This window comes from Zingiber officinale, chromosome 3A (genome assembly GCF_018446385.1).
Source record: "Zingiber officinale cultivar Zhangliang chromosome 3A, Zo_v1.1, whole genome shotgun sequence".
Classification (NCBI taxonomy): Eukaryota; Viridiplantae; Streptophyta; class Magnoliopsida; order Zingiberales; family Zingiberaceae; genus Zingiber; species Zingiber officinale.
Genome location: NC_055990.1, coordinates 161,194,200 through 161,263,728, shown reverse-complemented (window position 1 = coordinate 161,263,728; position 69,529 = coordinate 161,194,200). Strand labels below are relative to the sequence as shown.

Below are 69,529 nucleotides of genomic sequence, written 5' to 3'. Positions count from 1 at the left end.
CAAACAATCCATCTTCGACAGCATCTGTCACTCAACCCGAATCCGGGATTCTTAGAAGAAAGTCAAATGACATCGGATGGGAGTTTGGAATATTGATTGATCTTAAGAACTTCGACAAAATTAAATGTAAGTTATGTAGAAAAGCAATGTCAGGAGGAGTGTATAGGATAAAGGAGCACATTGGAACCTGGAAATATATCTGGTTGTCGAAAAGCATCTCAAGAAGACAAAAATAAGTGCAAACAGGCTATTTTAGAAGGGAGTTTTATTTCTAGGTGTGTCCATTATTTTGTTCTTCTTTCTGTCCTAGGGGTGGTAACCCTAGGTGATGAAAAATCTTAGTTGCGGTTAGGCAGGTGGAAAATCCTAGGAGGCGGTAACCCTAGGTCCCAAAGGGTGGTAACCCTAGGCAGAAAGTCTTGTCAGGTTGAGCGCTTCGGGCAAAATCCTAGAGTCGGAGACTCTATGTTGAAATCTTAATGGCCACGGACAGGGTGGAAGTTTGGACGGGTCATGGAGCGGACATCCAGCAAGAAGGCCGGAAGTCTCGGGTGCTGAGCAAAAGTTCAGTCGGTCTGGAGGACCGGTCTGACAATAGGTAACTTCTCCTGAGAGGAGTAGGTGAAGACGCATTCCCCGATGTGGTAGGCGTCGGTTCGACCTAGAATTTCAGGAGGCGAAATCCGAAGTCAGAACCAGACAGTCCGGAGACTATCAAAATAACTTACTATTTCATATTTTATTGTGTTAACTCTATTTTGTAGGATATGTTTTGTATTTTGGACTAACGCATCTTGCAGGGAGAGAAAAGGACTTAAAAGCCTCGAATGAACAGTTCCTGAGACGCCCTCCATGGATCTTGGAGGCGCCTTGGGTGTCTTGGTCGAAAGCCTCGTGTAGCAAAGCGCGAAGGCGCCTTCCAAGGAGATGGAAGGTGCTTTGTGTTGGTTGCTACTCGAAAAACCTATCGGTTCCACTGTACAAAAATTTTGTACAAAGGTCTGAACCTTTTCCTAGCTATCATATGTTCTTTTAAATTAAACTTGGATCGCCCGCGGAACTTAACACGTTTGATCCTAAGTTTAATTTATTTGTTCTTTTAGGTTTAGACTTGGATCTCCTGCGGAACTTAACACGTTCGATCCAAATCACCTAGGTCACAAAGTTAATTAAATATTAATTTCCAAATTTGGCTTCCAAGACTGCATGGCGAGGCACATGACCTTCTTGGATATGGGAGCAACCACCACCGCCTAGACAAATCCTCTTAAGGAAAGTTAATATTTAATTTCCTTAAATAACTCTAGGTTAACTAAAAAGGAACAATCGAAGCACAAGTTCGAAAAGAAAACAAAAGAACACAACATCGAAAACTAATTCGAAACCTAGAATCACATGTCTCTTGTATTTGGTATTTTTACAAAGAAATAAAACTAGTATGATGCGGAAAATAATTACTAGTTATATCTTTTATTGTAAACTTTTAATGACCTCTTGATCTTCTACCGTATTCCTCTTCTAACCTCGGACATTGTGTGGGCAATGATCTTCCGAGATGAGAACCACCAAGGCACCTTCTTCTTCCTTCCTTCAAGTTTCGGCCAAGCAAAAACTTCCAAAGGATGAAGAACTTTTTCCACCAACCAAGCTCCAAGGGATGCAAGAAACAAGCCCCCTTTCTCTCCTTTTCTCCAAGCTAGATCCGGCCACTTCTATGTCTCCAAGAGGTGATGAAGTTTCGGCCACAAGAAGGAGAAGAGAGAAGAGGAAGGGGAACCTCTAGGGGTCGGCCACACCTAGGAAGAAAAGAGAGGAAGAAAAAGAATAGAGTCGTTCACCATTAAGGCACCTCTACCCCCTCTTTTATAATCCTTGGTCTTGACAAATAAAGAAATTTAAATAAAAACTTCCGTAATTCCTTTGCCATGAAAAAGAAAAATTAATTAATTAAAAATCAATTTTCTTTTTCCAACTTATTTGGCCGGCCACTTTCTCCCCAAAACAAGGAAAGTTTTAATTAAAACAAGAATTAAAACTTCCCAATTTGTTTCCAGAAATTTATAAAAATTTCTCCAATAATTTTTATCCCTTCATGATTGGTTAAAAGGAAATTTTATAAATTAAAATCTTTCTTTTAAACATGTGAATAATTTCTAAAAAGGAAAGTTATCTCTAAAAATTAAAATCTCCTTTCAATTTATAAATAAGGAAAGATATTAAATCTTTTCTTAATCTTTTGTAGAAACTAATAAAAGAGAATTTTTAATTTTTAAACTTTCTTTTAAATCATGAACATGATTAAAATGAAAGTTTTTATCAAAATTAAAATCAACCTTTTAATCTACAAATAAGGAAAGAGATTTAGCTCTTCTCTTAATCTTTTGTTGAATCTTATAAAAGGAAAGATTTAAATTTTTAAACTCTCTTTTAAATCATGTTATCCACATAAGAAAAAATTTTAAAATTAAAATTCCTTTTAATTTTAATAGGGCCGGCCACCTAAGCTTGAGTTCAAGCTAGGGCCACATGAATTCACCCATGAACCTAGCCATGGCCGGCCCTAGCTTGGTCTCCAAGCTGCTTGGCCGGCCCCTATAGGATGGGTAAGAAGGTGGGTATAGGTGGGTATATTACTCTATAATTAAGAGGTTACGATAGGGACCGAGAGGAGGAATTGGTTTTGGTCTCCCGATAAAATTAAACATCCCGTGTTCGCCCCGAACACACAACTTAATTTTATCAATAATAATTCATTCCACTAGAGAACTATTATTGAACTACCGCACCAATCTCAAATTACATTTTGGGCTCCTTCTTATTATGAGTGTGTTAGTCTCCCTATGTTTAAGATGTCGAATGTCCACTAATTAAGTGAGTTACTGACAACTCATTTAATTAATATCTTAGTCCAAGAGTAGTACCACTCAACCTTATCGTCATGTTGGACTAAGTCCACCTGTAGGGTTTAACATGACAATCCTTATGAGCTCCTCTTGGGGACATTCTCAACCTAGATTACTAGGACATAGATTCCTTCTATAATCAACAACACACACTATAAGTGATATTATTTTCCAACTTATCGGGCTTATTGATTTATCGAACTAAATCACACCCATTGATAAATTAAAGAAATAAATATCAAATATATGTGCTTGTTATTATATTAGGATTAAGAGCACACACTTCCATAATAACTGAGGTCTTTGTTCCTTTATAAAGTTAGTATTAAAGAAACGACCTCTAATGGTCCTATTCAATACACTCTAAGTGTACTAGTGTAATTATATAGTTAAGATAAACTAATACCTAATTACACTACGATCTTCCAATGGTTTGTTCCTTTCCATCTTGGTTGTGAGCTACTGTTTATAATTTATAAGGTACTGATAGCATGATCCTCTGTGTGTGACACCACACATCATGTTATCTATAATATAAATTAATTGAACAACTACATTTATCATAAATGTAGACATTTGACCAATGTGATTCTTATTTCTAGATAAATATTTATACCAAAAGCTAGGCTTTTAGTATACATCCTAACACTTTGAACGTTGGATGGAGGGCACCCTCCATGGAGCTTGGAGGCGCCTTCCGATGGATAAGCGACACAGGTAGCGGAGTTTATCGGCACCGTGGAAATGGGGATAGAACCTTGGCTGAAGGCGCCTCCTATGAAGGTTGGATGTGCCCTCAATGGCTTACTTAAGCCTAGTTCGAGCAGAGGCAAATAAACAATTAAAGCTAGCAATCTTTCTTCCGTGTATTGCTAACAAATGATCTGGTAAAGTCATAATACTACTCCGACGACTAGAAGATCTCAATTTCAAACATCATTGTTATCGGTATAATATTTGGTAGCACTTTAATTCTTGTACTCTGTTTGTAATATTTCTAACTAATAGTGAATTGCCCAAAGTAAACACTCAACGAGTGTGAGCCTTAGAGTAGAAGTCGTCATAGGCTCCAAACTAAATAAAACCAACTTGTGTCATTGTTTTCTTTAATTGTTCTTATTCCGCTGTATTTACTCGATTCTTTTATAACGAATAAATTAGTCACAAGCGCTATTCACCCCCCTCTAGTGCTTTTCGATCCTACAATTGGTATTAGAGCGGGGTCACTTCGAATCGATGAAACCACCATTCAAGCAATTTTTTCCGTGGTATTAATTCTTTTGTTTTATTTAATCAGAGTTGGTATAATTGTCATATTCTGATTATTTTATCACAATTAAAAATTTATTTTTCTCGAAGCTGGTGCAACACCACTTAAGCTTGCTTATTTAAAATTATTATCCTGTATTACTAATTTAAGACAAAGCTTGGAATAAGTTTTCTCCTTTTTTTTGTCGTGCTAGATTTTTAAATAACCTACCAAGAGGGATATAGTACTGCACGCCCTTTCCTCTTCTCCGACAAAGACTTCGGCTACTGGAAGAGCCGAATGGAGTACCATCTCAAGACACAAGTTGAGATGTGGATAATCATCCAAACTGATCTCGAACTCCCACTTGACGGCGTTGGAAAGCCAGTATCATGCCAGAACTGGGGCATAACCTTGATGAAGAAAATTGAGGTCAAAGCCAAGGCAACATGCACTCTTCAATGTGGCATAACCAAAGAAGAGCTTAACCGAGTCGGCCCGTTCTCAAGCGCGAAAGAACTATGGGAAAAACTGATCGAGCTGCATGAGGGAACTTCGGACACGAAGGTAAGCAAACATGATTTAATTTTAAATAAATTGTACAACATAAAAAATGCAGGAAAGTGAGTTGGCAATCCAACTTCACGTGCAGATTCAGGACCTACTGAACGGCCTTCATGCAATAGATCAGAAGGTGGAAAACTGCGACATCATCAGGTATACGCTCAATGTATTTCTGAGGAATACCTTATGGGCATCAATGGTAGATGCTTACAAAGTATCCAAGGATCTTTCTTTAATTAGACTAAACGAGCTTTTTTCTGAATTTGAGCTTCATGAACAAATTAATACTACTCGGACCGAGAAAGGTATTATTTTGATTGCAGGAACAAGCAGAATACAGGAATCAAAAGCAAAGCGCAGAATCGAACCCGAGTCCGAAGATGAATCAGACTCAAAAGACGGCGACGATGAAATTACAGCCAAGCTCGGAAAACTGGTATGAAAAATGTGCAAAAAGAAGAAGGTGACTCAATTGAACACGAAGGTCAAGTCTGGAGTTACCTGCTACGACTGCAACCAGAAGGGACACTACAAGACGGAGTGTTCGAACCAGAAGCAAAGAAGAAGGAAGGCCTTGAAAGCAACGTGGTCTGAGTCTTCTGAAGATTCTGATGAAGAATACGAGCAAACAAGCTTCCTTACTCTACCAATACAAGCATACGTTGCCAAAACATAGTCCGAATCAGAAATTGAAGCCGACTCAGAAACTAAGTCTGAAAGAAGCCACGGATCCGTATCTGTTTTCGAAAGGCCAAATAATATTGTAAGTTCCCTAATTTCTAGTACTAAAATTGATTAATTACAAAATTTAGTTTCATATTTGTTATAAAAGTTGGCAAAATCCAATCTTCGAGTCAAGTCACTCCAAAAGGAGGAGACTAATCTAAGTTCTTTGACTGAGCCAATTCAAAATGAAAGTTCAACTCAAGTTCAACAACTTGAGGAAGAAAATTTCAATTTGAAAACTCAAGTTAAAGGACTTAAGGACACGTTGGAATGATTCACCTTGAGTTCCAAGAATCTTGATCTGATTCTCAGAAAACAAATAGTCGTTTACAACCAATCTGACTTGAATTTAAGGCTAAACAAAAATACAGATCTTACTTATCACTTGTAAATAGAACAAAGAGAAAATTAGTCCAAGCATGGGTCCCCAAGTCAAACTTGATTAATCAAGTTGGACTTAGTCAATATTGGATCCCCAAGGATCAAATCCACTATCTTGATAGACCCTATCTAGGTTATGATCCAGGGGAAGCTGATAGAAGGACCATTTTTATCGATAGATAGATTTGTTTGATGTTTGCTTTACTGTTTTCACTATACATGCTTAGACTATGATAGATAAAGACCTAGGCTTGATTCACACTTGATTAGTTAGACCGAGGAGTTTCAGAAAGGGAATTAAATATCCAATTTCTTTGAAAGACTTTGTCTAGAAATGGTGGATGATCTCATACCCAAGAAGGCCTAGTGTCTTGTCATAACCTGGAAGTCAATCATTAAAATAAATATTTAATTAACTAACTATAAAACCTTAATCTAACTCAAATGTTGATCATTCCTTATATTGGAATTTAAATTGAAGATTAAATTAACCATCTCACAAAACTATTAAGATTCCCTGATTGAAAATCTAGAAAAGGGTGAGATGGACCTACGTTTAAAATAGTTAACCAAATATAAATTAATTAAATTATAGCTAACTCAATTAAAATTCATAATTAATTATAAAATCATAATTTCAAAATCTAATTAATTATAAAAGTTTAACTAATTACAAAATCATAATTATTTTCATAATCATAATTAATTTCAAAATCCTAATTATTTTCAAAATTATAATTAATTTCATAATCTTACTTAATTTCATAATTAATTATAAATCATAATTAATTTCAAATTCATAATTAATTTCAAAATCATAATTATTTATAAAATCATAATTAAATTCAAAATCGTAATTAATCTTAAAATATAATTTTAAAATCATAATAAATTTCAAAAATCTTAATTATTTGATTATTAATTTTAAAATCATAATTAAGTTTATAATTTCAAACTTAATTAATTTTTAATATATTTTTAAAATCTTCAAAATTTTAATTATTGTCAAATGTTTAAATCTAATTAAAACTCATATTTTAAAATTTGAAATTCAAACTCATTGAAAAATTCAAACTTATATTTTAAAATCTCAATTTTAATATTTTAAATATTGATAAAATTAAAATAAACGTAACTCCGTCTCACACAAACTCATAAGTTTTACATATTTGATAACTTAAAAAGGGTGAGATGGAAAATCAGGAAAATAGAAAACTACCTTGGAAATTAAAAAAATAGATAATTTCTTTTATCTTATACATGCTTGGACTCTAGGATCCTCAAAATATTTTTAAGATATCAATTAAGGGGGAGTGAAGGGAGTTAAGTTAAGTTAATTTTTTATTTTAAAAGTTAAAGTATTTTTTTTCCAAAATTTCAAAGTTAAACTTTTCTTTTTGCTCTTTGAAAAGTTAAAGTTTTTTTAAGGAAAAATTCAGTTTTCCCATTTAACTTTTATTTTAAATAATACTTAAATATTTTATTTGAAAAACTAAGTTTAAATATTTTTTATCTAGAAAAACAAGTTTTTTTTAAGAAAAGAGGTACTTAAATAAGCTTCTTATCAAAAGTATTTTTAATCTAACTACTTAACTGAGCTTTTATCAACATCTTTTTAATGTTAAGTACTTAATTAAATTTTGATCAAATTTTTTGAAACTAAGTTTTTTTAAGCTAAGTATTTAACTAAGATTTTTATCAATATTTTTTTAAAGCTAAGCACTTAACTAAGTTTTGATAAAACCAAGTATTTGATAAAGTTTCTTTTTTAAAGAATTCATCTTCTTAGCTAAGAATTTTTATAAGGAATTCTGTTTAAAGTTAAATATTTTATCAAAATCTTTTTCAAACCTAAATGTTTATCAAAATCCTGTTAGAGCCGAGTTTTTCTCTAACTCTTTCTCAAAAATAATTATTTTCAAAACTTAAGTTTGGCTAAGTTTTTGTTGAAAAAGATAAATATTTTCAAAGCATTTCTAATTTATCTAGGTGTTTTTAAAGTAATTATTTTCAAAAGCTAAGTTTAGCTAAGTTTTTTTCAAAAGCTAAGTCATCTTCAACTCTTAAAAATTAGCTAAGTTTCTTTTTACTATCTTTCAGGGGAACTTAAAGTTAAACAGAGTAAATTTTTTATTATCTTTATATATTAAATAAATTTTCTCTCTACTTATTTTATTTTTGATTTATGTCAAAGGAGGAGAGAGAAGTTAAAAGTTAAGAGTTAAACATAATTTTTGTGAAAGGGGAAGCATAAGGAAGTTTTTTTTTTACAAATTATTGTATTTATGCTCATGCTAAAATTCCTTTGATTATCGTTATATTTTACTTAACTTTGAACCAGGTTGCCATAATAAAAAAAGGGGAGATTGTTGGTGCGGAAAGCACCAGACGATCGAACATGTGTTTTAATTATGTTAAAGGGTCCAAAGTTAAGTTGTCTTGTGATCTAACAAGGTTAATTGAGCTTGCAGGAAAAGCCTTAAGTTGTCTTAGGCAAAAGTTCCAGTGGATTCTAGGCAGGTGGAAAACCCTAGGGGTGGTAACCCTAGGTGATGAAAAGTTTAGCTGCAGTTAGGCAGGTGGAAAATCCTAGGGGGCGGTAACCCTAGGTCCTAGGGGATGGTAACCCTAGGCGGAAAGTCTTAGCCAGATGCTTCGGGTAAAATCCTAGAATCGGGGACTCTAGGTTGAAATCCTGATGGCCGCGGACCGGGTGGAAGTTTGGACAGGTCGTGGAGCGGACGTCCAGCATGAAGACCGGAAGTCTCGGGCGCTGAGCAAAAGTCCAGTCGGTCTGAAGGACCGGTCTGGTGATAGGTAGCTTCTCCTGAGAGAAGTAGGTGAGGGTGCATTCCCCTGTGAGGGAACAGTAAGCGTCGGTTCGACCTAGGGTTTCCGGTGGCGAAATCCGAAGTTAGAATCGGGCAATCCAGAGACTGTCAAAATAATTTATTATTTCATATTTTATTGTGCTAACTATATTTTGCAGGATATATTTTGTATTTTGGACTAATGCATCTTACAGGAAGAGAAAAGGACTTAAAATGAATAGTTCCCAAGGTGCTCTCCATGGAGTTTGGAGGCGCCTCGGGTACCTTGGTCGAAAGCCTCGCGCAGCAAGGTGCGAAGGCGCCTTCTAAGGAGATGGAAAGTGCCTTGAACGCTGGATGGAGGGCGCTCTCCATGGAGCTTGGAGGCGCCTTCGGGTGGATAAGCGGCACAGGCAGCGGAGGTTATCGGCACCGCGGAAATAAGGATAGAACCTTGGCTGAAGGCACCTCCTATGGAAGTTGGAGGCGCCCTCAATGACTTACTTAAGCCTAGTTCGAGCAGAGGCAAATAAACAATTAAAGCTTGCAATCTTTCTTTCGTGTGCTGCTAACAAAATGATCTGGCAAAATCATAACACTACTTCGACGACCAGAAGCTCTCAATTTCAAATATCATTGTTATCGGTATAATATTTGGTAGCACTTTAATTCTTGTACTCTATTTGTAATATTTCTAACTAATAGTGAATTGTCCAAAATAAACACTCAACAAGTGTGGACCTTGGAGTAGAAGTCGTCACAGACTCCGAACCAAGTAAACCTACTTGTGTCATTGTTTTCTTTAATTGTTCTTATTCCGCTACATTTACTCGATTATTTTAAAACGAACGAATTAGTCACGAGCGCTATTCACCTCCCCCTATAACGCTTTTCGATCCTACAAATGCTTCAACCAATGCTGAATCTGAAGCCCAGACTGAGAAGAGCAAGAAACATAAGGATAATTTCTATGGGCTTGGTGCTGCAAAAAGGAAGAGGAACAATGAGGTAGTTATTGTCTAGTTTCTCCCTTTATGTTTAAACTGATTTCTTCAGTTACCAGTAGGCATCTAACTGAGCACAACAACCATGTTGTAGGATATGGTAATAGATCAAGCACAAGTAGCTTCACATGTAGCTGGGGAAATGGGAGAGAGGGTAAAATGGAATTTGAACAGAGTGCTGAGCCAAGTAGTCCATCTGTGGCGACTGAGAAGCCTAGAGGGAAGCAAACAAAAGAGAGCATCGACATCAGAGCAACAAACAGCCACAGTGTTGCAGAAAGAGTAAGCTCTGCCGCCTTTTGAAATGCCAGTTTATTCAGGAACACCTGTGAAAGCAAATCTACATGGTATATATCTAATCTATTCACGTGTCAAAGGTAAGAAGAGAGAAGATCAATGAGAGGATGAAGCTTCTGCAAGATCTTGTTCCTGGCTGCAGCAAGGCAAGTTTCTTTCATTCTCCTTAAATCTCCACATACTTTATGAAACTCATCGGCTTCAGCATGGCACTGCAGATCACAGGAAAGGCTAATGCTCGATGAGATCATAAACTATGTTCAATCACTGCAACAACAGGTTGAGGTAAGTATGGATTTATCATTCTAATTATACAGAATTTATCATAAAAAATGAGCCTCATCGATCGATACAACATTATAATCTCTTAGTTACTGTCTCGTGTTATTGTTATCAGATTACATCATTCCTCCATCCCTCCTCTCCCTGTTCACTTTTATTCTTAACTCTTCTATACAAGAATGAAGATTATTCGAATATTATAAATAAACCTATCGTATATTGCCTGAAACATTCATCTGCAACTTGCTCATTTGATCATCTCTAAGCAAACTACCCTGAAATGTACTCATGAAGTCTATGGTTTATCAGGCTGTGGGAGACACTCTTGGGGGTTTGCATAGAAGCAGTCCTCTTCCTTGGGCCTGTCAGGAATCACCACTCTCCTGCTAGGGTTCCCCATGCGCTCGGTATGAGTTGCCTTCACCGACCAGGAGAATTCATCCCAACTCAAAGTGCCATTAGTGTACTGATCTATCAGATCGACCAGGCGCTTTCGGTCTAACAGAATCGTCTTCTTGAACCCCAAGTACCTGAAAGTATGCGTAATTTTAATGATGGCAGATAATTAAACAAAAGGCCAGTAGGATCAAGTGCACCCTACCTACGATGACCTTCAACAACTTTGTCCATGTTACCGTCGTATGTAGGAACGAAGATATCACTCTCTAAGGAAACCAAGTAATCTAATGCAGCCATCTGGGATGAATGATTCTGGAAGTATCTAAGATCCGAATTTCCCAACAGAGTTTCCTTTTTTACCTATCGATATTGGAACAAGTAACAGATTGAGATAAGCAAATATTGCAATCGTAAACAACCGACTTACTGACCAGTCGAGGATAAGCAGCAGAAAGAGCTTTCATTCTCCTTTCTCCACCAAATATTTCTCCAGCTGCAATATGTATTTGAAAGTTGCTATCAATGCCCAATGCCCTCAGTAACAAAGTGGTCTCTTCAGGTGTTAGAGGACAGAGACCATCTTTCCTTTTCATATCAGAGTTGATGACTTTCTCTTTCCACCAGGGATAGGCATACCTGGTGCAGAAAGAAGAAGTGATAAATTGTTATGATGGATGATAATTCTCAGTCCAAGCGATAACAAAAACCGAGAAGATGAACCTCATTCTTGTCAACTCATCTGCTTCCTCAGGAGTACAACCTTGAGTGCACCCTGAGAATGCCAACATATCCATTTCATATCGCAGATGCAGGACCATAAAAGGACCTTGCTGTCGCAGAATTCTAATAATTCTTCTGCCCAATTCTTCAATTTGAGGGGTGAATCTAAGAGAGACATAGTTCACTTTGCAGCGCAATCTTTGTATTGCTAGCGGCAGACCGTTGTTAGCAAGTCGGGCATCAGTTCTGTTCAAATGAATGACCTTGTGCTTTTGTATCAAAGGAAGAATCTACTTGCCAGACAAATTAGGCATCAATCTTAAAAACAAGATCATTCATAATTTTATATATTTTTGTTAGCCTCATAGAGGCATACCAACCTGATTTTCATAGTAAGAAATATCAGACCAACTAACAGGAGGCATTGAATAAACTAGTCCTCGACTAACCGTTTCCTTTAACTTCGGAGGAAGTTCCTTCAATATTCTAACCTCATCTTTCAATGAAGTTATAAAATGATCAACATCAAATATATCTTGGAACTCACTGGCATGGCACAAAAATTGTTATTCTTGCTAAAGGATCTAGTAACCACTAACATATGCCTAGTCCTTGCAAAGTTAGACATAGAAACATACCTAGGGTCGTTCCAAAAGGAGGTTTTGTCCAACTCTGGTATTATAAGTGTTACATTCAAATATCTTGCAATAGCAACCATGTCGCAAATCTAGATGAACAAAAAAATTCAATCAGAAGGAGAATTTGCCGAATCAAACATGAACTATTGATGAAAAACTCACTGCTCCTCTCATCTGATTAAGTCCACCATTGCATGAAACCATCAAGTATCCATTGTTCTTGTAGATTCCTAAAGAAAGGGGCATCCAAAGTTCATGTAAGCTATATAACTAAAATCTCCAAGACAACAATTTATAATCAGAATCATCTGAACCAAACAAACAATACAAGAAATATCACACTTTAAATATCTGTAATGAGCAAAAGGGACTCACTTTTGGGCGGCAGAAGAATTTTGTCGACGAAGATGACCGGAGAGGATTCATTCACTGCGAGTGGTGAATTATAGGAGGGAGTGAGGAAGGCTGGCCACCGTCTCAAGATCCTCGGCCCCCATATATCCCCAATTGCCGTAAGCTGGAGGACGCACGTCCAAAGCAACACCATCGTCGTCAATCGTACCATCCAAAGTTTGATCTTGGGCCTTGAAACCATCCAGCTATTCTTTCTAAGCAGCACATCCCTTGAAACCAAAGAGCTCTGCCTTCCATTCATAAGAACAGCCAAATCCGATTCATTCACATTCAAATCCCCAAAACCTCGAAATCTTCAAAGGAGATAAAAGAACGGACTCTGCCGACCAAGTCAATGAAGAATAGATACATGAACTTCGCTTTTCTCCTCAATGCACTTCGACACAAGGAATCGATAAGCGACTCAGCTAAGAAAATAAACGAATCGATCCAAACAAACAAATTTCAGCTTAAACTCTAAATAGCGTCATGAGAGCAGCCCGAAGCTCAATCTTTCGATGACAAAAGCTACTTTCCCCACTTGATTTCCTTCCAAAGAACATTAATCCAAACGCACCGCCATTCCCCAACCCCCAAAAAATTCTTCTTTGGGAGCAGACTGCTACTTTTGGCGACGTAGAAGGAAACGGAATCAGCGCAAAGGAGATGGTGGCATGGGACGGGGAGAGAGGAGAGCGAATGAGAAGGCAGGGCTCGGCGGCCTCTTCGTCCCTTTCCCGGTCCCCGTTCGATCCGCTATAAAAAGAGTGGGAGGAGGAGGAGGCGGCCGGGCAGTATCTCGATCGGGGCGTCGGTAGCGTATCAAAAACTCGTACGGTACGACACTTTCTTCGAACTGTTCCTTTAACCGCGGTTAAATATTAACTCGCCGACGGTAGACGCGGTCACGCGGAGAGCCACCAGCGGGCCCATGCGATGGCGTCCTAGTTTGACGCCGTTACACCCGCCGTCATACCGTTAGTCAACATGGTCAACGTCAAAAACCCATTTGCAATATAAATGCGCTTAATTACATAACAAACAACTCATTTGATATTTGTAAACATAAATGATAGTTGATCATTTTTTTAGTTAATAAATACACACTTAATTACTTTTAGAAGACATAAATGATAGCAGATAATCTATATTCCCTTTTTCCCATATTAATATTATAATAATAATATTTTTCTTAAATTTCAATGAATGCAAATATTTAATTGTTTTTTTTATAATAAGTAGGTTTATAAATTAAAATAATATATTTTAAATTTTCTTGTGTTGTCGTAGAAAAATGGCAACAAATATTATTTTAGAAGCACAAGTTATTTTTTCTAATTTATAAAATAACAATTGAAATACTTGGCTTTTGACTACTAGAGCTTGACACTGATGGTTTGACTTTATTATATAGTTTTTTCATTAAAAAAAATCTTTTTAGATTGGATCGAGTCGGATTTCAATTGAATTTTCTCTGGAGGTTTTTTTTTTGCAAAAAAAAATATTAAAAATTTTCGTTTAAGAAAATTCCTCCCTTCCATCCTCTCAATATTAAATGCTGAGTTACAAACAATCTACGCCTCTTGAAAATATATACCAACGTGTCTCGACTTATCCTAAAATAAATTTTCAAAATTCAAAGTGGCGCAAGAAATAAAAAAATCTATCGATATTTTATTGAAAATGAGGGGAGAAGTAATTGATTTTCAAAAAATAATTTAGATGGCTAAATTTCACCACTAATTCTGAAAATAAACAATCTTTTTTCATGATTTACCTATCGAATAAATGTAAATTACACTCAAAAGCCCCTTCAGAAAAATAATTGATTATGGAATGAGATAATTTTGTTTTTTTCTAATGCGTAAATCAATGTCTTACAGATTAGGTACGTAAATAAATCAAATGTTTGCAAATAAATTTAATATTAGATTTTATAAGAATTTGTTGACGTTCATTTTGTTTGAAATACAATTTGAGTCTCATATTAATTTAATTTGAGTCTCATGAATCTAATATTTATTTGGAATTTTAAATAAACTCAAATCAAATGCGAATAATATCTTAGTGGATAAGACTTGTCTTATTAGATAAGAAAGTGTTATATTTTATAACATCTTATTAGATAAAATTTGATGATTACAAGCATGTCTTATCTGATTTTAAAAAAACCTAAAAGTTAGGGTTTTATATAAAAAAAAGTTAAATCCGCTACCTTAGCGATCCTTTGGTGCCGGCCCCAGAGATATTAAGGGTAGAGTTTTATATAAAACTTTTTATGCATAAAAGTTTATATAGGGTTTTATATAAACTTATTGTGCATAATAGCTAGCACTACGTGATTCTCCAATTGTGCTTTGAGACGGGTGATGACTGTGCTCATATGGATACCGCCAGAGGCACAAACATATTAATCATATTGACATCAACCAGACTCTCTAGATACGTAAAAGAGTTTTACACATCAAGATATAACATTATTTCCAAACCAACGATATAACTTGAATTCACATGAATCTCTGATGATTTTCTTTTCCGCTATGTTTAATTTTAATATTTTATTTTACTACATAATCCAACATGTTCAATATATAAAATATTAATTAAATGAACAAGTTTTAACTAACTCGTTAAACTAAATGAACAAATAGAAATGCATATATATTTAGCTTGTTTATGTTCGTAAACAATGTTTGAGAATCATTTTTATCAATACAACTCTTATCAAAGTACTAAATAAATAAATACATTTTAAAATAAATAAATAAATTTATATTATTAGAGTCAATAACAACTAATTAAACAATCAAAAAAATTGAGAAATGAACCAAGTTCAAATCAATCTTGAACCAAGTTTAAGCTTACTCATTTTGTCAAATGAGTTTGAATATTACAAAATTTAGCTAGGCTCGACTTGTGTAATGTGGCAAAAGGCGATTTACTTGCCCCAGCACTCTTGCCAATCCATCCCTAAGTCAACACGGAAAAGGTAAATCACGAATGCTACTAGTCATTAGTGCAATGACCAAGACATGAGGGAAGGCATACTTAGATACATATAGTTTCGATCTAATGATCTAATATAGTAATATCTCATATTTTAACTATAGTACCACCCCATGAACAAGCTCAACTCGTGTAAAAACTATATGTTTAATGCACAAACGACATTTAAAATAGTACCACCCCATGAACAAGCTCAACTCGTGTAAAAACTATATGTTTAATGCACAAACGACATTTAAATGGAGGGATAATCAAGTTGTTTTTTCCATGATGCACGGTGGAATATAACAAGTACACAACCTTATAGATCAAGACATATTTGAATGGAGTTTAATAAAAAAACATATTTTTTTGCATTCCAAGAAGAAGGTTTTCCGTTGTCCTACTTTTGTGTGCTCGACAAGGATTAGAGTAGAGAAGGAGATGGTGCAACCAACGCTAGTTAGTAATTAATCTTGTGTGTATATAAAAAACAAGGGGCACGCCGTGAAGACAACGGGGGAAACAATGCATGTGTTTTCTCATCTAATCCATAGCCACGGAATAATTCATTTATGTTTGTTAATTATATATTAAGAATAATGTCATATTTTCTTCTGTGTGTAACAGGGGAGATCTTCTTATCCATAATTTTATGAATTAGAAGATGAATCATATGAAATTATGATCGGATCGTGATAATAATTCAGCCACAATTGATTTATAATCCTTCCTTAGATTTACCATTCCTCCATATTATAGTTTAGGTTGGGATGGGTGACTGAAGACCGCTCAAAGGCCATCTCCTACTCGGGGACCAGCAATTTGGTCACTTGCCTACCACTGACAATTTTCGAGCGGCATCCGATCATCCATCCCAATTTAAACTATAATTTGGGAATGATAAATCTAGAGAAAGATCATAATGAATTATAGTCGAATCGCCATCATAATTAATATTATGATTCATTCCTGATCCAAAACAATATGGAGAAGGACATCTCGTCCCGTATAACTGTATAACAAAGGTTTTAATTTGGAAGTTAACAATGTAAAAAAAAAGACACTCGATATGATAGGGAGCAGTCCAAATAATTAGACTTTTTATTTTATTTTTCTATAGAAAACACTTCCCTTGTTTTAATTTAGATCAGAAAATAAATCATGTTAACATATATTATTTTGCATTTATGATTATTGAGGATGAGAGAGGTTGCGTGATAAATTGGTACAACGATGAAGGTGACGAACCTGCACAACTGAGGATTTCAGGATTATTTTCGGACAAATTCTGAGCTACGTGACACTCAAGTTCATCACCAACTTCGTCAACTTCACGCTAACTTAGTTGAACATATCTGGAGGTAATACAATAGCAATCTGTGAATTAGTATTCCATATGTTATTTTAAATTTCATTATAGTGTATTTTATTTTATAAGTTATTGTAGCGTTTCAATTTCCTAATGACATGATAATTTTAAATAAATTTTATTTTTCTAATTTTATAATTTTTGCTGCTTAGTTATACTTTTATTTTCCTAACTTTGTAATTTCGTTTTCTCATAAATATCTATTTTATTTAATAAATATATTTTAAAAATTAATATATTTTTTTTGAAAAATTATTTTTTTAAAGTAAGATTATTATTAAAAAAATAATAATAATTTAAATATTTTAAAACACATTTAAAATGTATTTATTTAATATAATATAATTTTAATGATTAAGTGGATTGTGAGATCCACAAATAATAAATATTATGTTAAAAGAAATATGAGTAAAAAAGATATATTATTATAACAAATATGTAACAATGGACCCATACTTTTTGATAAAATAATAGATGTTATAACATGAATATATTGTGGAAACTCTAAGAATGAAAAGTATATATAGTAACAATTAAAGAGATGAATATAACGTAGAGCAAATATTAATTTACCAAAATTTTGACAAAGCATCCCAAACTGTGGTACCCAAATGCTTTGAATTGGGATCCTGAGAACATAAGACAAAATCATAGCTTTCAGGACATAAGAAAGCTAAGTTCTCATTTCTCAATATTTTTGGAAAGTAAGAAACCTATAATTTAGATTTACTCATTTGTTAATACCAAATGGACTAAACATAGAAAAGAGAAATCATACGTTATTTAAATTTAGATTACAGATTTACATGCTTCTGCAACAAAAAAAAAAAGGTAAAAATAAAAAATAAAAATCAACAAGTGAAAAAATTATTTAATAAAATCATACATTATCATTGCATCTGTGATAAATGCAGACGATGACCTAAGACTTCCAGCTGAAGCGTTGGGCGAATTCAACCTGGTAGCGAACAGAGATCACTTGAATTACTGAAGCAAACAATGAAACAAGTTTATTTGCTTATGAACGGATAACAAAGAACTCTGATGCCAAATTACTCTTCTCACACCAAAATGCGCCTCCTTTGTGGTGATTATTTAGGATTGACTTATGACTTTTTATTCCAACTATCAAATATTCTAACATGAACATAAGAATCAAATTTCAGATGGCGATTGAACATGGAATAACAGGAAAAATACGTCCCTTTTACAAAATCCTCGACCTAAATACATAAAATACCACAATTCTCTGCGAACTTCAAGCTGACTTCAAGGACAGAAATAAACCATAGTTATGCCCAGAAACACACAACGATCAGTTAAGCATCGATTCGATCAATATTCTGATAAAAATACCAGCAATAAAGAAGTGAGATTACCGATCATATTCCATAAGAGGGGATCCGCCGCGGACTCGAACATGAACAAGGCGAACCAAACAGTTATCTAGGTTTTATGATTACTCATTTACTCCTGAAATCTAACTTTGATATATGTAGCCAGGCCGGGCCAAATTGGAACAGGCCCATGACCAATTTATGGCCTAAATTAATTACGTTTCAGTGATCATCCACACATTGCTTGACACGAACTATTTGCTATGATCATCCACACATTGATATATGTAGCCAGGCCGGGCCAAATTAATTACGTTTCAGTGATCATCCACACATTGCTTAACACGCCCAGACCTCACATAGCATTGGTTTACTAATTAAGAGAATGTGACAACATTACTTCATATAAACTCAAAAAAAAAAAAAAAGCACCAACAGAGAATAGATTGTAATGAAGAATGTCGGAAACCCTAATTATTACATTCTGGTTCAGAATATCGATGTAACAGTTTTGATAGTAAAGAGACAAATCAAATTTTAAAGAAATATTTTTTCAAGAAATGTAGCAAAGATCAAAATAGCAGGATCAACAGCGTGGTGCAGCAGATTTAGAACCTGTGGTCATACAGGTCAGCCTTGTGGTCCCATGAAACCAGGAGGTCCAGCAATGCCCCGTGGCCCAGGTGGGCCTGGAGGGCCACGTGGACCTGCAGGGCCAGCCCGTCCAGCACGGCCCCTAGGCCCAGCAGGCCCAATGGGCCCTGCTGGGCCAGTTTCACCTACACAGCCAGTGGACCCAACAGGGCCTACAGGACCCATGGGACCATTGGGACCAGCTGGACCCATTCCGCCAGATGGGCCATCAGGGCCCAAAGGCCCAATAGGGCCATCAGGGCCAGAGGGCCCCATAACGCCAGCAGGCCCTATTGGGCCGACTGGCCCTTCAGGCCCGGGGGGGCCCTGAGGACCAGGGGGCCCCCGGGGCCCCTGAGGCCCGGGGGGGCCCTGAGGCCCGGGGGGGCCCTCAGGCCCGGGGGGCCCCCGGGGCCCCTCAGGCCCGGGGGGTCCCTGAGGCCCGGGGGGTCAGATCCAGAAGGAGGGACTTCAGTGGCAGGAGGAGGTACCTCAGATCGGACTGGAGGGACTTCAGATTCAGGTCCAGACGGAGGGACTGGAGGGACTTCAGATCCAGATCCAGACGGAGGGACTTCAGGTCCAGACGGAGGGACTGGAGGGACTTCAGATCCAGGTCCAGACGGAGGGACTGGAGGGACTTCAGATTCAGGTCCAGACGGAGGGACTGGAGGGACTTCAGATCCAGATCCAGACTGAGGTACTTCAGATCCAGACGGAGGGACTGGAGGGACTGGAGGGACTTCAGATCCAGATCCAGACTGAGGTACTTCAGATCCAGACGGAGGGACTGGAGGGACTTCAGATCCAGATCCAGACGGAGGGACTTCAGGTCCAGACGGAGGGACTGGAGGGACTTCAGATCCAGACGGAGGGACTTCAGATCCAGACGGAGGGACTGGAGGGACTTCAGATCCAGACGGAGGGACTTCAGATCCAGACAGAGGGCCTCCGGGAGTGACAAGAATGCCAACTCCAGGAGGGAGGACAAGACCAATGGAACCGCCAGTATTCCCCTGTGGAGAGAATACGATGCGAGCGAAATCGCGCGAGTTGGCAGCTACATCAGCCGAATCCGCAGCTGCTGTTGCAGATGCATCGACGGATTCCGTTTCTGACAGGAAGGAGGAGGATGAAAGAAGGAAGGAGAAATGGAGAGTTTTAGGGTTTGAAATAGGTACCTTGTGCCATTCAGAGAAGAAGAAGGCAGTCACGTCACCCGTCTACTAGACGCCAACAGAAGAGAAGAAGGTAGTCACATCACCCGTCTACTAGCTGCCAACAGATGAGAGGTACCGCCGTTTATATAGCAGTAAGTTTTCCCCCTGCCCAAGAAACCAAGGGTAATTTTGTAATTCTCTTAATAACTCCACAATGAGAGGCAAATATTAACTATGATATTTAAAGAGAAAAGGGACAAATATTAAGTTAAAAATATGATGTAGAATATATGAATAAAAATAATTTATATTTTTTAAAATCGTAAATGAAAATGATTTTTTCAAATAAAAATAGTGGATCGAAGCTGTAGCAATATGTGTGAAAGCCCCACTATGGTTGTCACATGATGCTTGATTAATTGTAATCTATGACTTGATATCTGAATTAACTTAAATGAAAATAGAAATAGAAATCAAATCACTTATTGCGGTAAGGAAGTGATCAATTTATAGTATAGCTGTTTATTTTCCAATTTTCTAACCGCATTGCCCATGAGCACTAAGTGCTGGGCACTAAAGTTTAATATACATATTGATAATAGATGAAGGCACTAATAAGTCTAATGATGATCTCCTAAAAATTCAAATCCTTTTCTGCATGTATTGATGTGTTGTTTTCTCTTTCATATGCACCAAAAAGTTATTTATGGGATTGTTGGTTTCAGAAAGTTTGTAAGGAAGTAGATGAGATTTTGATCAACTGATTATTATTCATGCGGACAAAGAATCGAGTTTCTATCCAGTTCTATTTTTGCCTAAAGTGAAGTAATGGGCAAACCATACAGATCCCGTGTAGAACGTAACAAACCCTCTATCAACCGGCAACAAAAATTTTAACAAAAAATGCAAATGCCAACCGTGGGATACCACCCACCTTCAGCTCGAAAGACTTCAGATACCTAGTTAATACAAATATAATATAAAGTATACCTATATTTTCCTCAACTACCGTGTATAGCTAAAGCAAATTGGCAACAGAAGATATAGCTACCAGTCAGGAATGACAAAAATTAGAATGTGGACATTATAACACAAAGAAAGTAACTGCTAGTGCAAATACTCAACCACATTTATTAATTTACAAGTTGAAATTGAATTCATTATAGTTTATGTAACCATTGATACAATTCTAATGAATACAAGACAATCAACAAGAATTATTGGAAAGCAATTTACTCACCAAATGATCGTGTGTCTTATAAAGAGTATGAAAATATTTTGTGTTACTTTTCAATAATGTTTGCATACTAAATCAAAAAACTGAGTTTCTATCCAGTTCCATTTTTGCCTAAAGTGAAGCAATGGGCAAACCATATAGATCCCGTGTAGAACAAACCCTCTATCAGCCGGCAACAAAAATTTTAACAAAAAATGCAAATGCCAACCGTTGGATACCATCCACTTTCAGCTCGAAAGACTTCAGATACCTAGTTAATACAAATATAATATAAAGTATACCTATATTTTCCTCAACTACCGTGTGTAGCTAAAGCAAATTGGCAACAGAAAATATAACTACTAGTCAGGAATGACAAAAATTGGAATGTGGACTTTATAACACAAAGAAAGCAACTACTAGTGCAAATACTCAACCACATTTATTAATTTAAAAGTTGAAATTGAATTCATTATAGTTTATGTAACCATTGATACAATTCTAATGAATACAAGACAATCAACAAAAATTATTGGAAAGCAATTTACACACCAAATGATCGTGTGTCATATAAAGAGTATGAAAATATTTTGTGTTACTTTTCAATAATGTTTGCATACTAAAACTCTGAAAAGGCCTATTTGTCATCTATATGCAGCAGTGACATCCACACCTCAAGAAATCTATTCATCGGACTAATATCCTTGAAAGTTATACTAAGAATGATAAATATCATATCATTCTCAGAAAAAATGTAGAGTATTTACATTATAACATTTGAAATGTAATAATAACTATATTATACAAAAGTACACATGATTGAAACAAATTTTCTTTCGGAATCATAGGTGGTGATCTCAGAAACCCACCTATTCTATGGGCTCTGTCATAATTATTTTCAGGAAATTAGACCATGGTGTAGGAATAATCATAAATACAAGTTTTAGTATTTAGTTCCATTCAACAACACGAGAATCAAGAATCTGTAAGCAAACATAAATTGAGTTTGGGGTAATTTCTCAAAGTGCTTCGACTTTCAAAGCACTTTAAAAGTTAATTATAGTGTTTGATAAACTCATGTTCAAAACGCTTTTACCAGAGCTGTTTTTCCAATATATAGGAGAGTGCTTCCTGAAGCTATAGTCATATTTAAAAACAGTAATCACATAAGATATTATATTATATATTAACCAAATGAGATGTAAATTTAATTATTTCTTTATGCTTTCAATTAATAATATACTGTATTGTTATTATGTTATCATTGTTTTGCTCACAGTGAAAAGTGCTTTCTAAATTACACTACCTAACACTATAAACTATAAAGCTTAACAAAGCAATTTTCAGGTATAGATTACTGAACAGTAAAGTTCACAGAATGCACTTTAGCAAAAAACAAAGTGCATTTTCTAAATATTCTTTTAAAATGCAAATGCAATGTCAAACCCAGTCATAGGATGAGTGAATTCAATTGAAACCATTGATTCATGCTAATTCCCATTCCATACTATCTACATCACAACCTCAACATTCTTACTAGGCATTAAATAACAGACTCATCATCAGCAAAAAAATCTTAGAAGATGTGCAAAGGGTTGCCTAGTTAATGCAAGTTCTAAACTGCAAAAGAAGTTACCTGTTGTCAGGTTGTGTCAACTGGGGGCTGCCTAGATTTATCCCTGCATCAAAATCTAGCACACGATGATCTCTAAGTCGCACCTGTCAATAGGGGGATAAAACCACTATAAAGGCACCATGTGCGTTGATGCCATGGAGAACAGCAAGAAAAATGAATTAGCAATTGAATGAACCTGGAGAAATGTCTGGATCTTTTCCAAGTTGCCAACAGCTCCACCTAGAGCAGCCTAAACCCAAAAAGTAGAAAAGGCATGCTAATCATATTGATAAAAGAAAATAATCATATTGATAAAAGAAAATACACCAAATAGAGCATAATCAAACAAATAAAAGCAATATTGGACACTCATTCTCAAGATACTATTGGAAACAAAAAAAGACAAGAAATAAGCATCCTAGTACAAGAAAACAGTATATGATTTTCATGTTTGCATTTGGAAACCTATGTCACTTATTATGAGAAACATTACAATTTTATTAATATTGAACTGACAACAATTAGAAAATAATACACTTGGAAAGAAAAGGAATTTTTTGAGCTTATATTAGGATATTTGAATTGCCACTATGACAATCTCATCACTGCCATAAGCACCATGCTCATTACTTAGACTCGCATAAGCAAAACCACCATTAAGAGCATTACAGGAGCAACTGTGCGATCAACACTATTGTTGAGATATTTAAAAATGGGACAAGGAAACCTTAAGCCTTGTAGATTAGGTAACAAAACAAGCAAATTAACTGCACGGTAAGGTTCCTTCAAAAGATTGTCCAAAAAAATTTCTTGAGGCTCAAAAATACAAGTCAAAAACTACAGTCCAAACTATGTGAAGAATGAAATTTCAACTAAGCCAAAAAAGAAACAAATTCAGATGCCTTGCAATGCATAGAAAACTAAATAACACATATAATTATTAATTGTACGTTCTCAAAAACTGAGCTGTAAGTCTACCAATAATAGTATATCCTTCCAACAATAACCATTCACGAAAGAATGATACCTGTGCAGGATGGGCTTTTATGGTATCAAGGATATATTTCTCATGGCCCCATTCAAGATGGAGCCTTGCACCTGTTATGAGAATCATTTTCCTTGACAATTTATGTTGATAATTTAAATATTCACCCACTAATGCATGCATGAAATACCATCAAGAAAATTATTGAAGGATTTGTAATAACATGTCCAAAGTATGTTATGTTATGATTCTAAATCGCTGATCTCAAAGTATTCCTGTTCTGTGGCTATATAATCCCCACCATCTGGCAACAAAACTACACTATCTGCCTCCTCTTCCCATTCTTCTTCGAGAAAATTGATCTAGAGATCGAGATGGGGTCGGAATCTCGCTGGAGATGAACGCCGCGGGACGCAAACAGTGCTGTGGAGATCGACGAAGAAGCTGGGCACTGTAGCTTCTCTGTTTTAAACATGTCTCAGATTTGAACCGACGGCTGATATTTATTCCGGGCTAAATCAACGGTGAAAGTTTGTCCAAAATCTGATCTGAAGGTGCTGATGTTGATCTAGGGTCTGGATCTACCCTCCCCTAGGTCGGATCGATCAGATCATCACTGGATGGCCCAGATCATCCCAGTCTTCAATGAACGGCCCAGATTGTTTCGGCCTGGATCAATGGCTAGATGAACTCAGATCTGGATCAAAACTTCTGGATCTTCATCAATAGCTCATATCTGCTCCCCATGAGGTTGGATCGGCCAGATCTTCAACGGATGGTCCAGATCTCTCCTATTCTTGATGAATGGCCCAAATCGACCCAAAGCTTGATCTTGGGGTTTTCGATATAAAGATGGAATTGGGGGGATTTAAGCTTTGAATATTAATCTAAATGAATGAAAAGCAAGCAACTAAGAAACTAATCTATTGCTGAAATTAAAGCTAATTAAACTACAGAAAACTAAATTACTCACTAATACTTAACCCTAAGCTAATGCAAGATTAACAACTACTTAAAGAGCAATTAAAACTAAATTACCAAAACACTTGAATTAAAATAATTAAGCTAAAAAGAACTATGCTAATGAATCCAAACAACATTAACTGAAATCTATATCTGTAAACAGTAAAATGATGCAAAAGTAAACCCTAAACCAACTCTACACCAAACCAATTCTCTCGGCAACTTCTCCTTGCCGTCACACAAGGAAACAACGGAGAACACTCCAACTGTAATCGGAAAAGACAATCTCAGTAGCTACACTTAGCTCAACCTTTACCAGCACCATCGAAGACCATTCCAAACGAAGCTGATGAAGATCGGAGCTGCCCAACTCTGGAAATCTGTAAATCTGATGTGGAGAAGATGATGGATGGAAGGTCGTCGGGAATGGTCCAGTAGCAGTGGAGGAACACCGCCAAAGCTCACTGATGGAAGCGGAACCACCGATTGGAGGAACACCTCACAATCGGCAGCGGCAGAAGCAAAGAGTTGCGGAGCAGAATTCTCGCCGCAGGAACACCTTGAACCGAGATCAGATCATCAGGAGATGGTAGCAAGCAACTGAGAACGTCGTCGTCGATGAAATTGGCCGGAAAATTGATCTAGAGATCGAGATGGGGTCGGAATCTCGCTGGAGATGAACGCCACGGGATGCAAACAGTGCTGTGGAGATCGACGAAGAAGCTGGGCACTGTAGCTTCTCTGTTTTAAACAGATCTCAGATTTGAACCGACGGCTGAGATTTATTCCGGGCTAAATCAACAGTGAAAGTTTGCCCAAAATCTTATCCGAAGGTTCTGATGTTGATGTAGGATCTGGATCTACCCTCCCGTAGGTCGGATCGATCAGATCATCACTGGATGGCCCAGATCTGCCCAGTCTTCAATGAACGGCCCAGATTATTTCAGCCTGGATCAATGGCTAGATGAACTCAGATCTGAATCAATACTTCTGGATCTTCATCAATAGCTCATATCTGCTCCCCATGAGGTTGGATCGGCCAGATCTTCAACGGATGATCCAGATCTCTCCTATTCTTGATGAATGGCCAAATTCGACCCAAAGCTTGATCTTGTCGTTTAAACTCCGATTCGAGCCCAATTTTGGTCCAAATAAATCCAAATCCAAGATCCTTTGATGCCTACAAAATAAGAATCAAATATTAGCATCAAATAGTACCCAAAATAATATAATTTACAATTAAGTCCAAAAATACACACAATGCACAAAATGTGATGTAACCATGATTTTAACCTATGAAATCAACATCAAACCATGCATATATGAATCAAAATAATGCAGTAAAATCATGGTTATCACTGGTCTCCTCGCACTTCTCCAACTTTATCTTCAACTGGGAACTTAATTTTCTGGTAGAAGGTGGAGATGGCTGCTCGGAACTCGCTGAGCGCTGGTCGCCCTAGGATAACATTGTATGTTGAGGGAGAGTGACCACGACGAAGTTGGCAGTCTGCGTCCTTCTGAGCGGCTCTTCTTCCAACGAAATAGCCAGTCGAATTTGTCCGACCGGCAGAACTTCATTGCCCGTAAACCCGTAGAGGGGGGTTGTCATGGGCAGCAACTCAGCTCGATCGATTTGCAGTTGGTCGAAAGACTTTTGAATATGATGTTGACCGAACTGCCTGTATCAATGAAAATGTGGTGAATAGTATAATTAGCTATTACCGCTTTGATGATGAGGGCGTCGTCATGTGGTACTTCGACTTCTTCTAGGTCCCTGGGCCCAAAGCTGATTTCGGGTTCGCTCGCTCGTTCTTGGTTGCAACCTACCGCATGGATCTGGAGCTGCCTGACACTCGCCTTCCTTGCTCGGTTGGAGTCACCTCCGGTCGGTCCGCCAGCGATGATGTTGATTTCGCCGCGAGACGTGTTGCTTCTATTTTCTTCCTCCCGGGCGGATGGCCCAAGCCGCCCTTGGATGCTCAGGGATTGTCCTCGTGCCCCCGAGGACGATACCGCTCGGGAGACCGCCGACTGACTTCGTGGTGTGTCGTTGTCGCCTGTCGGATGATGACGATCGACGACAGCCACTCCGGGGAGCGGGGGTGGGCGATCAGAGGAAGGCTTCGTGTCACGCCCCAGAGGAGTCCCTGCCAGACAAAAATCCGACAGCATCTCCCCTGTACAGGTGACAATATGAAGCATACATACATACATCACAATATATAAACATAAACAACATATTCATCAGCCCACACGGCTGAAACATACATAAAATAGAAACAACATAACCACGAAATGTATCAATTATATATATCTATCCATAAACTACAATTACTATACAGATAAACGACATTTGTAACAAAAGTGCAAAATGTAAATACAGCGAAACAAAAGTAAAACAAACCAGAAAAATCAGCACGTCGAGATCTCTGAGCAACTCTATGAAAGTCCAAAATCAACAGTAATATCAAAAGGATCCATGTGTCTGCAAAACTGGAGACCAAGGAATGTAGCAAATTAGCCAAATGGCTAAGTGGATACTCAAGAAAGATGTGCATGAATTTAATCTTATTGAAGAAGTTAAGGAAGTAGAATAAATCATCATCTTTTGTCACAACTTTAGGATTATTCTTAAAGTTCTACATTTATACATATATATGTATAATCATCTTCTCATTATCTATAATCAGGTAAAATTTGTAGATTAGAGTTTAGGATCTTCACCTTATCATCACTTGTCATCATTAATAAAATCAATTTTTCAATCTTATTATTTAATCACTCAATTATAAGTTATCATGGTAACATCAACATGTATACCAATAGTCTGAATCTGATAAATCAACTAAAAAGTGCATCACTAGAGCCAGTATCATCAGAGTGAAATATCATATGGATAGGCTAAAAGCCTCCTAAGAGTATAAAACTGTCGCATACGTCATCTGACGTACGGGCTATCAGCCCTCACCGGTGGAAGACATAATAAACACTGACCGAGGGCTACATCACGCCAACACGCCTCGGGTGTACGGTCAGATACTCTGGACCGCGGCCGCCGCGCTACCACAATAACATGTGAGCGGTCCAGTACTCTAATATAGAGCTCTGGTATAAAGCTAGGCTCATGGTCTTTACTTTTTAATTCTTCATTTACTATCTTTATTAATTCGCCGTTATGATTATATTCATCCATTTATCATGATTATTCTCTTTTCATATTGATTGGTCAATCAAGGTAATATTTTCGTGTCAAATCTATTAATTTATCATTATAGGGTCCACAGATAAAAAGCTACAAGTATCAACAGATAGAGTATCAAAAGCATGAAGTATGTAAGGTCAAACAAGTCAAAAGAGACAAGGTATCAACAGAAGAGAAATTCAGAATATTTCTTTAAATTTTAAAAACAACCCTCCCCATATCAATCCCAATATGAACCCATATATGAACAAGAAATAATATCAATTATTTACCCTCCAATAATTTTAATATGTTAACCCATTTCGCTATTTATAATATCAGTTTAATCCCCATTTTGAAAACAATAATACAACATATACATATTCCAATTTATATATTTATTCATGCACAAGGAAATAGACAAGAGTAGATGTATCCACCTTATGTACAGCAAAATCTCCGAGTATCGGTAGGTCACCGTGCTCCACTCGAGCTCGTATCTACAAAATATAATAACTCAAATAATTAAAATGATACTAAACTCATGATACAAAAATCTAAACATGATTTACGACTCGAAGCCATTAGATCATTATTTTTGATCTCGCTATCGCGTACCACTTCGCATTTCTAAATGAAATCTCTGTTCTAATCTAGATAACTCTTCTACCTACACATCTAATTAATACAAGGCATAAAGTAGACTTCTAATGTGGCTGCTGGAAATGAGAACAGCAACTAGGGTTGCTTTTCCTTTGTCGTTGGCCACCTCAGCTAGCTCCGGCGAGCTCCGGCGAACTCTGACGGTACTGCCAAGAATAGGGCAGCAGCTAGGGCTGCTGTTGGAGGAAACAAAATGCAGCAAAATGCTGCTGTTGGTGGGGAAAAAAAAGAGAGAGCAACTAGGGTTGTTGCTCTTGTTTTCTAGAAGAGCACAGCAGCTAGGGTTGCTGCTGTTGAAGCTGTCGGAGAAGAAGGGAGGCTGAAAGCAAAAGAACATTGAAATAGATGATCTTTCTCTCTTTACCAGTGGCCTCGGCGAGTTCGGCGTGACCACAGCTAGCTCCGGCGAAGCTCCGGTGGTGCTGCCCAGATGCAGGAGAACAAGGAAGAAGAGAAGGGAGGGCTCTTGCTCGCGTTCCTCTTGCTTGTTGGTGAAGAGGAAGGAGGAGGACTCGTGATGGAGAGGAAGAAGAGCTGCTACGATTTCTCTTCTGCCGTTGAAGAGAAACAGAGCAGAGAAGGGATGAGAGAAAAGAAAAATCGTGGGGGGAAGAGGAGAAAGAAAAGGGAGAAAAGGGATGAGGTGGGGGTGCACGTGGGTAGGTATGGGTGAGTTAGTGATTTTTTTTTTTCAAATAAGAAAGAAAAGGGAGAAAAGGGATGAGGTGGGGGTGCACGTGGGTAGGTATGGGTGAGTTAGTGATTTTTTTTTTTTCAAATACTTAACACTTCGGCAATCTCGTGTGTTATGCGTGTCGGTCCGATGGAACGATCAAAACATAGGGGTCCATACCTTCTTCTTTGGTTTGGGCCGCTCGGCGGTAACTTCTTGGATGGCGTGGGACCTTGCATGGTGAGGGCGGACTGCTTCGGCTCGTGGGCCTCTGGGCGGCTGGTGGCCAGTGAGCGGTTTCCCTCGGCGGGGGCTGGCCGTTCAGTTGGAGCTTCTTTTCTTCGGGCTACCTGTGCTTCTTCCACATTAATGTACTCATTGGCCCGGTGCAACATATGATCATAGTCTCAGGGCGGCTTTCGAATAAGTGAATGGAAGAAGTCACCGTCCACGAGACCTTGAGTGAACGCATTCATTATTGTTTCTGAGGTGACCGTTGGAATATTCATGGCCACCCGATTGAATCGTTGGATGTAAGTTCGGAGCGACTCCCTGGGCTCTTGCTTGATGGCAAATAAACTGACACTTGTCTTCTGGTAACGACGACTGCTTGCAAAATGGTGGAGAAAAGTCGTGCGGAACTCCTTGAAGCTAGTAATGGATCCGTCCGGCAGCCTCCGAAACCACCGTTGCGCCGATCCCGAGAGGGTGGTAAGGAACACCCGGTACTTTACTCCGTCTGTGTATTGATGTAGGGTAGCTGTGTTGTCGAACTTACCCAGATGGTCGTCCGGGTCGGTGGTTCCGTTGTATTCCCCGATCGCCGGTGGCACATAATGCTTTGGCAGAGGGTCTCGCAGGATGACCTCTGAAAATTGCCGGTTGATCCGCTCGGGGGAGGCGTCCGTTCGGGGAGCCTTGCCTTTTTTGTAGTCTCGCCCGGGCGCCTCGTCGGATGAAGATCCTCGATCAAGGTTAGCGGGTGCGATTTTAGGAGGCGTACGGAATAGGGCCCGATGAAATGGAACCGAAGCAGGCGGTTCTCCCGCTCGGCCTCCTGACGCTGACGTCGCTTGTTGCTCCAGCCGCTCGGCTTGCGGCGCTGTTTCTGTTGCTCCACGAGCTTAGCTGCGCTTGCCTCGATTAGAGCATCGAGCTCCTCCTGGGAGAGCATCATGGTGTGAGGTCGTCTAGCTTCGTCCATCTCTTCCGCTCAGATGCAGGTGCGTTCCCACAGACAACGCCAATTTGATCCTGTCCGAACGCTGAATCGACGAACGCTGGGGACGTGGCGCTCTCCTCTATCTCCGACCAGCTGCACCAATCTACGGCGAACCTGCAAGGAAGTCGGGCCGGGAAGGGGTTCTCGGCGACGACCCTCCGACGCTCAAGTCAGGCAAGAGGAAAACGATGAAGTGGCTCCGAAAATGAGAGATCGCGTACTCCGTCGAAGTCTAAGGGCTCTTATATAGAGCTGTGGGGAGGCCTACACACACCTATCGAGGCGTACACGTGTCCTTTACCATACGTAGTATGGGCTTCACAGAGGAGCATGCCTGACACCATACTGCTACAGTCCGAGCACGTCTCTGATGTGACAGTAGAATCTTCTGTCGTAAGATTATGCGTATAACTTGGTCGTTGAACATGCTTGTTGTCAGAAGATGTTCCCCAATGTCCCTTTGTCTCCTTTCTCCTCGCGCCGAGCGTCCATCCGCTCGGCAGACATCTCACTTTCGACTAGGCGTAGGTACTGGTCCGACCGGGGAGATTCCCAGTCATGTGCTCGGACGAGCTTATTCCCTCCTATGCTGCTTTATGCATCGTCCGAGCGGGCAATCCGCTCGGACCGACGACCCTGTTCACCTTGAGCATCGGAAACCCGACTTCCCGTCGGGTTGTCTTTGATTCCACTCAGACTTGGTCAGCCTGTTAACGCATCTCCTATCCGATCGGCCAGACCTTAGGTTGACCATTTTGCCTTTTGACCTCCACGTGACGTTGACTCCCCAGGGGGTCCCATATCCCTACCGTCGGATCAAATATAATAATAATAATATTTTTCTTAAATTTCAATGAATGCAAATATTTAATTGTTTTTTTTATAATAAGTAGGTTTATAAATTAAAATAATATATTTTAAATTTTCTTGTGTTGTTGTAGAAAAATGGCAACAAATATTATTTTAGAAGCACAAGTTAATTTTTATAATTTAGAAAATAACAATTGAAATACTTGGCTTTTGACTACTAGAGTTTGACACTGATGGTTTGACTTTATTATACAGTTTTTTCATTAAAAAAAAAAATCTGTTTAGATTGGATCGAGTCGGATTTCAATTGAATTTTCTCGGGAGGTTTTTTTTTTTTTGCAAAAAAATATTAAAAATTTTCGTTTAAGAAAATTCCTCCCTTCCATCCTCTCAATATTAAACGCTGAGTTACAAACAATCTACGTCTCTTGAAAATATATACCAACGTGTCCCGACTTATCCTAAAATAAATTTTCAAAATTCAAAGTGGCGCAAGAAATAAAAAAAATCTATCGATATTTTATTGAAAATGAGGGGAGAAGTTATTGATTTTTAAAAAATAATTTAGATGGCTAAATTTCACCACTAATTCTGAAAATAAACAATCTTTTTTCATGATTTACCTATCGAATAAATGTAAATTACACTTAAAAGCTGACCTTCGGAAAAATAATTGATTATGGAATGAGATAATTTTGTTTTTTTTTCTAATGCGTAAATCAATGTCTTACGGCTTAGGTATGTAAATAAATTGAATGTTTGTAAATAAATTTAATATTAGATTTGATAAGGGTTTGTTGACGTTCATTTTGTTTGAAATACAATTTGAGTCTCATATTAATTTAATTAAATCTTATTAAATTACTTAGTTAATCTAATTAGCTCTTAAAGTTATTAGATTAATCATGAATCTAATATTTATTTGGATTCATGATTAGATTATTTGAATCTAATAATCTCAAATCAAATGAAGTCCAATCAAGGTTCTAAAATTCGCTAGGCGCTAGTCGGGCGGCAGACCAGTGCCTAGCGCCTAGGCCGCCTAGGCGGGGACTAGGCGTCGCTAGGCGGATTCCTCGGTATCCCTTGTTTCATGTGGACTGTGGACAATGTCATATGTAAATCTAAATGTTGTCTTAAACAATTTCATAGCAATGAAGATCTAACTATGTATGCTGAAATAAGTACATACTTTCCAATACCAAAAAATGAAAAACTATAAAAGAAAACTAATAGTTTTGTGCAAAGAAAATATACTAGGCTCAGTAAATATGAGTAAAAGAAACAGTTAAACAATAGAACATGCAGTAAGTTATCATAATCATATAGTAAACAGTAGAACATTGGAAAATAGTAGCAATAGTTCATTCAAGATTGCAATGCATTGTGAACTAGTAACCACTAAACAAAATATAATTGTTAAATAACATAAATCATGTCTTAACAAAATAAATTCAAAATTACACAACTAATAATATCTCATAGACTCATATTTATTCTGCTTCTTCTTCTCCATAATTTTCAATAACTTGTTCTTCATCGGACACAAACTCAATATCATTATTGTGATCCTCGTCTTCTTCTTCGGATTCAAAATCATCTTCATGGAGTTCTCTCACTCTGGAGCTTCTTCGGGGTTGTAGATTTTCATCTGCTCCACTTGCTTCATCAACCATTTGCCAAATGAGCCCGGAACCTAGTTCAACTTCATCATCTTCCCCACCATCCACAATCCAACCTTGTGCATTTGAAGCATCTTTTGCAAGAAGGACATCAACATTTCTTTCTTTTTCTCTTACTAGATTGTTCAACCTGTTGGCATCCAACCTATTTCTTTTCTTTGTGTGAATCTAAAAACACAGAGAAAGTAAATACTATAGTTAGTACCTGAATATAGAGTATAGACGTTAAAAATTATAACTAATTTAATTAAAGAGTAGACTGAAAGTTTAAAACTTACTCCTTCAAATGCACTCCAATTTCTTTCACACCCAGATGAACTTGTAGTTAATGAAAGTATCCTCAATGCCACCCTTAGCAAGTTAGGTGTGTGAGCACCGTATGTACTCCACCATGCACATGGATCAAATGTATCATCATTTTTTTCACATGCTTTTGCTGCCAATATTTTTCCAAATAACCCAGTCTTATTTCTATACTTTGGAAATTCCTTGTTAATAATTGTATCTTGTAAATCTAACTCATTGGCATGCAAAGTTTCCATGCATTCAAAAATCCCCATCGCGACCTCCTCATAAAGAGCAATCGAACTATCTTTGTAGTAAAAATAAGGATTCAACAAAAATGCAGTGGTATGCAATGATGTATCAAGTTTATCCTTCATTTTTGACTCAATAATGACTATGATAGGCTGATAATTTGATTCCACGTTATTCAGAGCCACCTTGATATCTTCTTTAGCTTGAAGAAGCTCCCCATATAGAAACCCCATCGATGGCTTTCTATCTCCATCTACCAATCGAAGAACTCTTACCAAAGGAGCAAATATTTTCAAACAAAGTGTTACACCATTCCAAAAACTCATGCTCATCACTGTAGAGTAAGCCATTTTTCCTTTGTTTGTTTTTGGCCATTTACATTTCTCCCACATATCACTTGTAAACATGGCCCTTAAACTAGCTTTTTTTTCAATCAAATCTTACAATGTGAGGAAATTTGATGCAAACCTGGTAACTCCTGGTCGAACTATGTCTCTCTTCTTCGTGAAACTTCTCATCGATGATAAAGTCTTATGGTGAGCATAGATGAAAATGGTAAAAGTCTTGGATTGCTCAATCACCTTTTTATATCGTGGAAGTTTGTTAATACTTTCAGGCATGAGATTAATAGTGTGAGTTGCACATGAACTCCAAAAGATCCCGGGTCATTTTTCTCTCATCAATTTAGTTGCAGCCATATTGTTGGTGGCATTGTCTGTAACAATCTGAATAATATTCTGAGCTCCTACTTGTTCAACACACTTGTCAACATACTCAAAAATAAGTTCAGTTGTATGTGCCTCCTCTGAAGACTCCTTAGACTCTAAAAATGTAGTACCCTCCTTGCAATTAACACACAAATTTAAAGATGCTTCTTCTTTTTCTATCACTCCATGCATCTATCATGATCGAGCATTCATTCTTTGCCCATTATTCTTCATGTTTCTTCAGCAATTGTTTTGTTCTTTCAACTTCGGCTTTCAATAGTGGCTCCCTAAGTTGATATTGAGTTGGAGGCTTGAATCCTGGTCCAAATTGACCCACTGCCTCCATTAGTTGCTTGAAGCTATCATTATCAACAGCATTGAATGAGATTCCATTTTCATAAACCCATCTCCCAACATATTGTTGAACTTGTTGAGTTCTCTCTTTGAAAAGAGTCTCATTTATATTTTTTTGCCGAAGTACTTTACTTCCACTGGAGCCTGCATTTTCTGGAGCAATTGTCGATGTATATCTATCCATGGGGCCAAGTGGAAGAGGTTTTTTTTAACTCCATCCATCCCTTCAATTTCAAGACCTTCTTCTTCATCTACGGAAATAGCCACCTCTGCTCTACAACTTTGTTCTTCCATTATTTTGTTCTTCTTTCTGTTCTTCCCTAGGATTTTCCACCTGCCTAACCGCAACTAAGATTTTTCATCACCTAGGGTTACCACCCCTAGGACCTAAGGTTATCACCCCCTAGGGTTTTCCATCTGCTTAGAATTCACTAAGACTTTTGCCTAAGATAACTTAGGACTTTTCTTATAAGCTCAATCAACCTTGTTAGTCACAAGACAACTTAATTTTGAACTCTTTGACATAATCAAAACACAAATTTGATCGTCTGATGCTTCCCGCATCAACGGCATTTGCACAACCCGTTGTCGATTAAGCTAAACTAAAATGGCTCATCACACCAACTATGCTGCTGTCACTGAAGCAGGACTACCTTGCAACTCTCAACAAAAGCTTTATCAGCTGGGAATTGTGGTAGATTTGCAGCCTGAAGGAGAGTTCCTCCGATTGAAAATAAACTCGAGTTTTAGCCTACTGGATGGCTGCACTCTGTCGGGTTGGCTTGAGATATGAAAGTTTCAGAATTTCAGCAACAATCAAAGAAGAAGGCTGAAAATCTAGCAAGATCAAAGCCAGCCTTTTATTCAATAAAATCGATAGAGTATCCAGGGCCTGACCACCAGGACCATTTCAATATGTTAATTTAATATTTTTAATTGTAGTAAAAGGTGGATTATGTTCACTATAGGTATTCTTCAAAATCTGTCCCCAAATTATTGTTGAGTTTTAATTCACATTATTTCTTATGCTTTTAGTCCCACATTGCTAAGCTAAGAAGGTTGGAAGGCCTTATATATGGAGTCCTTCTATCCATGCTTAGCAATGTTAAGGGAACTTACGCGCATGCGCGGGCTGAGCTCAAATCAAGTGGTTTTGGAGGGTTCGAGCCGAAAATCCATAAACCAGGCGCGACGCACACGATCATCGTGGGCCTCGTGCTTGCGGGCGGCTTGGTTTGTTTTTGCCAGTTTTGTGACCTGGTTTATTTTTATTGGTCCGGCGTGAGATGAGGAAGCAGAAGCAAAGCGTGCGTCGCTTCCTCTGTACTGCTTCAAGTGTATAAATACACTTCCTCTGCTCCTTCTCAACTCACTCCATAAAAAGCAAAGCATTCCTCTGCTCTCTGCTTTCTCCTTCTTCTGCTTTCCAAGTTCTGAGGCTTGGTTCTGTGATCTGAGGTTGAGTCCGAGTGTGGCGTTCGTCTTGGAGTGCACCTACGAACGGCGCGAATGGTTGTCGGATTTTGGGAGGATTTTGCCGGAGAGCCTCTGCACCGTGGGCGGCAATAAATTCTCTAAAGACAGTCGGCAAGCCCGACGCTTCAACCGGAGATACACAAATTCTTAACCCTACTCTTATTACCGTTTATTGCATGCTTGTCATTTATTGATGCAATTATAGATTACTGTGTTAACATAATCATATCACAACAATTATATGAATGAAGATAAATCATATGATTAACTTATAGTCAACCGTTAAGTGACTAGTAATTACAATTGATATGGGAATGTTACAATGATTCTGTGAGAAATTAACCCAGTTAATTTAATAAACTAAGTCACTACCATTTATCAAAACGCGTAAGAGTGAGTTACTGAACGCCAAACCTCCACATAAAAATAAATTAGGATACAACATGACAAATTATGTCTACAACCAAGTTGAGTAGTACACTAATAAGTGAGTCTAGTGGGTTGTGGACTGATAAAGGGCTCCATAAGTATACTAACCTATTGTTAACTTCAGCTTAAGTATTTCGGCCACTAGTTGGGCCTGGCAACCTAATGTGCAATTTTCTCATTTTAGTATTTTCCTGTTCGAAAGAGGAGAAGATGGCGAGTTGAGGATATGACTCGAATTTGATGAAGCGAAGACTCCATGTGGTCCTTCAACACAAAAGCGTTATTGTCGGGGCGGGAAGGGATTTCCGGCGTTGACCTTTCGACACTCAAGTTAGTTTCCGGTGATGTAAAGAATAACACAAGTGCTGTAGCGAAAAGAGTGTAGAACGCCTATAAATAAGAATCTCTTCCTTAAGCGAGCATGTATATCTTTGATGTGACAGGCTGGAGACTTCCAAAATAGAATTAGCATGTGAAATATACTCTGTTGTCAGTGACATAAACCTCCAAAAGAGTACGAGGAGATACACGGATGGTCTCGCTGTAGGCCGATCGGCGTTCGTTCGACTGAGACACCTTTGCTTCGTCATATTGAACAACACAATTTTCACTTATCTTTTTCGTTGTCGGAGGGCTATCTCTTATCCGGACGGACACGCATCCCGCTCGACAGGGATTGCGGTATGGGGATGCACTGTCTGTTTGTCTTTTAACCTCGAGTTATTCGTTTGACCTTGCTTGTCCACTCGGACATGCAATCGATGTTCTTTACTTTGATCTATCTTTATTAGAATCCTTTTTCATCACCGTATTAGTTTACATCGTGGAAATTGGTATTGCAGTGCACCTAATTGTAGATATGATGAGATGCTGTTAAAGGTTATCTATGGAGGAACCACCATTGGGCATTGGGTTTCACATGTTGCTAATTAACAATGTTTTATAGACCATCGGCAATGCAACATATGAAGATAAACAAAACTCCTACAGAACTCCAATGTCAAATTGATAAAGAAACAAATGTTCTACAAAGATGATTAACATGGAGTATTGGGCCCTTTTGAAAACACTACCCCAAACTAAATAAAAATATTCTATAGATAAAATGACTCAACCAAACTTAGAACAAATCTCTTATTCTCTAATTAGAACAGCTACTAAATTAAAGCCTAGCAAAGTTTTTGTCATTGGTGTTTCAGGAAGAAAATCCGGTGCCTAGAGTAAAAAATTGGAAGAGAAAAGAGGAAATATATTATGGTTCATATTCTTTCGTACCAGGAATTTTCTACACGTAGTCAAATTGTTCGTCCTTATTCGTGTACTAATGGTCCTCTTGGGGCCTTGCTAAAATTAAGTTGTTTATTATGTAGAAGCATACGAGGAGATGACAATTTGTTCTTGTACTCTCGCACCTTCTTCATGAGGTATTTAGATGATGACTTCTTCCATCAAAGATTCATCTGGCTCCACTACAAGAAAAAAGCATCCAACAAATTCAATTGCAACTTTTACTCTACGTTGTATATATTATGGTTCCAAAATCATATCCTCCTAGATTTTATATATGCTTGTTCCTGCTCATCCCATTTCCCTCCAGATCAGCCTTTTTTAAAAGCTGTCAACCTTCCCTTTCCGCCCACCCACTTCTCTTCCTAAAGCAATATGCTCTCATCCATCATCCTTCCCTTCAGAGCTAAGAAAATGAAAGAGAGAGAGAGAAAAAGGAATGGCTACGGTTTGGTTTGTATGCATGCCCATCTCTTTACATGGACGACTAGTCCACACATCAGAATTCAAGAGCTGATTCCACTCTCTAGCTCTCCAGCTTCTGTCGATATCCAAAAGCAAACTTCTCTAAAGACTCCAAGCAAGTGCAGGAACTGTTCATGCACTTTCTGGGGACGTGATTGCTCCAGCGTAAATGGACCAACTGGCGAATTGTTCAGCATTTCCCACTATTTATGAACATCTTAAAGTATAATCTGACTCTGGGGGATCCGATCGACCAACATGAACAAAACCAAACAATTTCTGTGCCATTGATGAGGCCACAGTCCACAGACACAAGTACAGGTGAGATGCAAAAGGTGTGTGCTGTGATATGTTGGAACAGATGCACGCACTCATCACCTTCATACGTTGTGAACAGGACTAACAATAAGCTAAAGATTTACAGTGAAAAAGGATTACCTTTTCACTCGACATTGAATTCACAAAATAAGGATTGGAGAGATTCAATTTAGCAAACATGTGATGAGCAACAAGGGGACAAAATTGAAGGAGCTCTGGGAAGATAAAGATAACCTGAATTCCAACTCATTCTATGGTCCACAATGCCACTGATCAGTGGATTGGATCTGGTTCTAACGAATTGACAAGCTTAGATCCTTCTAGTGTTTCATCTATATTGAGTTAGACTTAAGTCTAGTTCTAAGGTTGATCAAGTTGAAAATTATAAAAATGAATTTGGCTAGAAATAAATGTTTCCATTTTGAAGATCAGGGGTAATTCCGTCCTATGGTTAAATGTTCCAGGCTATAAAAGCCCGCTCCTTCCACTTGCTCAAATTTAGCCGACGAAGTTAACAGAAAACCCCCTGGACAAAAATTTCGTCCCCAACAGAGCCCTCGTCTCGCAGGAACGCACAACTCCGGCGAGGGAAGTCGGCAAAATCCCTCGTTTGAGAGCCTTTCTTTCGATTGCATCCGTTACCTTCGCCCTACCGGGCTTATAGTTGAATCCGGCGGCCTCCGCCGGAAGGTGGTACGGAGGGTTCTCCTTTTAGCCGCTGGGCCTGAGGTCCTCGCCGAAACTGCGAGCGTCATGATGGGGTTTTCTCTCTACCCCATGAAGACGTCTACGCGCCTCCTGTGGAGCACCAGCTTCTTCCGCCACAAGTTCTTCGCCGCCGCCGTCGTCGTCTTCTTCTGATAAGCCGGTCGACAGATCCCCTTCGGCCTATCCAACTAGGTCGGGATATAAGGGAGAGAGAAATTAGATACGTACTAAAGTTTTCTAGTCGTATTCGTTCAATTCAGATCTGAGCGGCTGATCGTTCGGATCTGAGAAGAGAGGATGGATTCTAGCCGCCATCTGATATTTGATTCCTCTTCGTCGTCCACCCGGGCACGGTTGCTAATGTTGGGCGGTGGAAACCCCATCTTCCGAGGTACTTTTAATCTACCGATATTATATTATTTGGTCGATTTGGACTTGGATTTGGTTTTAGTTCGAAAAAGTTGTTCGATTTGGGGCGGAATTATAGGGTTGAGGCCGGTGGTTGCGGTGGAGGAGCTCGGCGCCACCAAGCGGCCGTTCTTCACATCACCTGATGAGATTTACGAGGAGCAATACTACGAGGAGCAGTTGCCGGAGAAGAAGCGCCGCCTGACGTCCGAGCAGGTGACTCCTTTCCTCAAATTTTGTAATTAATTTACCAGATTTTTATTGTTTGACGAAAAGACAACTTCCGTACTCCTTTTTGCCTCGTCTCATCGTTTACCAGTCATGCTTTTCTTTTAACAAACGGCGGTTTCGATTTTCTTGTGTTCGTGCTACCGACTTTGGGAGGAACGAGCCTGTTTGTTTGTTTGTCTTGTTTTGATTGAGTAAAAAATTTATTCTGTTTTTTTAACAGAACAGGGAAAGGAAATAATAAAGATCTAAAGCCAAATCTAGGCATTTCTTAGAGCATTGAATGCACAATTGGTGACAGATCAACATAGTTGTGGTCATTTATGTTGAGTTTAATAGCAGTAGTATCATGTAATAAGAAGACAGTTATCAACCAACTTCGCATTGTTTTACTTCATTTGCTCTGTTCCTGTATTTTTCATTTGAATGCGAGAATGATTTGGCTCTCATCCGAAAAAAAGGTTAACTTATTGGAAACGAGCTTCGAGGAGGAGAACAAGCTGGAGCCAGATCGAAAGAGCGAGCTGGCTCGAAAGCTAGGCATGCAACCAAAGCAAGTGGCAGTGTGGTTCCAGAACCGGCGTGCAAGGTCGAAGAACAAGCAGCTCGAGCAGGATTTTGATCGGCTCAAGTCATCGTACGATTCATTACTTGTTGATCATGCTGCCCACCTCAAGGACAATGAGCGATTGCAGTTGGAGGTAATTTCTTTCGTTCTCCTCAAATCAATAGATTGGCCTGCTCAATTTCACAAGTTGGGTTATGAGAATCTAATTTCCTAACTTGCTGCAGCTTTATTTCTAAGCTAATTTTGCCTTAAGCTAGCTAGTTCAAATATTCTGAAACTCTTGATTGGCTAATCGCATAACTTCAAAGCTCGATTGATCTTTAGGAAAATTACCAATTTATATCTATATTATTTCTATATTGTTGACAGTATATAAGATAACAAATGAATTTTTTCACAACCAAACAAGAGTGACTGTGCAATGGAATATCTCACAGTGGAACGACTAAATTAACCTTTTCTTATCAGCTACCATCTTTGCCGAATCAGCCAAGTACAGCACTAGAAATCTAGTATGTTTTATCCTCAATTGCCAATAAAACCATCATTTAGATCAATGAAGCCATTAGTTTCATCAAAGTAAATTGTGGTTCAAAAGATATTCCACCCTGTTCAAGATATAGTTTGTGTAAATTTATAGTCAACTCTGTTGCAGGTGAAATCACTGCTTGAAAAGCTAGAAGCTAAGCAGGAGGCTTCTCTGGTTACTGGTCTGAAGTTGAATGGCCAGGTACCATCGACCGCTGATCTAATGGCCCAGAAAATCCCTCATAAGTTGGAAGATATGCTGAGCCCTGGTAGTGGTGGAAGCACAGTGGTTGAGATGGAGGGTGCGAACCAGCTGGTGGGGAGTAGTCGAGAGTCTTACCTGGTGGAAGGCTACCACTGTGAAGAACTAATTCATGGCGACATGCAATCTGAGGAGGATGACTTGAGTGATGAGGGCTGTAACTACTATCCTGATGGCATGTTCATGGAGCACAACAACCAGGAGTGGCTCTGGAACTAAAGTCTACCTGGAAATCAGTACAGCCTTCTGATACTGCACTCTGCTGCTGATGCATCTTCTTCCTAGCTTGCCTAAATGTGGATTAGTGTCGTAGAATATGTACTAGTTGTGGAGTACGGTGGAAATGCATTAGATCATATCTGATTTGAGTAAGTGCTTAGCGGGAGGAAAAAAAGACTCTGCTTGTTTATCTTAATTATCCCAGTAAAGAAATAAACCATCCGTGTGGATAGATAGCTGATCTGAGTTATCATTCGGATAACTTATAAATAATCACCAGAGAGACAATGTAATCTCTTCGCTCCCTAAGAATTTTGTTATGATGATCTTGATGTCTTTAGCGTTATCTTATTGGATGGTTTAGGTAAAAGGCTAAACAAGTTATTGAATGGTCTCCATCTACAAACACCAGATGTGTACACGTGTGAAAAAGGTGAAGATTGATGCCTTTGTCTAGAACCACTTGTTGTTGGTTGACTCAAGAAGCCATTAGCTTATTGGTTCACTTTTTCCCCGCATTGTTTCACTCTGATTCTTCCCTTTATTGATGCAGGCATTCTCCACGGTTACTTATCCTCTTCTAGTTGTGACCTTCCCCAGTGGCTTCTGGTCTGGAGTCCCAATCTCCATGTCCAGAGAAACACAGCGTGATTGGTTCCCCACATGGCTCCTTGCTGGTATGTTGCTGTTGCTTGTTTATGGATTCTAACAGGGAGAAGGGAGACCACACAAGTGTTCCTGCGCCTGTGGTGGTGGTGGGGCTACTGTGGGGGAGACAGTGACTCAGCTTCTAAAGCAGACAAGATGCTTCTGTCCAATCTCCCTGTTTCAATCGACCCATCACTGCTTGCTTTCCCACCCCAAAAGATGCTCCTCGAGACAGTTGGGCCAGTGTTATTACTACTGGGGGAGATAATCAGTGTTTTTTTGTGAAACTAAGTCCAGTGTCTTAGGAGGAATACCATCCAAATAGGGCCATCTGGCTTTTGGTCATACAATGGATCTGTAAAATTTAGTTCATGTCGGGAAAGGATTTGGATTCTTGTCCCTGCCGTTCAATCCAGCGGACACGAAACCATTGAGACAAAAATGGAAAATGTCGGACGCCATTTCATCTTTCCTGCTGTGCAATCCACAACGATAAACACGTTACTTCTCTGGCAACAGCAAGTTTGGTACTCATTCTAATTAATCTAAAACTATCGAATAGATTCCCTATCCATTAGCGCAATTGATACTTGTATGAGTTTGCTCTAATATATCTCATTGTGTGAGAGTAATTGTGTTTGAGTAAAATGCCTCTGTACTAGTCTGTGCTCGTAGGTGATGAGGAAGAGGAATGCGGTGGGGGTCGAAGAGCAGCAACGGGCAGCGCCGCTGCTGCCACAGCCAGTGAAGGTAGCCATTGCCGGCGGGGTTGCCGTGTTCCATGCAATTCTGTCCCTCTTTGATCACCTTGCAGGTGGTGCCGAAATCAACGTAGATACATCAAAACAAACTAGAGGATGCAGATCTAGTTGTTGTCATCCATAAGGTAACATTGGATGGAAATTGGAAACAAGCAAATGAATGGTCTCACTTGAATCCTTTGCATTAGCAATTGATATTACTTGTTAACGGAGTACCCGCAAGCGTGGAATCATAATTGGGCAGCAACCTTAGTCCTTCTCAATAGAGAAAAGAGGAGAAAGAAAGCTCAAGGAACCTCTTCTAAATTGGAGAGCTTCTTTCCTTATATACAAAATCTATCATGGACCATCCAGTACCTTAAAAGTACATCCATCATTAAACATAGTGAACTATATTATTAGATGTACACGTTGAATACGTATCCATTTAATCTAAATTTTTTTTATATACAATCAAGCATTATATTATTTAATTAAGATTTAATTTTTTTAATGATAATTAATTAGGTATATTAATCGAATGTAAGTCAAGCTGACGGAGTGGGGACCTCACTGGCCTTCGGAGAAATTGCATGGCAGTTGTTGGGAGAGTTTAGAGCATCCATAAGAGTTCTTTGTCTACGTGGCTCCCGTGAGAAAGCTCTTTTCCATCGAGGAGGGAGTTCCCTCATTTCCAACGCTTCTTCCTCATTTTTTTTTATTTATGTTTTAATTTAATTTTTTTAAACAATAATGATACAGATAGAGGGTAAAGAAGGAATTAAGAGAAGAGGGAGGAGTATTTTCGTCATTACACTGTGTAGGACTTTAGGAGGGAAGGGAGTACTGTTCACCAGGGGTGCGTTTCTTCTACCTTCGTGTGTTTCTCTGTCGCCGCCACCACGAACCAAGGTAGGAGCTTCTTCCCTCCCTCTCTCTTCGTGCCGATGTTTTATCCTGACCTATGTGTTGAGGTCGGATCTGGTTTTGTGCCACCGTGTTCGGCTCCGCATTGTCAGATCAAGTTCCTCATCCGGCGCATTTATCTATCCTTTCGAGTCACGATAACTCGAGCAACGTCCCATCCGAGGGTATCCCTGGGCCAGGGTATGTTCTCGTACTCACCCCTTATTCATTTTATTATTCTAGTATTAGTCGGTTACTTATATATTCGTTGGATCTGCTTCAAATCTCGGGGTACTAGAGACCGGGCCAACCCGGTTGCTGGCTGTAGGTGGCGTTGACCAGAGGACTTCTAATGACTTGGTCAACACAGAAACCATCTCAGCATATCTCCCCTCCAGGACGTCACGATTTGGGCAATATTTCATCTACCTCATCCGACGGTCTATCTGATTTAGTTTTTGGATAAGATCAAATAATATTAAATAATAATAATTTCTGAAAATGTGGGACTCATAAAGTATTGAGAGGTTAATTTTTATAGTAAAGAGACGTGTAAGATTTTTTATTTTTGACATGGTATAATAAAGGAGCTCATTGAGATTCCATGACCGTGTGAATGCCCTTAGGTACCGTTTGCGAGGAAGTGGAAAAATGGGCCTTCTCATGTCAGGCCCAAACCACAAAAGGGCTCAGGCCCGAAGGCCTGCCTGTGCCCCGCACCGCACAAGCCCAACTAAATGCCTTTCCATCTAAGCTTCCACTTCCCCAACGAAACCTGTAAAGTGATTTCAGTCTCCTCTAAAACTTCAACTGTTGCTACTTATAGAACGAGAGGAACTCATTTAGTCGGCTTCTGAGATAATGACCACTCGAGCCTTCGGTTCATTCTTGCTGGTTTTGCTGGCATCCACAGGATCCAGCTCTGTATGCACTCGAAGATGCAGTGGTGTCAGCTGCAAGCCTGCAATAATGGAGCTTGAGGTCTACAAAAGTCACCACCACTACTAATGCATATCAAGAACCATGATTCCTTCCTCAGTCAAACAGGACTAAAAAGGAGGTGGGGAGAGAAAAAGACAGACATTAATGCTCTCGCAGAACATGAAGGCCTCATGGGGCCATCACAGCACCACCATCACAGTCGTAATGAATATTAAGATTTGCCAAAACTTCATCATGTAATTCTATGCTTCTTCTGTGATACGATGTGTAATAGTGGGATATGATAAAATTGGACAGTAAAAAATCAAGGGGATGTGAAAGTTAAAAGTCGAAGGGATGTGATAGTCAGAAGTCAAAAGGGCATGACAGTCAGAAGTCAAGGAAAGAAGACAGTCAACGGGTAGGAAAAGAAGAGGTAGGACTGTATGACGATATCGGTAACATGATTCCTGGTCAGGTTCTCACAAACAGAAACTCCAGATTTGAGACGCCTTGATAGGTAGTCAGGGTGATACCTGACCTGGTTCTGACTGATCAAGCTCTCACAACCTGGTTGTACTTAGGTCTAGTACTCTCAGTAAGCTAAACTCCCAGTCAACTAACTCCCGGTCAGCTCTTGGACGATCTCTCCACGGCTCCTAGCCCCCCGAGGTTTAAACTAAGTTTATAGCCGATTGATCATTCTGAGTTGTCCTATTCATGTCCTGTTGGGACAGAAGACTGTACATGACAATAAGGTCAAGAAATCGTAACCGTCTGTCAGAGAATAACTGTTAAGTGTCAGAGAATATTCCAACGGTCTGTAGTCACCTGTGAATGGAACTTTCTTTCAGTTTACAGGAGGATGTTACGTGTCCTTCATCACCCGACAAATCCTGACACCCAATATTCTTTGACATCAGTCAGACTTCAGAAGGTACACGCTGTCATATAAAAAGGGAGGTCCTGTCCCTCACGCAGGTACGCTCTCTCGCACATTCACATTTATTTTCTATTTTCTTTCTCCTTTGTGGATTGTTCTTCTGGGAAAAAGTACTTGACTCGAGCGTCGAAGGGCATGCTCCGGAGACTTTTTCCCTGGTTTCTGGCCTTTAACACCCGTGTGCTTATCTGAGTGTACACAGAGCTTAGATATCGCCAGCTCAGTTATCATCGTCCGTCAGCACCACGTGGGAGTCTATTTTTGGAAGTGCATGTGAGAAAGATATCTTAGTTGCCTCTTCGTCAACATCAACAACAGCTCGTCCGATCTTCATCTAACTCAGATTTTGAACGGGATCAATTTTCATTGTTGCAGGACTGTGGAATCGATGGATTATCTGTCCGATTATGAACAAGATTGCAAGACTAAGCCTAATAAGATCGAACCACTGTGTGAGAGCATCGATAAATATATAAATACAGAGGACTGTTGAAGTCTGATACAAATTAGGTGGTGGTTGTGGTCGATGACAGCATAACCTTATGTTTTCTAGTTAAACATCTGATTATTTTTTTACGAGTTTGGTAAGTGAATGTATAAAAGAAAGTGAGATTCTCTTTAATCAATGCTACTTTTGGATCATCATCCAGTCTATATATCTCATAATTATGTTAGAGGCAACAGGGTTATCGATCTTACCTCCCTTTACTTCATTAAAGAAGGTCAACCACTGCTCCAGCTACTTCCATCCCTGTGCATCGTCTAGGAAGCGACTAGCAAAGAAGGAAGGAAGAGGGATGGGGAATTGCCAGGCGTCGGAGGTGGCCACGGTGGTTATTCAGCACCCTGGAGGGAAGGCAGAGAGGCTCTATTGGCCGACGACCGCAGCGGACGTGATGAGGAGCAACCCGGGCTACTACGTGGCCCTGGTCACGCTCTATGTCTCGGAGGAGAAGGACGGCGGCGCCGTCCGGTTCACCCGTGCACGGTTGCTGAAGGCCAAGGACATGCTCTTGCTCGGGCAGGTTTACCGGCTGATCGCCTCACAAGGTTGCTCAGAGAAATTTATCTGAAAAATTGTACTGCTCTCGGGTTGTTTATGGGCTAATGCTGAGATTTTTGGTGCCCGGACAGAGATTACAAAGGCTGTGAGGCAAAGAAAGCATGCGATGCTTAAGAAGAGTCAAGAGGAATTGATCAGAAAGCAGCAGCAACGAGAGCAGAGACACGGGAAAATTGAGAAACAACAACAGGAGGATTCAGAAAATTCGCTTCAGGCATAGTTGAATTCTTACATATGGATTCAATTCCTGAATCAGAAACCGAGATTTTTGTTCTTGATATGATTCAGGTGGCCAGGCAGGGCAGGGATAGGCAGAGGAGCAGCGCGCAGATGGCGGGGAGAGGCCGGCATTGGCGACCGTCGCTGCGGAGCATCTCGGAGACAGTCAGCTAAATTTAGCAAATGACTCGTGGTGTTTCTACAGGTGCAAGATAGATAGATCTGATCTGAGGCTCTTGTAGATGTGGCTTTAGTGTGCTGATGGAGTGAATGGTTGTGAAAGATTTTTTCATGTAAAATTGAAAGTTGGGAGTGTTATTGTAGGAGACTGCTCAGCCAGAGTCCTTGTAAAGTTATATGAGACTATATATTGAAATCACAGTCCATGATGTAATTGCCAAAACATTTCAGTTCCAAACAGAATACTCAGATAGAAACTGCTGAGGTTGCCTTTGGTCATGAACAGCTGAGCACGGAAGCAGGCCCGGTGATAGGTTCCGCAGTGCCGGCGGTGAGGTGATCCACCAAGTACGCTGTCTTCCGGCACTTCTGCGTCCTGCCAGCCCCCGAACGCCGGCGACGCCATGAGGACTCTGTTGATACAGGCGATCGATGACGGAGCAGTTTGGTCTTGGCGTTTACTTGGACGGAAATGGTAGTACAGCTCAGAGGAGACTGGGGAGCCGTGAAGAATCAAAAGTCTAGTTGGTAGCAAATTTATTGCCTTTTAACTAAACTAAGTATTTTACTAAAAATGCGTTTAACTTTGTTGAATTGTTTTTCGAAATGCCATTTTATAATCCAAATGAATTATTATACACTAAAGTATTACAAGATATATAAAAAAAGTAGAAACGGTAATAGAATTCATGTGAAACAATTAAAATTATCAAAAATTTGTTATATAACTGCACTTTGTTATAATTATTATATTTTTAGTTAAATAAGTTCACATACTATAATTGTAATTAAAATTATATTCTCTAATCCATTAGTAAATCTGCTATTTTCTTTTTATATATTATTGAATCATTATAAATTAATTAATTACAATTTAATTAATAGTAATTCATAGGAATATAATAAATATAGCATTATTTTTTAAAACATATCAGTAAACTATTTTATTATAATTTTAAATATATAATTGCAATTCAAATAAAATTCTCCAATTATAATTATTTTATTTAAAACCAGAAGCATATCCCTATCTAATAATTATGTTATATTTCTTTTTAATATTAATTGACTATGTTTACTATATTATATAGAATGAACCCCTTAAATAAAGTAATTCAGAAGTTGCATTTTAAAAAAATTATTCCCACAATTTTTTGATACTATAACACATATTCGTTTTAGAAAAACTCAATCAATGTAACGATTATAATTTTTCATCACAGTTGTATTTTTAAACACACATTTGAACTACAAATGCCATGCCAAAGTCAATTGCTGACTAATAAAGATATAATTGAATTAGAATATTCTATAAGCCACCCAGTGGCCTGTTTCACAGTCAACCATAAAGAAGCCAAATTGTGCAAGTGACTGCAGGTAGTTGATCAATCAAAGCGGGCAGAAGTTGTTCTTTTGATGTCATCCAAGGCAGAGTTACTTGGCAAAATCTTGCAAGAAATTTTAACAGTCTCGTCATTCGCTCTATGATTTGCTTCATGTGACTTTCATCTGCAATTGTGATTCTTGAGATTGGACTTCACTATATATTTTTGGTGATACAGCAGTACAAATTTCAAATAATTTTCTGGTGAACGTAATAAACAAATCACAGAGAGAAGACGATGAAGATTTTGCACAGGTGAAACAGGTGTCTTCATACTTTTAATTTCAGGATAGTAATACTTGAACAAGTTATATGCGAAGTATAAGGTTAATGAACAAACCTACATAAATGTTAAGAGATCCAACTGCTCATAAAGTCATAACGGCAATTTTGCTGGAGTACCAACTTGACGAGGATACTTTCTCGGAGTTGCACGGTCTTTCACACAGATCACGCTAGTTCGTTGTCCTTTTGGGCTATGTGACTCCACTGAAAATGAGAGAAACAAGTAACGATTTGTGAAGTTGATATGATCTGGAGGACTCAATGTTTTAACAGGCATCAGAACATTAAAGAATGTTGGTGAGCTAATAAGCAAGTAGCCAACTTGAATAACCAGAAGATGCAGTTGCATTTTCAATAACATTAAGGAGATTATAATAAGCAAATAAATTAGATGACATGGAGATATAATTCGCGAGTAGATTGTTTCTTGAACTGAAACATTCTGTATCATGTTTATCATGATGAGGTTTCTGCTTATTTTATAACAATGGCCCAGGGATCATGGTGCCACTTAGTGCTAGATCTTGTTATCTTTCTAAAACTAGAAACAAAAAGGATTTGCCACACCAAAATTACAAAGCACTCCCACACCGAGAAAACCAACTTGCAAGAGCAGGAGGAAGATTAAAAAAGAGACAAGTGTGTGCCTTAAAAGATGAAGTGGAAGCACCTTGTGCCCTTGAGTATGTATTGTCTTCTAAGTTCGAACCTGTGAATTTAGAGCACCACCCTAGGCTAAATTTAGACTACTGTTGCCAAGCAATATTCTGAGTCTACGCCATGCTTATTCTCAATCAGTTTTCTGTCACATATCTTATCTACAGAAAATTGGGTTTCAACATCAAGCTCAAGTATTCTTAATTTCTAAACGATTCCATTTTCTTTATAAAATAAAAAAAACCCAACTTACTCTCAACAAAGAGAAAGCAGCAAAAGCACAAACCTGTGCACAACTCTAGGATCGAAGCACCCAACAACTGAATTGAATTCTCAGCTCTTTTCACTTCTTCCTACAATAGCAGGAAAGAGATCACTGATACAAGAACCAAGACTAAAGCTCATTGACATTAAATGTTCATTCCTGTAGGTCTAGTGAACTAGTGATTGCTCAGTTGAGTTAATAAACATAGGGTGTCTCTAGGATAATGACTTGAATTGTAAAGATGGAAGATTTAATTTCAAAAGATGAAAATTTAATTTTGTCATAGAGTAGAAGAATATAGCGCCCGCAAGAAAAAAAAAAAAACATTTTTCGTTGTATTTGAAGAATCCATAATCCACATATGTGAATTCTTCATATAGTCCTGTAGAAATCCTTCTATCACTAGTAACATTCAAATCAATAAAAGTGAGATGAATTTGACGAGGAATATAAAATCAACCTGAGGATCTGCACCTTTTGCAGCAACAAACAAGCCACCAACACGAACCAATGGAAGACAGTACTCAGCTGTACCAAGGAAAACCACTTAGCAAAGATATGTTACACAATGAACCACATATAATACAAACAGGTGATACAATCTGATCAAACTCCTACCCAAAATTCTCATTTCTGCAACAGCTCTTGCCACTGCTACATCAAATAACTCCCTGAAATCAGCACACTGCCCAACGCTCTGCCCTATCGACATGTTGATCAAACCATGTTTAGAATTATAATATTTGAGTTTGAAGATAGATGAAAATTAGATGTCAGTGAGAATGTTACAAGCCACTCATCTCGATAACTCTTCCTCAATAAGATTTAAATACAGATGAGATCCATGTAGAATGGATGCCAAGTGTAGGTCCAGGTAGGCCGAGGGGGGAGGGGGGTTTAATAGCACCAACCCGGGGTACTTACACCAAGTGAATTCTCTCAGGCAAACATTTTGTGTACTTTTTATAAATTAAGTCTTATAGATGTGTAAACGTGAAAATATGATGGAATTTTATCCTCTGTTGATCCAAGGTATCAATGGCCAAAGCAAATTGGTTGAGTAAAATCCCTATCAACGAGAGCAACAAGTCATTATAGCCACCTACTATATGTTTTTAGTTGCATAGTTCTCCAAAAGGGCATATAAGCTATTGCATTGCACTCCTTATTTTTCTTGAGAAGAATTCAGAAGAAAAGGATATTTGCAACATGAACAGCTTTGCAAATTTCCCCATAATAGTTTCTAGTATTGGTTGATAATTTGCAAGTTATAATGGTCACGATACTTGATATTTCAGGGATCAAGCAAAAGCAGCTTAATTCCTTGAATCATATTGGATCTCAAATCACTTAAAACTAAAAGCATCTTTTAAACCTAGCTATCAATTTACTGGAATATGAAAAAATTATATACCAATTAGTTTAGCACTGTGAATTTAGTTCATGCTACCGATCTGCTTTGCATGTTATATAGTTTGCCTGCTGACCTCCATATGAATTCAAACAGATGCAGAATATCCTCCTATAAATTATGCATCATGCTAATTGGAAATGTGCTTACCTCTGCTCTTTCACATAAAATCTGCACATTTGACAGGCCTATAAGAGTCACGATGTGCTCCAAAAAATAACATCTTTTCTTCATTGACTCTAAAAGAGTGAATTTCCAACCTATGTGAACTCAAAGAGAGTCAGAGCAAAGTTTCAGGTAGCTGAATACAAAAACGTCCAAGAGCAGCAACTTCATTATATTGAACACAGAAATAGTTTGCACATACAATCCTGGCTTGAATGGATTTTCTTTGATACAATATGATTCAAAATACGGAACTTTTACAATAGCATTTTTTTACTAGAAAAATCTTTCATTGTTGATTATTTTAGCTCTAACTACATCAAGAACTCAGCAAGGTAAGACTACAAGCTCCTTACAGTGGGAAGCCAATATCAGAGTTAGTGGTTAAATTTAGCTAAGATTTAGCTAAATTGAAAAAAAAAAATATTTGATTGCATTTAGCTAAGTTGGCATACTTAGGCATATTTAGGCATATTCGTATATTGACAATTCAACCTAGGGATAGATGTAGAACTTTCATAGTGGGTAACCCTGTAGGAAGTGTACCTGAACTATGGATACTTCCAAATGCTCTATAAAAATTTATAGCTTTTGATACTGAACATCTAAAAAACATTCTAGTGAATCAAATATCTAATGCTCAGTTAACATAACTCTTGTTTGAACTAAGATACATAAAGGTTAGAATCAAAGTTAATAACCATATAAGGATATAAAAATATTGCAATTGAAAAGAAGTTTACTGCCTAAAATATATCTAAGAAACGTTGAAGGTCAATGTAGTCACTGAGAGAAACTTTTTAACAGCCTTGAAATACAGATTTTCTCTTATTATTTACCTCTTTTCTACAGAGGTTTACTAAGTATCTTGTTGTTAATTTGCATTGGAGTTAACAAGCTTTCATAAGGCTTCCTGTAACAACGCAGCAAAGTTCTTCCCAATATGTTATCCGCTAACAATTTCTAACGCACAAGAGAAGTTAATCAGAAGTTCATCAGCGCTTCATTAACAATCAAACACAAAACACTGCCAAATCTTCATGAATCGGATGACAGGATGCTCGTGATCAAGAAAAAGAACCAGGCAATCACAAGGAACGGGGAAAAAAGGGATTACTAGGACAGGCAATGGCAAGTATCATTCCAGGTAAGCCTGCACCAGAACCGACATCGACAACATTGAGCCCCTCCAAAGAAGTTGATTTTGCACAATGAGATAGGTAAGATCGCTGCAGAGGCGGCAGGATAGCTAGCGAGTCCTCAACGTGCCTTGTCATCACTTCGCTCTCCTCGGTCACCGCCGTCAGGTTCATTTTCTGCGGAATAAAATCCCTCAAAAAATTTCACTCGAGGGAGCACTTCTAAATATTCTCTCTTAATAAGATTCTTGCAATACCTCATTCCATTGGAGCAGGGTGCGGACGTATAGAGAGATCTGGTCCTTCTGGTGGGCAGTGAGGGATTCGACAGAGGAGACGGCGAGGTTGGAGGAGAGCGGAGTTGGGGAAAGGGAGTTATTTCCAGGCGAGAGTGTTGCGGCTCTTGCGGTCTGCTTGGCGGAGTCGGCTGGAGCAGCCCCGCTGGTGAAGTAGAGGAGGCGGGTGAGGGCGCGGCGGCGGAGGAACGAGTTGCGGAGGGGGAAGGACGAAAGGACAGGGAAAGCGAAGCGGCCGTAGACGACGGACATGATTTTCGCGCTGCGATGTGGCGGTGGCGGCTCTGCGATCCAGCGCCGCCGGATAAGCACCGACCCTCGACTTCAACGCCGCAACGGTGCAGCAGCAGGGTGAGGGGTGACTCCCTGACTGGAATGTAGGGTAAGTAGCGGCGGGTTGGATTCGGGTTATCAAGAAAAAATCGAATCCGAAATCCAATTTCCATTTTCTTTTGCACATCGTTAATTAACGATGTAGATTTATTTATTAAAATTCAAAAAAGAAACACGGAAGGGATTTAGAAATTAATCTAAATAAATTGACGACATATTTTCTTTGCCCAATTAATATTGAAATTCTATTTAATCCATCGAAAACAATCCAAAATTATTTAATATTCAAATTGCGTGGTCCTTACTTCCACGTCAACCCAAACGGGTCGGCCCGGTTCGTTAATGTGTACTTGGACCTCGTAATGTGGTTGCCGCCTCGCTCCGAAGGGCCGATCCACAGATCGAGTCATCGAGATACGAGTTGTGCGCGCCAGAGGCGGAGAAGAGAAGAGAAGAGAAGATGGGATACGTCAAGGTCTCCGATGCTGTCGCTAGCATGGAACGAGGAGGCGAAGACCTCGTAGATCGAGCTGCCGAGACGATCCCTTCCTCCCCCATTGAGATCGACATCTCACTCCCGCTCGACCGTATGAAGGCTCACATCGTGTGAGCACTGCAACTTTTTTTTTATATGGTTTACTCACTTAATTCCTCGTCTTTTCCCTTTATTTTGCGGCATGCTATTTCTCGTCGGAGGATTTGTGGGTTGTTGGATAAACCTCTTGCGGAGGTTGAAGTGGGCAACCAGAACCCCTCGCATTGAAGTGAATAGGTTTCTCCTAGTATATTCTAAGTGCGAATCTTGTGGAGGACATTAATCGAATGCTTCCCAAGCCTGTTTGAAATGAGTGGAGATGGAATGCTAGATATGTGGCTCAGAGTTGACGAAATGAAGACTCCTTGCTGTCCCAAATAAGCAGTCCTGCGTATCGTGTATCGAAAGCGTTAGTGACCGGACTAGGAAAGGGGTCTCCGGTGTAGGTCCTCCGTCGTTCAAGTGAGTGATCGGCAGAAGGTGATGAACAATAATATGAACAGTGGAAATTGTGTAATTTCGCATAATGTGAATGTACATGCGCCTGTAGATGGAGACCCATTTTTATAGTGTTACTGTTTATTTGTTCATGAATTTTAAAGCGTTTCCAGAAAAGAACAGACCATAAAGATGCTTTGACACCTTTCCCAAAATGGATCCGCAATCTCTGTGTTTGACAGAGAGGAAGCTTTCGATACACAATTTGCATATAGAATAATCGCTATCCTTCGTGGCATAAAACGCCAAAAAGAAATATGAGGTCATTGGGCTGAGCCCCACAATCGCTTACTCGTCAAACGAGCCTTTCCCATTACCTAGTCGACGATCACTTGGCCAATCAGATATATAGAATGTCGTCGGGGACCCGTCCCTTACTCGGCCTATCGGTTTTAACAAAAAAGTTCAATCGGATCAGGCGTCCGTTCCGTCTGATCGGACCGTAGTTCTGATCGGTTGGACTGCGGACTGCCCGACTGAGCTATGCAGTTATGCTATTTTTAGAGAAATTTTGGCCTCAGAGAGTATTGACTCGTCTTGAGCTATTCATCCATATTGAGAGGCTTGACATTCGACTGACCCAATAGTCCGGTCGAATAACTTCTTGGTCGTCTGACTGACCAATTGGGCCAGTCGAATAATCCACGATGATTGACTGCGCTGGCTTCAAAGGATGCCCCTTCCATGACTTTGACCGTTGTGTCAGCCGACCCCAGGACTTTGATCTAACTCGAGGGCCCCACCTCAATTGTTGTATCACAAGCCTCCGCCTCAAGTCTAGTCGAAGGAGACTGTAAGTTTGACTGACTGGACAATTGTGTTATTTGTGCTCCCTGTCTTCTGGTCGGACGTTCATTCCTCACACTGTCGCTCGACTTGAGTTGATAGTACACTTAACTGGTGATGCTTCTAGCATCCTCTGTTTCCCAACCAGACATCGATCACCTTGAACTGACATCACTCTACACCTTGGAAAGAGGGCACATCACATATCATTAATGTTAGCCATGATGCGCACACCTTTTTGCCATAAGCATGCTTATCGCTTCCCATCTCTCGTAAATATCACCTATGCCTATTTGACACGTGTCGCATGCCTTCTGCCAAAGAATATCCGATGTGATATGCGACTGTTGAGATTTGATGGGATCGCTAGCAGTTTAAATTCAACGGTCTGGATTAAACTTCTCTCTTTCACCCTTTTGATCGAACGGTTGTGGGCCACCATCCCTAGGGTTTTTAAGTTTCATGCGTCAATGCCACTTTATCGTTTTCGCATTTCTTTCTTCATATTCTTCTTCCTTGCCTCCTGTTCACTGTCGTCGACAATTGTTTGGACCTTTTGTTCCTCTAGTTTTCAGTAAGTTCCATTTCTCTCCCCCTTTTAGGGCTTTGGTACACCTCCACTGCCTTCCTTCGATTCTAATAGCGAGGAGGTGGACGGGGTGCGTCGTTCTTATCACATTCCTCATGACCACCGTATTGTCATCTCCTTTGGTTATGACCGTCCCCATCTTCCAATACCTGACTTTCTTACTTTTTTCAAAGACCAATTCATGGTTGGTCTCTGCTTTCCTTTACATCATTTTTCTCTTAAATCTGCTCTTATTTTCACATTCCTCTATAACAATTAGCACCTAATTTCATTAGGTTGTTGTGCGGAGTTATAGTGTTATTCCGCCTACCGAGTCCCACTGTATCCTCAAGTTTTTCACTACATCTACTATCCGAAGAAGTCCGAGCCGTGCGTTTTCATTTTCCAAGCCCGAGTGGGTGCTATATTTTTTTGATAAAATGTCTTCGTCTAATAAAGGCCGGAAATACCACTTCTTTTATTTTCGACCGACTCGTCCTGTGGCTTTCCCAACTGGGTGGCAAATGGAGTTGCCCAACCCTCCCGAGTTAAGCAAGTATAAATGGGAGTTGATCTACCTTGAGGCCTCCTCTCAGCTCGCCGGTCTTAAATACTACATCCATAAGTTGCTGATTAAGGAAGTGCTATATATGTTTGGAATGAGTCTCATCCAAACTTGATACCCAATAGCTTCGGTGAGAAATTCATCCCCTTATTTATGTTGGATCTAACTATTTTTTTCTCTGTTTTGCAGCTAAAATCATATAGAAGGCGTTGCTAAGTGACTCTACAAATCTAGCAGACGACGAGATGGATGCTCGGGGGAAGCCGAGCTAGCAAGCTGTGGACTATTGTTTATCAACCCCTCCGAAGAGCCGACCGGCGAAGAGGAGACAAGCCGAGTCATTGGCAGCGACGCGACTGCCAACACTAAGGAGTTGCCACCTCTGCATCCCTCCTTGCCGCCGGTAGCTATTCCTTCCGAGTCCACCACTTTTGTAGAACCCCTGATCCATCGTCAACACTGCAAAAGGTGTCGATCGGTGACCCCATTCAGTCGACGACCCTAGCTCCACAAACTTCCGCTGCGACATCGATCGCGCGACCTCGCTCCAACCGAGGAGAGAGCTCTACCTCCGCTACCCATGAAGCTGCAACTGGTCGGCCTACTCCAGCTTCATCTGAGCGTACACTTTCTCTTTCTGAGTTGTTGATCGGAGCTATCACGGCATAGCCGGTCTCCTTTTTGATGCTGCCTTCGATCGAGCCGGTGCTACCCCTTTCCACAATACACTCTACTCCCCTTTCCAAATCCAAAAGAAAATCAAAATCTAGCTCCGCAACACCCATTGGGCTAGGTAAGCAGAGATGGATCAAGACGATCCTTAGATTGCCCACTCATGACTTGCTTTCCACACACTTGGCTAAGTTCCTGGCCCCAGAGCACCTAATAAAGATTCAAGGACCCCTGTCCCAAACTTAGGCAGATTCCCGGGCTTGAGCGGCCTCAAGCCCATCCAAGGAGCTAGTTGCCCACTTTTGTCAGGACGCTACTGTTAGGGTTGCAACGTTGCAAATATAGTCCCACATTTAAAACATACGGGAAAGATCATGAGATTATAAGAAAAAGATATTTCTATTGACATGAGGCCTTTTGGATAGAGTCCAAGAGCAAAACCATGAGAGCTTAGGCCCAAAGTGGTCAATATCATACTATTGTGGTGATATCTAAATCCCTTTTCGATCCAACAATTGGTATCAGAGGTCGCTCTTCATCGGACTAACTGCCTTAAGAAGCACGAGCCAAATCTATGATCCAAGATCGAACCATGTGGGTGAGACATTGAACAAAGTAGGGAAGACCCTGAGTAGGTCAGCGATCTGATGCTTGAGGGGAGGCCCTGAGCAGGTCAAGAGTGACCCGATATTCGAGGGGAGGCCCTAAGCAGGTCAAGAGTGACCAGATACTTGAGGGGGATCCTATGGTCCTTTGTTTGAGGGGGGATTGTTAGGATTGCAAGGTTGCAAACATAGTCCCACATTGAAAATGTATGCGAAAGATCATGAGTTTATAAAAAAAAGATATCTTCATTGGTATGAGGCCTTTTGCGTAAAACCCAAGAGCAAAACCATGAGAGCTTAGGCCTAGAGTGAACAATATCATACTATTGTGGAAATATCTAAATCCCTTTTCGATCCAACAGCTACTAGGTAAGCTTATTATGCCCTCGTACATTCATTTGTCTCGTGCACTTCATCTAACCTTCTTTTTACTTTGGTAGTTCTTGCTGGAGGGTCTAACTCTATACCAAAAATTGGCCAAGCTAAACCATGAGCAAAAGCCATTGCAGGGCTCAGTCGGGGAAAGTCGTTCGATTGTAGTTCTGTTTCATTTGCTACTGATACACCATCAATCGAGCAACTGCTTTGTCCCTTCATCTATAAGATGACCCAACTTCCTCTAATATGGTTGAGCCGAGTTTTGAGTCCTCTAATGATTTCTCTGTTAGTGACCTCCGCTTGACTATTGCTTTGAGGGTAAGCCACTGAAGTAAGACTTATAGAATATCATAACTTGAGCACCATTATGGGATTTTTCACCCTTAGAATTATCTTCCATTATCTGAGACAAGCTTGTAAGGAATGCCGAATCGGCACACTATGTTTGCTAGAAGAATTTGATGACTATTTGCTCAGTTATCTTGGCCAGCGGTTCAGTTTTCACCCACTTAGAAAAATAACCATAGCTACTAAGGGATACTTTCTTTGATCAAACGTCATTGGAAAGGGCTCCACTATATCCATTCCCCATTGGTCTAAAGAGCATGAAACAATTGAGGTCTCCGTGGGTTGGTGTGGATTATTTTGGTGTTTTGGGCATGATAAACTAGTGGATACAAGCCGAGCCGAATACTCTTGCAGAGTGGGCCAAAAATACTCGACTAATAAAATCTTCTGAGCGAGTGATCGATCGCTCGGATGACTTCCACGTGATCCCTGATGCACTTCTTGGAGAATGTACTGTATATCATTCGATCCGATACACTTGAGCAGCGGACGAGAAAAGACTCTTATATAAATGATCTCCTACTAATGTAAACTGAGCTGCCCACTTCTTTATCATATGAGCCTTCTCCTGATCGGTCGGTAAAATTCCATGCTGAAAGAACGACAACAAGTGTCCTCCAATCACTTTGTATTTTTCAACTTGTCATTCAATGTGAACTATCAATAACGTTTGCTCAACCGACTTATCCAGCGTCCAGAGGCTTAGAGAACTAGTCAACTTGGCTAACTTATCAGTATATTGGTTTTCCGACCGGGGAGTTTTCTGTAGCACTACCTCTTGAAATCCCCCTTTTAGTTTATCAAATGTCTCTGCATATTACTTCAACTACTCATTATTTATTTTGAAATTGTCCGATAGTTGCTGAGCTGCTAGTTGAGAATCCAAGTAAATCAGGACTCGGGAAGCCCCTATATGTTTTGCAGCCACCGACTATTAGCGCTTCATATTCTACTTCCTTGTTGGTGGCCCGATACTCTAACTAAACGGAAAATTGCAATCTGTCTTCGCGCGGCGATATCATAAGAATTCTAACTCCATTGCCCTGTCGGGTGGACGATTCGTCCACATAAATCTTCCAAGTTTCTTCCAGTTTGGGACTTTGTATATTCCTCACAAAATCGGCTAAGGCTTGGGTTTTGATGGCTGATCGAGGTTGATACTGTATATTGTACTCGCTTAGTTCTGTGGTCCACTTGATCAATTTTCCGGACGCTTCTAGATTGATGAGTACTTGGTCTAGTGTACTGTTAGTTAAAATAATTATGGAATGAGAAAGAAAGGGCGTAACCTCCGAGTGGCTAAGACCAGCCCGTACACCAACTTCTCTAGAGCGGTTTAGCGACATTCAGCGTCTTTTAATAAATGATTGAAAAAATACACGGGTTGCTGCTCATTGCCATCTTGTCATACCAATGCCGACCTGACAACCCTTCTCAGTGGAAGACAAATATATCTATAGTGTCTTGCCGACAATGGGCTTAGCAAGCACAGGTAAAAAAGATAAATAATTTTTTAGATCCTCCGGTGCCTAGTCACACTCGGTGTTCCACTGAAATTTGGTAGCTTGACGAAGTATCTTGAAGAATGGTAGACTTCGATCAGACGACCCTGAGATGAATCGGGATAAAGTTGGGATTCATCCAGTCAGGCATTGTGCTTCCGTCAGATTCCGTGGCGGAGCCATATCTTAGAGGGCCTTCAACTTGCTCGGGTTGACCTCAATTCCCACTCGGTCATGATGTAGCTGAGGAAGCGTCCACTCTTGGCCCAAACAAACATTTGTTGGGTTGAGCTTAACCCAGTACTTTCTCAGGGTTTGACACGTCTCCTCTATATTTGCACAAAAATTAACAACTCGGAGGGATTTGATTAATATCATCTACATATATCTCCATATTTCTGCTGATCTACTTTTGGAACACCTTGTTCATAAGCCGCTGGTATGTTGCTCCCACATTCTTCAGTTCAAACGTCATGACGTTATAACAATATATTCTTCAGTAGTAATAAAGCTAACTTTTTCTTAATCTTCTTTTGCCAAGGGAGATTTGATGATAGCCTTGATATGCATCCAGCATGTATTTTATCTCGCAGTCAGCTGTTGAGTCGACCACTTAATCGATGCGCGACAAAGGGTAATAGTCTTTTAGGCACGCCTTGTTTAAATCTCTGAAGTCCACGTAAACTCGCCATTTGTTACGGGGTTTCGACACTAGCACCATATTTGCTAGCTAGCTCGGGAATTGAACTTCACGAATATGCCCTGCTTCAAGCAGCTTATCCACTAAAGCTCGGATAATTTGATTCTGCTCAGCCCTGAAGTTTCTTTTTCTTTTCGAGCGGACGTGAAACGCGCGCTCCTTCACCGTTGGTGAGATACCCATGAGTTCCTAGGGTATCCAAGCGAAGATATCGTTGTTGCGCATCAAACATGCGACCAACTTTGCTTTGTTCTCCGGGCTTAGATCGGTCGTTACTTGAGTGATAGCCTTCGGTCGAATGGGATGGATTTGTACTTCCTCTTTTTCTTCATAAACTAGGGTCAGGGAAGCTTCTTGAATAGGGTTAACCTCTACCCGCTGAGTTTTTTTGAGCGGCACGCGTTTTAGTTTTCACCACTTCTACGTACCACTTCCAAGCTACCAACTGATCTCGTTTGACCTCGCCGACCGAGTCATCTACCGGAAATTTAATCTTCTGGTAGAATGTGGAAACGATTGCTCGAAATTCATTCAGCAATGGTCAGCCCAATATTACGTTATAATTCGAAGGTGCATCTACCACAATAAAGTTTGAGCGGTAAGCCCTCATGAGTGGTTCCTCCCCAAGAGAGATAGCCAACTGAACTTGTCTGATCGACTGTACTTCGTTTCTCGTGAACCCATAGAAGAGTTGTCATTGACTGGAGCTCACTTTCATCCATCTGAAGTTGTTCAAACGCCTTCTTGAAAATGATGTTGACCGAGTTGCTTGTGTCAACAAAAGTACGATGAATATTGTAATTGGTGATCACAACTTTAAGAATTAATGCATCATCATAGGGTATTTTCACCCCTCTAAGTCTTTGAGACCAAAACTGAGCTTCAGTCCTTGTGCTTTCTCCTGGCTACACCCGATCACGTGGATCTTCAGTCGGCGTGCGTGTGATTTTTTGGGCCGATTGGAATTATCATTGGTTAGGTTGTCCGCTATTATACCAATGTTGCCCCGAACAACATTTCTACGATTTTCTTCCTCCCTGGTGAGTCGGCAGGCAGCAACCTAAGATGACGCTCGGTTATTTCTTTGTTGAGGCCTTAGTTGGTTTCGATCGACCCTTGTAGGGCTCCAACCTGTGGTTTGTTCGGTCGGTGATGATTTTGACGGTTAGTAGAAAGGGATCGCTGGCGAAACCCTTGATTAGCCGGTCGACATTGCTCTTGATTAAAATAGTAGCAATCTTCTGTGTTATGGGTTCTTGAGCGTTGGTAGGTATAAAACATAGGAGCCTATGGCCGAGGCTCGGGGAAGCGTGTCCGTTCGATTTCCACTTGTTGAACCATCTGCGGTCTTGGCTCACGGTGTTATGGCTGATGGCCCGATCGGGGCCCCTTAGGCGGCAAAGTAGCGGGTGACACTCGATGCTTGGGAACAGTGGTGGGAGCAGAAGGAGCTACCTCTTTCTTTTGAGCTGATTGAGCTTCTTCGACGTTGATGTATCTGGTGGCTCGAGATGATCGAAATCCCTCAGAGGTTTCTTAACGAGGGATCAGAAGAACTTGCTATCTGTGAGCCATTGAGAAAAAACACTCACTAAAATCTTCGGGGTGGCTAAGGGGACGTCCATGGTTACTTGGTTATATTTCTTGATGCATGCCCTCAACGACTCCTTGGGCCCTTGCTTGAGAGAAAAAAGGCTTAATGTCGTCTTATGATAATGACGACGATTGACAAAGTGATGCAGAAAAACTTTGCGAAAGTCTTTGAAACAACATATGAACTCGGTCGGGAGTCGGTTGAACCACTTCTACGCTTAGCCAGACAAATTCATGAGGAACACTCAGCATTTGACCCCGTCCGTGTACTGATGGAGGATAGCCACGTTTTCGAATTTGAGTAAGTGTTCCTCCGGGTCGGTCGCCCCTCCGTATTCTCCGATTAAGAGAGGTCGAAAATGAGTCGGCAGTTTATCCTTTAAGATTTCATGGGAGAGCGGCATGCTTGCTCGCTCGGGGGAGCTACTGATCATTGGGCCTTTTCCTTTACTATGGTCCCGAGCGAGTGCATTTTCATAGGACGATCCTTGATGCCGCTTTGCTAGGCCCATATCGTCAAGGGGCGTGCGGGCAACGTTCGGTGATAAGCTATCGGTGATGGGGGCACGACCGGGAGGTTGGTCGGATGTACAGGTACTTGCGGGAAGGCAGTCGGCGAAGGCTGGATCGACTGGAACCCGGTCAGGCCTTCCACTTGAGTACCTCGCTCGGCTTGATGTCGGTCGCATACATAGCGGGCATATTCAAAAGATGGCCTTCGGTCGCTACTTGCTGCTGCTGCACCATTCTAACCGCTCGGGCGGCTATCAATAGTTCTAAATCTTCCGATAGTGTCACGACGGTGAGTCGTCTCGTCTCGTCCATCCTCACGTTTCAGATGCAGAAGAAGTTCCCACAAATGACGCTAAATATGATCCGTCTGAAATCGGTAGAGATGGAATGCTGGATACGTGGCTCAGATGTTGATGAAATGAAGACTCCTTGGTGTCCCAGAATAACTTCGAAGCACTCCTATGTATCAAGAGGAGCGTTAGTGACTAGGCTAGGGAAGGGGTCCTCGACGTAGGCCCTTCGACGCTCAAGTCAGTGATCGGCAGAATGTGATGAACAGTAGTATGAATAGTGGAAATTGCGTAATCTCGCGTAATGTGAGCGTACCTATGTTTGTAGATGGGGACCCCTTTTTATAGTGTTACTGTTTGTCTGTGCACGAATCTCAAAGTGTTTCCAGAAAAGGACAGATCATAAAGATGCTCTAACATCTTTCCCAAAATGGACCCATAATCTTTGCGTTTGGCAGTGAGGAAGCTTCTTATATACAACTTGCATATAGAATATTTGTTGTCCTTCATGGCATAAAACGCCAAAAAGAAATATGAGGCTGTTGGGCTGGGGGCCCACAACCTGCTTACCTGTCAAACTTATAAAGCCTTTCCCATGACTCGGTCAGTGATCGTTTGGCCGATCGGACATATAGAATGCCGTCGGGAATCCATCCTTTACTCGCCCTATCGGTTTTAATCAAAGAGTTCAATCGGACCAGGTGTTTGTTCCATCCGATCGGACCATAGTTTCGATCGACTAGATTGCTCGACCGAGCTATGCAGTTATGCTATTTTTAGAGAAATCTTGGCCCTGGAGAGTGCTGACTCGTCTTGAGCTATTCATCCATATTGAGAGGCTTGACGTCTGACGAGTCCGATGGTCCGGTCAGATAATCTCTTGGCCCAATGGTCCGACCGTCCAATTGGGTTGGTCGGATAATCTCCTGGTCGCGATGATTGACTGCGCTGGCTTCAAAGGCTACCCCTTCCTTGACTTTGACCGCTATGTCAGCCGACCCCCTCACTGTTTCTTGAATAAAGAATGAAGTTCCTTTCCTTTTATCTAGCTCAGTTTTGGAAAAACAATGGGATTGACAATTGGTTTGGTGGAATAAGCAAATAGATCAGTTACTGGAATTAAACAGTTGTTTCATAAAATAAAAAATGTGTAAGGACCATCTTACTGGGTTTCTAATCAGTTCAAAAAGCTGTTGGAAATTAACACTTCATAATAATTTGTTTTTGGTGATGCCATGCAGCTTGCTAAATTGAACCTCGTTATTCTTGTACCACCATTTTGAATTTGCATCAATATTTGATTCAGACTGTGCGATTTACAGCTGATTCATGAAATATTTGTGAGCACATAAACTGAAGAAAATTAAGTTTCAGGATACAATCTTGGAGAAACCACATGACTGGCTTGATCTCTTATTTGCTTTATTTGTCTGCTTTTCTTCTCTAGCATGGTTATTTACTAATTTTAATTTATTTCTGACCTTGTATTATCTTTTTTTTATTTATAATTAAATTGTCAATTTTTCACATGTAGCCAAGATTTCCAATTTTCTTCATATTGGTTGATGGTTGCCATTGGCTTCAACTGCATGCTTAACCGTTATTGTATCCTGTGATGCTCAATTGTTTATACATTTAATATGATATACAACAATTTTCATACTCGGGCTCAACTTAATGTCACCATTTTTATTTTTTCTTACTGCTTTTATTTCTCTATATTCTTGCAGTTTTCTTATGACACATATTACAAAATAATATATTCACCTATGTGAATTTTCCCAATATCACAAAATTCAAAATAAGTTTTTTATCTACTCTTTGTAGTTGTTATTTTGGCTAACAGTTTAGCTTCATTTTTTTTTTTTTTGCCATGTGTGAATAGAGAGTTTGCTGAAACTTTTCTTAAGATTTGCTAACATAGATCTTTCACTCCTTTAATCTTCAATGAGATTGTGGAAATTTTGAGCAAGTTTTCTTCTAATCATTAAGTTACTTTTTTTTTCTTTCTTTTTAGAAATCTGTGCAAGGATTTGTTTTTGAAGTGGTCATCTCTTGATGAGTCTTGCTTCACGGTTGAGACTGTTTCTGGTGGCATCACAAATCTTTGTAAGTGTTTCTGTAACTACATACTTTTCTTGCTATGTTCTTTTGCTTAGCTGGGTCTTAGCAACCTTGTTTAAGGCCCTTGCATATCCTATTAGATTCACTGGTCTGAAAATTCTTGCTTCCTTACTATATTTATCTGTTTACAAATTTAAGCATTAACTGTTTAAATCTTGCAATGCATGCAGTGCTGAAGGTTTCTATAAGAGAAAATAGCGGGAACATGGATTATGTGACTGTTCGCTTGTATGGCCCAAATACAGATTTAGTGATTGATCGGAAACGAGAATTGCAGGTTGGGCTCAAAAGTTAGGATTTAAAGTAATGCCCTAGTATAATTACAAACCAAGAACCACTTAAAGAAGTAGATACATAAGTTCTTAATCAGATCTATATATAACAAAAAGGAATTCCTTCTCATGGTTACTATCCTTTTAACTCTTTATGTTACTTTTCTAACATAATTCAAGATGGGTTTAACATGTTCTCATCTCAAGTTATGCAAATATTTTTTTAAAGCATCTACTTACCTCAGCTAAGTGCAATTTTAGGCACTACCACATCTCTCAGCAGCAGGATTTGGTGCAAAGTTGCTAGGAATATTTGGGAATGGCATGGTTCAATCATTTCTTGATGCTCGAACACTTTCACCAACAGGTTTGTATATACTTCGATTCCTCATATAGTTATAGGCCAATAACTGACAATTTAGGCCTTTGATTTTAATTCAACTGTTGGTTCCTTATTTTGCTTGAGAAACTATTCAGACTAATATTTTCAAATTACAATTTCTTTGCTCATATTTGAGAATTTCTCAACTTACTTTCCAATTATAAAGTGTTTCATGTTGGTTAAGTACACTTGTTGGACACCAAGCAGGTACCCAACACGTACAGGAGTTAAAGAGATGGTAGGCTGCTTATACTATTACATAAATATTACATATATAACATTATTTGACACTCTTGAATTATCTCAATCAATGGAAATTAAAGTAATTGTAATTTCAGGTGCACCTTGACTGTAGATACTTGTCTAGGGTATGTTTATGATCTTTTTCTGTTGATATAAATACTTAAAATTACAGTTATTAAAGTATATTAGGTTCAATTAGAACTCTAGTTTTGGATCAACTAAGATTGAAGTCAAGGTTTCAGCACTATGTATTATACAAACTCCTGTGCATTCCTTATATTGTGAGGCAGTAGACCAAGTGGTAATTGCACCTACTCTGAAAAGTCAAACTATACTTGTTGGATTTAGTTTCAATTTTCTCCTTATAGTTTTAATGTCTTGGCTTCCAAATTTTTTTTTGGTCTCATTTTTGCAATCTGTAGTTTACTAAGTTGTCTCATCCCTCATAATTTCCCCTTCCTATATTTTATTTTTTTTAATCTTTTTTCCTAGAGTGATATGGTTTATAAATTGAGGGGTCAAATATTAAAATCCAAGAAATCATACATTGAGGGGCAAAGTGCTGAAATGATCGATCGTTATGTATTTAAGTCTTCCTGTCAATACTTGGGTAGTTTGGTGTCAGGGATTTGCTGATGTATACATTAGCATAAGTGCATGCCTTGTAGTTGTATCATGATGAACGTGAGATGTTGTATGTAAATTGCTGCATTCATATTTTTGTTATATAAAAGTGTTCTAATATTTGAGATTTCTAGCATGCTGTTTTTTGAACTAAGTTAATTGCTTCCAGACATGAGGATCCCTGAAATAGCTTCTGAGATAGCTAGACAACTCCACAGGTTCCACATGGTGGCAGTTCCTGGTTCTACAGAACCACAATTATGGAATGATCTGTTGAAGTTTCTGGACAAAGGTTATTATCTCACTTTTATAACTTATTTGTGTTGATCAAAGCTGAGTGTCAATTTTTTGGGGATTCATTATCTTCTGAATAATCATGTTGTATTTCCTGTATTTCCTTGCATTCCATCCTGACAAAGAGCATTTGTTGCAGCTGCGGCATTAAAATTTGAAGACAGTGGGAAGCAAGCTAGGTATGAATCAATCTCATTCCCAGAAATCCGAGATGAAATTGATAAGCTCAAGGTACTATTTCAGAAAGATTGATTATTTGTAGGGTTATTTTTTTATCACCAAATTTTGAGGTTTTAAAAAATCTACCTCACTTTCATTTTGAATATGTACATGATTTCACAACAAGTTATAACAATTTCTACTTGAGATATTGAATGACATTTGTTTTTTTATGAATGTTACATCATGCCATATATTGATTCAACAATTTTATACATTATTTTATAAAATAATTAAACAATTAGAATTTGATATAATTTGACAGTTTAGTACGCGATTTCTATCGCTGGAGAATCTGATGAGGAGTCAAATGGCATATGATATCATGTGAAGATGATACTCTAACAATATTTACTCATACTTTTTTTCTGTGATTGATTCGATATAAAATTGGAAATATGCAATGAATTAGTTAGAATTGAAAGTGTGATAGATATGCTAAAGCTTTGAAGTTTGTGATAGATCTAGTAATTAATTCCTGTTTTTATTGTGAAAAGTGGCTCACATAACTCATAATATCTTTCTTCTACTTGAGATATGCTAACAGGATCTCACTACCCTTCTAAACTCACCTGTTGTCTTTGCCCACAATGATTTGCTTTCTGGGAATCTGATGTTAAATGACAAAGAAGGTGAATATCTTGTATATCTTTTCTCATTTTCATTCACCTGCATTGATGTTCTGAATTATACCTTTATTTTGTCTGGGAGCTCCATGCATTTTTATATTTATGGTGTCTAATATCCCACACGGACAGGGAGACTCTACTTCATTGACTTCGAGTATGGGTCTTACAGTTATAGAGGCTATGATATTGCAAACCACTTCAATGAGTATGCAGGCTTTGACTGTGATTACAGCTTGTAGGTTGCCTTCCTCTGTATTCAACTGATTATTGCTTGAATTATCTTGATAGAGTATTATGTTACTTTGTGCTACCTCTTTCCTGTTGTAACAGGTACCCACGAAAGGAGACACAGTACCATTTCTTCAGGAATTATTTAGAACCCCAGAAACCACATGAGGTATGTGAGTCTGATGGTAGGATTTGCTAGAGTCTGCAATATACTTGTTGAAAAGGTTAAGATTCATGATCAACTCTGTTTCTCATAGTGGATATACTTCGAGAAAAAAATAGTGTTGAGTATGCTCCATTTATTTTGGAAGCTATATGCTATTCATGACTAGAAGCTTTAGCGTTTCGATATTTCACCATACATGATCATGTATTTCTGCATGCTTTCCTTTACTGAGATGGTTGCCATCTGCGTCTGAAATCTGAAATAGGTTCACAGGCTCTGATTAGTCAGTTTTATTAGATTATAAAATTCCCTCATTAGATTTTGAAGACTCAGATTATATGTTTTCTCAATTAATTTATTTCTTTTCTTGTCATTGTGTATTTTTATTGTGGAAAATAGTGAAGAAACTGATCTGAAAATTCCATTTCAGTAGTGTCATTTCGAACATTGGATGTCTTCAGAGTCATTAAAATTTGAAGAATAACGCTACTATCAAAATTGTATCTCAATCTTTGCTTTGAGCAGCTCAGCTTAGCTGAATTGTAAAGCTTTCTATTCGGCATTATAACAATTATTACTCTCTTGTTTGCAGGTGCCTGACGCTGATCTTGAAGCTCTCTTTGTTGAAACAAATACATTCAGGCTTGCATCCCATATTTACTGGGCTCTGTGGGCTATTGTACAGGTACCAACTCAAGGATGCATAAAAGCAGGAAAAAAAAAAACTTGTGTTCTGGTGGAGACTTGAATTTAATTTCAGAATTTCAATGTGACAGGCACAGGTATCCTCGATTGATTTTGATTATCTCTCGTACTTCTTTCTTCGCTATAATGAATACAAGAAACAACGCGAAACATGCATTTCCGTTGCACGGGAATACCTCTCCAGATCCATCGGAAGTTGAAGTAACGGCGGCAGAGTAATAATTCTTTCTCCCTTGAGATGCTCATGGATGGAGCATAGCGTTTGCAGATTGCTTATGGTTATTTTTGAGCCCACAAGTATACTTCACATTCATTCGGAGTGAAGTTGTAAGAGCCAAACTTATGCTGGCCAAGAGCGTTTCGTTTTTAGTACTAAATATCTGTTGAAGCTCCCATCTTGCACTCTTATTCAATTCGAGGTAGTGATTCCTTATTGGTGGGTGTTTAGTACTAAATAGAGATAATTGTATTTCTTCCATATATTAATTGGCTCATTAATTTGAAAATGGACTGTGTTAATCATTTCCTTCCAACTTACGATAATTTACCAAAGGACGTATGTAGAGATCTAAATTTATCAAAATACATACGTTATTTTGATATTTACCAAAGAACGTATTTTTTTAAGTGTATTTCCTATTTTACCCTCATGACAATTTGATTTTTTCTACGAATTTTTTTTTCCACTGTATTTCTCTCTCTTCTCTTTTTTTATCGAAATGGAGAACATATGAATATATTAGTTAATTTTTTAATAACATTTTAATACATATGAAGAAGCAAAAATAAAGAATGAATAGCATATTTGAACTCCTTGAAATTTCAGAAATCCACTGGAACTAAAATGAGTGTAATCGGAGCTCTCTAAGTCGATCAGTGAGTTTCGATCAAAATCCACTAATGGACTTAGAGAGCTCTGATTGCACCCATTTAAGTTTCTATGGGTTTTTAAAATGACAAGGAGTTCAAATATGATGTTCATTATTTATTTCAGCTTTTCATAGATGTCAACATGCAAAATGAAAGATTCGTGAATCATATCAGGCTTAACGTGGACGTTTTTGACGAATCTTTCATTTTGCATGTTAACATCTATGAAAAGTGGAAATAAATAGTGAACACCATATTTGAACTCCTTGTAATTTCAGGAATCTATAGAAACTGAAATGAGTACA

The 69,529-nt window shown here is 39.1% G+C and overlaps 8 protein-coding genes across 13 annotated transcripts; 4 read left to right on the top strand and 4 right to left on the bottom strand.

Annotated features, from left to right (window-relative positions):
• Positions 1-8,892: 8,892 nt before the first annotated feature.
• Positions 8,893-10,179, top strand: LOC122050848 (transcription factor bHLH49-like). Its single transcript, XM_042611720.1, has 4 exons — positions 8,893-9,112; positions 9,690-9,919; positions 10,015-10,080; positions 10,153-10,179. Exons 1-4 carry the CDS (start codon positions 8,893-8,895, stop codon positions 10,177-10,179), a joined length of 543 nt encoding a protein of 180 aa, XP_042467654.1.
• Positions 10,180-10,202: 23 nt separating this feature from the next.
• LOC122053152 (rhamnogalacturonan I rhamnosyltransferase 1-like) lies at positions 10,203-13,196 on the bottom strand. 2 transcript variants are annotated; one of them, XM_042615062.1, is made up of 8 exons: positions 12,349-13,196; positions 12,136-12,203; positions 11,974-12,062; positions 11,716-11,881; positions 11,336-11,625; positions 11,047-11,251; positions 10,818-10,975; positions 10,203-10,746 (listed from the first exon to the last, which is right to left on the bottom strand). In XM_042615062.1, the coding sequence occupies exons 1-8, from the start codon at positions 12,626-12,628 to the stop codon at positions 10,512-10,514; spliced, it is 1,491 nt and encodes a 496-aa protein (XP_042470996.1). In that variant the 5' UTR covers positions 12,629-13,196; the 3' UTR covers positions 10,203-10,511. The 2 variants fall into 2 exon arrangements, with proteins under 2 accessions (XP_042470996.1, XP_042470997.1); XM_042615063.1 differs by lacking the exon at positions 11,716-11,881 and having other exon boundaries at positions 11,336-11,581.
• Positions 13,197-17,476: 4,280 nt separating this feature from the next.
• LOC122053151 (bile salt-activated lipase-like) lies at positions 17,477-20,035 on the bottom strand. 3 transcript variants are annotated; one of them, XM_042615061.1, is made up of 3 exons: positions 19,875-20,035; positions 19,185-19,807; positions 17,477-17,681 (listed from the first exon to the last, which is right to left on the bottom strand). In XM_042615061.1, the coding sequence occupies exons 1-3, from the start codon at positions 19,882-19,884 to the stop codon at positions 17,646-17,648; spliced, it is 669 nt and encodes a 222-aa protein (XP_042470995.1). In that variant the 5' UTR covers positions 19,885-20,035; the 3' UTR covers positions 17,477-17,645. The 3 variants fall into 3 exon arrangements, with proteins under 3 accessions (XP_042470995.1, XP_042470994.1, XP_042470993.1); XM_042615060.1 differs by lacking the exon at positions 17,477-17,681 and adding an exon at positions 18,400-19,039 and having other exon boundaries at positions 19,112-19,807; XM_042615059.1 differs by lacking the exon at positions 17,477-17,681 and having other exon boundaries at positions 18,400-19,807.
• Positions 20,036-22,580: 2,545 nt separating this feature from the next.
• LOC122050847 (nuclear pore complex protein NUP93B-like) lies at positions 22,581-24,120 on the bottom strand. Its single transcript, XM_042611719.1, has 4 exons — positions 23,712-24,120; positions 22,881-22,934; positions 22,706-22,788; positions 22,581-22,605 (listed from the first exon to the last, which is right to left on the bottom strand). The coding sequence occupies exons 1-4, from the start codon at positions 23,850-23,852 to the stop codon at positions 22,581-22,583; spliced, it is 303 nt and encodes a 100-aa protein (XP_042467653.1). The 5' UTR covers positions 23,853-24,120.
• A 15,275-nt stretch (positions 24,121-39,395) lies between these two features.
• LOC122053150 (homeobox-leucine zipper protein HOX16-like) lies at positions 39,396-41,686 on the top strand. The gene is made up of 4 exons (XM_042615058.1): positions 39,396-39,538; positions 39,635-39,771; positions 40,245-40,484; positions 41,007-41,686. The coding sequence occupies exons 1-4, from the start codon at positions 39,445-39,447 to the stop codon at positions 41,358-41,360; spliced, it is 825 nt and encodes a 274-aa protein (XP_042470992.1). The 5' UTR covers positions 39,396-39,444; the 3' UTR covers positions 41,361-41,686.
• A 4,478-nt stretch (positions 41,687-46,164) lies between these two features.
• LOC122054216 lies at positions 46,165-47,205 on the top strand. Its single transcript, XM_042616026.1, has 3 exons — positions 46,165-46,568; positions 46,653-46,795; positions 46,870-47,205. Exons 1-3 carry the CDS (start codon positions 46,187-46,189, stop codon positions 46,972-46,974), a joined length of 630 nt encoding a protein of 209 aa, XP_042471960.1. The 5' UTR covers positions 46,165-46,186; the 3' UTR covers positions 46,975-47,205.
• A 973-nt stretch (positions 47,206-48,178) lies between these two features.
• Positions 48,179-52,954, bottom strand: LOC122053149 (ribosomal RNA small subunit methyltransferase G-like). Of its 3 annotated transcripts, none has more exons than XM_042615055.1 (8): positions 52,544-52,954; positions 52,265-52,463; positions 51,133-51,251; positions 50,190-50,268; positions 50,032-50,099; positions 49,593-49,659; positions 48,705-48,853; positions 48,179-48,489 (listed from the first exon to the last, which is right to left on the bottom strand). In XM_042615055.1, exons 1-7 carry the CDS (start codon positions 52,832-52,834, stop codon positions 48,741-48,743), a joined length of 936 nt encoding a protein of 311 aa, XP_042470989.1. In that variant the 5' UTR covers positions 52,835-52,954; the 3' UTR covers positions 48,179-48,489; positions 48,705-48,740. The 3 variants fall into 3 exon arrangements, with proteins under 3 accessions (XP_042470989.1, XP_042470990.1, XP_042470991.1); XM_042615056.1 differs by having other exon boundaries at positions 48,709-48,853; XM_042615057.1 differs by having other exon boundaries at positions 51,133-51,242.
• A 311-nt stretch (positions 52,955-53,265) lies between these two features.
• On the top strand, positions 53,266-68,856 carry LOC122053148 (probable ethanolamine kinase). Its single transcript, XM_042615054.1, has 11 exons — positions 53,266-53,521; positions 64,486-64,577; positions 64,763-64,869; positions 65,126-65,231; positions 66,283-66,405; positions 66,547-66,638; positions 67,174-67,258; positions 67,385-67,490; positions 67,586-67,652; positions 68,242-68,334; positions 68,426-68,856. Exons 1-11 carry the CDS (start codon positions 53,376-53,378, stop codon positions 68,552-68,554), a joined length of 1,146 nt encoding a protein of 381 aa, XP_042470988.1. The 5' UTR covers positions 53,266-53,375; the 3' UTR covers positions 68,555-68,856.
• The last annotated feature ends 673 nt before the right edge of the window (positions 68,857-69,529 follow it).

Bases quoted from the DNA above. Each gene is read 5' to 3' on its own strand.
- LOC122050848 (XM_042611720.1), top strand. From the start codon at position 8,893: ATGGAGTTTGGAGGCGCCTCGGGTACCTTGGTCGAAAGCCTCGCGCAG. The intron at 9,113-9,689 runs GTTGGAGGCGCC...TGATTTCTTCAG, and splicing joins TGAAGGCACCTCCTATGGAA to TTACCAGTAGGCATCTAACT. The intron at 10,081-10,152 runs GCAAGTTTCTTT...ATGGCACTGCAG, and splicing joins TTGTTCCTGGCTGCAGCAAG to ATCACAGGAAAGGCTAATGC.
- LOC122054216 (XM_042616026.1), top strand. From the start codon at position 46,187: ATGTTAGAGGCAACAGGGTTATCGATCTTACCTCCCTTTACTTCATTA. The intron at 46,569-46,652 runs GTTGCTCAGAGA...GTGCCCGGACAG, and splicing joins CCGGCTGATCGCCTCACAAG to AGATTACAAAGGCTGTGAGG. The intron at 46,796-46,869 runs GCATAGTTGAAT...GATATGATTCAG, and splicing joins ATTCAGAAAATTCGCTTCAG to GTGGCCAGGCAGGGCAGGGA.
- LOC122053150 (XM_042615058.1), top strand. From the start codon at position 39,445: ATGGATTCTAGCCGCCATCTGATATTTGATTCCTCTTCGTCGTCCACC. The intron at 39,539-39,634 runs GTACTTTTAATC...GCGGAATTATAG, and splicing joins TGGAAACCCCATCTTCCGAG to GGTTGAGGCCGGTGGTTGCG. The intron at 40,485-41,006 runs GTAATTTCTTTC...ACTCTGTTGCAG, and splicing joins ATGAGCGATTGCAGTTGGAG to GTGAAATCACTGCTTGAAAA.
- LOC122053152 (XM_042615062.1), bottom strand. From the start codon at position 12,628: ATGAATGGAAGGCAGAGCTCTTTGGTTTCAAGGGATGTGCTGCTTAGA. The intron at 12,063-12,135 runs GTGAGTTTTTCA...TTGTTCATCTAG, and splicing joins TTAATCAGATGAGAGGAGCA to ATTTGCGACATGGTTGCTAT. The intron at 10,747-10,817 runs GTAGGGTGCACT...GCATACTTTCAG, and splicing joins GTTGTTGAAGGTCATCGTAG to GTACTTGGGGTTCAAGAAGA.
- LOC122053148 (XM_042615054.1), top strand. From the start codon at position 53,376: ATGGGATACGTCAAGGTCTCCGATGCTGTCGCTAGCATGGAACGAGGA. The intron at 65,232-66,282 runs GTTTGTATATAC...AATTGCTTCCAG, and splicing joins TCGAACACTTTCACCAACAG to ACATGAGGATCCCTGAAATA. The intron at 67,653-68,241 runs GTATGTGAGTCT...TCTTGTTTGCAG, and splicing joins AACCCCAGAAACCACATGAG to GTGCCTGACGCTGATCTTGA.
- LOC122053149 (XM_042615055.1), bottom strand. From the start codon at position 52,834: ATGTCCGTCGTCTACGGCCGCTTCGCTTTCCCTGTCCTTTCGTCCTTC. The intron at 50,100-50,189 runs GTAGGAGTTTGA...TCCTTGGTACAG, and splicing joins TGCAGAAATGAGAATTTTGG to CTGAGTACTGTCTTCCATTG. The intron at 49,660-50,031 runs GTTGATTTTATA...CTGCTATTGTAG, and splicing joins CAAAAGGTGCAGATCCTCAG to GAAGAAGTGAAAAGAGCTGA.
- LOC122050847 (XM_042611719.1), bottom strand. From the start codon at position 23,852: ATGCATGCATTAGTGGGTGAATATTTAAATTATCAACATAAATTGTCA. The intron at 22,935-23,711 runs GTATCATTCTTT...TTTTGGGTTTAG, and splicing joins TAAAAGCCCATCCTGCACAG to GCTGCTCTAGGTGGAGCTGT. The intron at 22,606-22,705 runs GTAACTTCTTTT...TTTAATGCCTAG, and splicing joins TTGACACAACCTGACAACAG to TAAGAATGTTGAGGTTGTGA.